The sequence below is a fragment of the Gopherus evgoodei genome, chromosome 8 (assembly GCF_007399415.2).
Source record: "Gopherus evgoodei ecotype Sinaloan lineage chromosome 8, rGopEvg1_v1.p, whole genome shotgun sequence".
Classification (NCBI taxonomy): Eukaryota; Metazoa; Chordata; order Testudines; family Testudinidae; genus Gopherus; species Gopherus evgoodei.
In genome coordinates, this window is record NC_044329.1 from 38,012,057 (window position 1) to 38,082,953 (window position 70,897).

At 47.8% G+C, this 70,897-nt stretch overlaps 2 protein-coding genes across 3 annotated transcripts; one reads left to right on the plus strand and one right to left on the minus strand.

The window, feature by feature from the left end:
* Positions 1-3,779: 3,779 nt before the first annotated feature.
* Positions 3,780-15,259, minus strand: LOC115656336 (histidine--tRNA ligase, cytoplasmic-like). Of its 2 annotated transcripts, none has more exons than XM_030572907.1 (13): positions 14,865-15,259; positions 13,607-13,696; positions 12,514-12,633; positions 12,033-12,128; positions 10,877-11,002; positions 9,410-9,517; positions 9,059-9,157; positions 8,301-8,394; positions 7,780-7,907; positions 7,455-7,697; positions 6,407-6,523; positions 5,608-5,754; positions 3,780-4,846 (listed from the first exon to the last, which is right to left on the minus strand). In XM_030572907.1, the coding sequence occupies exons 1-13, from the start codon at positions 14,973-14,975 to the stop codon at positions 4,790-4,792; spliced, it is 1,536 nt and encodes a 511-aa protein (XP_030428767.1). In that variant the 5' UTR covers positions 14,976-15,259; the 3' UTR covers positions 3,780-4,789. The 2 variants fall into 2 exon arrangements, with proteins under 2 accessions (XP_030428767.1, XP_030428765.1); XM_030572905.1 differs by having other exon boundaries at positions 7,780-7,910; positions 14,865-15,258.
* Positions 15,260-15,397: 138 nt separating this feature from the next.
* On the plus strand, positions 15,398-44,728 carry ZMAT2 (zinc finger matrin-type 2). The gene is made up of 6 exons (XM_030572910.1): positions 15,398-15,681; positions 30,919-31,012; positions 31,759-31,882; positions 33,052-33,125; positions 41,776-41,921; positions 43,649-44,728. The coding sequence occupies exons 1-6, from the start codon at positions 15,664-15,666 to the stop codon at positions 43,790-43,792; spliced, it is 600 nt and encodes a 199-aa protein (XP_030428770.1). The 5' UTR covers positions 15,398-15,663; the 3' UTR covers positions 43,793-44,728.
* Positions 44,729-70,897: the final 26,169 nt, after the last annotated feature.

The window sequence follows — 70,897 nt, forward strand, 5'->3', positions numbered from 1 at the left end:
GGTCTGGGCCAAAGAGGCAGGAGGAGATTTCGTCTCCAGCCCGTCCCCTCGACCTGTTCAGTTTGTACAGCACCTAGCACAGCTGGGTGGGACAGTAAAACAAGCAACAGTGAAAGATGTCTCTGAAGAGCAGAGTGTTTGCTGTTGAGTGTGCAAGTGAATCTGGGTGAATTGCTACCTGCCTGAAGGTAGGATCCCATCTCACCATAAGTCAAGGGAGTGAGTTTGGAATTTCCTGCTAGTAAGGGGAGCCCCCACCACACAAGTAGGAAAAGGACCCTGATTGGAGTCATTGCCCTTGCCTTGTTGCCCAGAGAACACATCCCATCCATGAAACCATGTTGCTTTATTGCCTCTTGCAGTTCCCATAGGGGCAATAGTTACCACAAACTTCACAGGACGTCTTTACAGATGGGAATGGGCCTACAGTAGAGAAACCAGGACTTAATTTGTGCCAGGTCTGAACCCCAGCACCTCTAAATTTGGGAGTTCAGAGCCCTAGCACCTCTGGGCTTGCTGCATCAATTATGAATGTAAAACAATTGTTTGAACCCTGGCATCTCTTTCATTACAAATTAAGCACAGAGGGAAACCATTACATTTTAGTAAATTCCTATTTCTTTCTTGTGAGCCCTGCAGAGCCGGCTGGAGCCTCTTTAGGTTTTGTGCATTGTCAACTATACTGTTAATTAAGTTCTAGGTAAAAAAACAAACATACACCACCACATTTTGCTCATTGACATCTATGCAATCCCACTGAAGACAACAAGGCTCCTGGGGTATCCAGGAAGGCAAGATTTGGCCCTGCCACCTTTTAGTTATGATGCATGGGTTCCAAAGGATACAACTGGCTTACAGAGTTATTGGTGCTGGTAGCTTATTTTTAAGGCTACAATTTAGTTGCAGAAGTCACAGAATCCGTGACTTCCAGTGACCTCTGTGACTTCAGTCTCTGGAGATCTGGAGCTGCAGGGCCCTCCTCTGCAAGCATGGGCAGGGAGCTGCAGGGTCCCACCGTTGCCTCTGGCAGACCCCGAAGCTCCAAACCGCTGCGGGGGGCAGGGTACCCTGTAGCTGCTGCAGGCAGTGGGGAACCCCTGAGCCCTGGCCACAGTGGGCATCAGGGGACCTCCAGCTGCCAGTGGTGGTGGAGGAACCCCCGAGATTTTGGCTGCCTCGAGCAGTGGGGAGCCCTGCAGCTCCTGGCTATGGCAGGAGAAAGCCACTGCTCCCAGCCACTGTGGGAGGCCAGGTCACCTCGCAGCTCCTGGCCGGCAGGGGCAGTCGAAGGTGGCAGGGGTAGCCCACAGCCCCCAGCTGCTGCTGGTGGCTCCTAGCCCCTGTATGCTCCACTTCAGGCAGTGTGGGGATCTGTGGAACCGCATTTTGTCAGGTATATTTTCAGTAAAAGTCAGTGACAGGTCACTGCTTCCTGTGAATTTTTCTTTTTTGCCCATGACCTGTCTGTGACTTTTACTAAAAATATCCATGACAAAATCTTAGCCTTACTTATTTGTAAGTGGAGCAAGTTTATCTAAGTACTTATATGTGTCCTTTGCCCCTCTCTCTCCCTGTTACTGTAGTATCAGCGTCCATAGGAAACCTACTATGGTATTTTTACACTTTGCTTTCAGAGTAGAAATGTGCTTTAAACTTAGGTTTTATATAACTTTTCTACATAAAAGCTAAAAATTAACACACAACTAAGCAGCTAACGTTAGTCATGGATTAGGAAAGCCTTGTCTGTCTTTATTATTTGGTTTTCTTTACTTGATTAGAAAAGCCCATTGCCTTCTTTTTCTGATAATATTTTTGCCATTTTCTGTCAGAAAACCTCTCATTTAATGAATTTCAGTGGAGCAGAGAGGTATTTTCTTATTCCACCCCTCCCCTAGTTGTCTCTAGTTATGGGTTTTGGATGTTGCCCCCATGACCATTTTAGACATTACATATGTAGGAGACATATTTGTGTGTATAACTTTGAAACTTTGGTGCTGAGAGCCTGGCTGCTTGGAGCTGGACTCTCACTCTGTGCAGAGCTGACCACCTCGGTTTTCAGCATTGGGTAGCCAGGCATTCCACGCTGCCCCCTGATTTAAGGACACACACCACTAGCAGAAGGAGGGTAGTGGGGACATGAAAAACTGCAGTAATTACTGTGGTGGCTGTAAGTCGACCTAACATTGGCCAATTTAATTGTGTAGTGTAGACAGGGCCTTTATTTTGGTTGATTCCCCTCCCCACCTCCAATGCGGTTACCAGGCCTTGCTCTCACAGGTCAAAACACTGAGCAGAATGCAAGGACAGGACAACACCCCTGGAGACTGCTGTGTGTGGGGAAAACTAGACCTCTCAGGGTCCTTATCACAAAGATGGTTAGACAAAAGGTATGAAATGGGTGTGTAGACTTTTGTTGCTTTAATCCTTTTCACTGAATGCTTTGTTCACATGGGTAAATAATACTTTTGGCTTTAAGAAGGCTGTTTTGGGTCACTGAATGAGCTCCTGGTTGTAAGCTCTCAGCAGGAAGAACTGCAGGTATCCAAACCCAGTTGGACATGCAGTGTAAGAACTGCTAGTGCCCCTGACCCAGTTTGAGACTGAGAGAGTCACATGATTCCACCTTAAGAGATGCAGGCACAAACCCTGAGATTTGAGAAGGGGTGTCCTCAGAGATCAGAGGCAGGACAGAGCCTCAGGGAGCCCTGAGCCATAACAGGCCTTGTCTACAGAATAACTTTTTGTTTCTATGATTTAGAGATGTGAAATTTTACACAGTTATACCAGTATAAAACTGACCTGGGCACTTTTATCTCAGTAGAGTGCCCTTATATCTCTTAGGAAGGGTTTTAAGATAAAGTCACTCTTATAGTGGAATAATAATGTCCACAAGAGGTGGGCAAAATGGAAATGATACTTGTATAGCTGCTAAGACTTTCCTAGGTAGACAAGCCCCTCAGGGAGAAAGTGCTAAATAGGCTTTTCTCTCCTCCACAAGTGCTTGGAGACCTCTGACTGCTAGAAGATGGGACTGGATGATGGGATGGCTCACTGAAAAAAAAATTGTCCTGTTCTCCTCACTCCCTCGGAAGCATCTGGCACCAGCCACTGTCACAGGATGGGACAGTGGGCTAGACAGACCACTGGTCTGACCCTGTAGGGAGATTCTTAGGTAAGGGCTGTAAAAACACCAGAACTTGGAACAGCCCATCATTCCAATGACTGCTGTGCTCTACTGCTCACTGTTTCCAGGGGTGAAAGTAACTTAAAGGACTTACTGGAACACCAGAGGCCTGAGCGGGTGCATGGCCTCAACCGGAAGAGGCGTGGCCTTTCAAGATTGAAAGGCCCTGGGGCTCCAACCCTTTAAATCACCCTAGAGCTACCAGCTGCAGAGGCAGCTGGGAGCCCCAGGCCCTTTAAATCACTGCGGGAGCCTGGCTGCCAGAGCTCTGGCAGCGCTTTAAAGGGCCTGTAGCTCCCCCCAGCAGCCAGAGCTCCAGGCCCTTTAAATCACTGCCATGGAAGCTGGTCCAGTCTGGCCTGCCGCACTGGCTCTTGCCGGTATGCTGTACCAGCTTACTTTCACCTCTGACTGTTTCACACATTTGAAAATAGTCTTGGCTTTCAAAAAAAGCTATTCTGCTCTAGCAAGCTGGGGAAGCTACCCTTTATAAGCAACAAAAAGAAAATCCCAGTTGGGAACTCACCAAAGTAGCTATAACTCAGGTGTAGCACATTGCTGACTTCAGCTAGACCTGTAAACAGCCATCAAAACATCCTCAGCAACCCACAGTATTTTATTTACATCACTTATCCACGTTTGCATGGAAACCAAAGTCTCAGCTCATCCACAGCCTCATTCACTTTAGACAGTACCACTGGAGAAGAGACTAGATCACTAAAATGGGGTCATTTCCTGGGAGGAGGGATGTAGCTACTGTGCAGCACTAGGCCAACGGCCCAGCTCAGACACAAAATGGGAATATCATGTCCAATCTCCCAATGACATGTAGGGATACTGAAGAGCATCCTTGAAGCATAGTTCATGTGTATCCTGGACAGTAGTGGTACTCCCATCCCGCAGAGCGGGGAAAGAGAAATTTCCTAGTTCAGCTCCATGACTGGGGATGGAGAAAGGGAGCCCCGCAGATGGTGACTGACCTTTCAGTGATTCAGAGCTGCCTTGCACAGGTGAAGGGCAGATAAGATTCTAAGGACAAGTTTCCATGGAGGTTCTGGATATGTGAGGATGCTCACAAGGCCATCCGCAGCAAGCCTTAACCTAGCAAATTGCTGAGTCAACTTGCACAGGCATCTGGGCATTGTGCAGGACCTGGCAGGTGTGAATTCCTTCAAGATAGTAAATTAACTCTGCACTAAGGCCTAGGTCATGGCAAGGGATTCTGCCTTATTGCAAATGTAGGAGCTCTGCTTTGACCAATGAGCTTGCTACCATAATACAACACATTAAAACAGACCCACTCCTGATGCTACTTAACCTGAGAGGGCTAACCGATGGTAATTTGCCCTATGCCTTTAAAACGTGTCCGCTCCCTACACACTGAGATGTTGTACCAAGTCATAAGATTGATAGGGCAAGGTTAATCTCAGTGCAGCAGGAGGTGGCCAGCCTTCAGCCCTATCAGCACTGCCCAAATCCTCATGGAATCATGGCCTGGCAGTGCCATATTACTGGCCTGGGAATGCCAGTGCACCACATGGCTAGAAACAATCAACATGGCAGGAAATAGGTCCAGTGAATCAAGCTGTTGTCCACAGAAGGGCTCTAGGACTCCAACCTTCTTCTGATTTCCTCAGCAAGCTTCTCCCTAGGGATATCGACCTGCACAACAAACAGGAAGGAACTGGTCACAGCAATAGAACTATCTCGTGGGAAGTGCCCCGAGCACCCAATGATATCAGGATGCCCTTACCCCTTGCAGCCACCCAGACCTGTCTTCTGCCATCCCTCAAACCCTCCTCTCCATGAACTCCCGCTGGAAGCACCACCCCATAAAAATGCATCCTCTGACCAGCAAGGAGACATTTGTGGAAGGACTGATGTTCCAGATCCCTGAGGGACAGGATTCGACTGCTCAGCAGAGAGCTTTAGTGATCTGTAACTCTGAGGAAGGTTCGTTGTGGACTTAGACCAGTTTGTAAAGAGGATTCAATCTGTACCAGAGCTGGGTTAACTCTAGTGATCTGCGATGCAAGCAAGAGCTCCCAAAGAGGCCCTAATAGCCAGGAAGAGTGTTGTCTAGAACCTTTCATTGGGTTTTGGAGGCAGCCTTCAGACCACCTAGCCCAGGGGTCCCCAACGCGGTGCCAGGCATCTAAATGCACCCGCATCCTGGCCGGCGGTTGAGCATCTGCCGAAATGCTGAAATTTGGTGGCATTTCAGTGGTGACACCTCTGGATGCTGCTGCTTGCCACCGACAAGCAGCGTCATCAAGAGGCGTCGCCACCAAACTGCCGCCAAAATTCAGCGGCATTTTGGCAGATGCTTGACCGCTGCTATGGTCCTTCATCTGGCGCCCGCCAGACGAAAAGGTTAGGGACCACTGCCCTAGCCCACCCCCAATATCCAAGGACATCCTCACCTCTTCCCTGCTAGCTACGACTCGTAGTTTGACGACTCCATCCTTCAGCTCCTGCTCTCCTATGATGGCTGCGAGAGGGATTCCTGTGTCTTCACAATACTGCAGCTGGTTCAGCAGCTTGGGGTTCTTCTTATACAGCATCTCTGCCTAGAAGGGGAGGCAATGTGGTTGTGTTCAAGAGCTTACACAGAATAGAAAGTGACAAACCCTACCCAGTTCAAACTCATTGCTAGGACTGGCTGGAAATTTGTCGATGGTTTTCTCATGGAGAATACAGATTAGCTAAAATCTAAACATTTTGTGGAGATGGTTTGATTTTGACTAAGCTCCAGTGGAACCAAGGCAAATTTTGAAACCCATCTGCTAGGCTGGTTTTCCTACCAGCTGGCCTGCCTTGTGGGCTACCAGTTCTTTTGCAGCTTACCTAGCAAGCTGATAGTTCCCCTTCAACCTGCTGGGTGGAATTTCATCTGGAAATGATCAAAATTGTGATTTTTTTTGGGTTCTGTTTTCAGAGGTTTTGAAATTTTGTTCCAAATTGGAAATTCCAAATGCCTCCATGAAACAGAGAAGTACCATTCTCCTCACAGCTCTAGACATTCGCACAGAGTCTCCTGGGACAGACAGTTGCAACAGGCTCAGTACCAGTAGCTGCATTTATCCGTCAGAGCCAAACAACAAAGAGTCTGGTGAGTCTGGTCTTGCTGTCCCACTTCTCCCCGAAGACTCTCTCTCTCCCCCCATCCTAAAGGCTGGCTTTGAGAAGCACAACTAGGCCAGTCCAATTGCCCAGTCTTACCTTGATCCCAGAATCCCACAGCTCAGAGATGAGTTTCAGTCTCACATCAAGGAAGTTCTTCTGGGGGGTTGCCACCAGCACCTGCGTCTCAGTCGTCCGAATCTTCTCCTTAGAAGCCTGGGAGCAGGAATAGAGTTGTGAATGAAACATATGGAAACAGCCTATTGCTCGTAAAGACACATGCTCCAAGGCACCTGACGGTTGCTCCTCACCCACTCCTTGCACATATTACTGGAGAATGCCACCATTTTCCTAACACAGGCTATACAGGGAGATTACATGAAAAACACCACAAACCCACCAAACTGTGCTCAAACAATGTAATTTTGCAAAGTCAAGTTTGTGCAACCTTAATTTATCTGCCTTGGGCACATGCATCTTGACTCTGGATTTCATTATGTACTATGTTTTCCACAGGATCCCTGCCTCATTCTGAGCATACACTAGACCTGCTCTGGAGATGAGGCAGCTGTTCAATAATTTTTTTGAGGTTCACCAGACAATGAGTTGCCTCCGTCTTATTTACCACACATCACTCCAACCCTAAACTAAATAGAGAATTACTAATTTCCTCATGGGTTTTTCCACCATCTATCATAGTAGTATGAAGCTCACAACCATTAAGTTAATTATCTTCATAACGCCCTGGGAGACAAGTATTTTACAGATGGAAAACCAAGGCATAGGGAGATTAAGGCCAAAATGAGGATGCCGATTTACAGACAGGGAAATTGACCGAAAAAGCAGCTTGGTCCAAGCTTCAGCTAAGGAATGAGAGAGCCCAGAATAGAACTCTACCTCCTACGTCCCGGCACTACTGTAGTGAAAATTCTAATTCAAGTGATAAGCCCAGGAAACCTGTAGCAGAGGAGTCAGATCTCCCGCATTTCATTCAGCCACAAGCCCATCCTTTCTTTTACTGCTACAGATCTTCCAATTTCTGCAACAAATGTGTCAGATATCCTACAGAAAGTGGCCACCTTACCTGCACCCCCTGGCTCTTTCCCACAGCCGTGGGCCATTCTCTGTACTTCTGAGTGGCACTCACCTCCACCTCCTGCTCCATGATGGAGAAGATCCGCTCGATTCCGATGCTGACTCCCACACAGGGCACCTTCCGCCCCTTGGGGTCAAACATCCCCACCAGCCCGTCATAGCGGCCGCCTCCAGCCACGCTGCCCATGTTGACTGGCTCCTCCCTGTGGGCGTTCTGAGGCTGCAGTAGGACGGCCTCGTAGATCACCCCAGTGTAATAATCCAGACCCCGCGCCAAGCTGAGGTTGAAGGAGATCTGCAGGACAGGAGGGGAATCCCATTACCAGGCACAACAAATGATCCAGTCAGGCCTGGGTCAGTATCCCTCCACCACTCACCTTATCTGCGATGCCAAACAGGGTCAGGTACTCAAACAGCAGCTTCATGTCTCCCAGCCCCTCCCGGGCCAGCTTGTTCTGGGACAACTTAGGGTCCTGGAGCAGCTGCTCAATCAGACCCAGCCCACCTGCTGAAATGAGACACACCTGAAATATAGCAGGGAGGGCGACATGATGTGGCCAAGCTCCTATGGACTCACTCCCTCCAGCCTGGGTCACATGTACCTGCTCACTCCTTCAGCCTTGTGCATCTCTACTTCCTTCCCAGGGGATACTGACCATGCATCCCACCTGGGACACCCAGGCTGCAAGTCAGTTTGGCCTGGGCAAGTCAGCTAAACATCTGGGGAACCCTGACTGACTGACTGACACACACGCTTTCCTCCTCTCCCTCTCCCCCCCATGCAGAGACCAAGGAAGTTGGAATAGCTGCTGGGAAGGTGAAGGGACCCACATGGACTCTCGACTGGCCTGGGTGAGCCTGGACAGGGAACCAAGACTCACAGCTCCACAGAACTTACCAGGCATTCGAACATATTCCCCTATGCGATCCGCAGTCTCTGGCGAGAGACCTTTCTCTCCAACCATCTCATTCTTCACATCCTCCCATGTTGCCTGGGGTGGAGGAGATGAGAACACTAATCACAGCTTCCCTGGCTGAATCTACTGCTCCTGGGAATGCAAAAATCCCTTCCCCAGCTTCCCCCTCCACACCAATGCTACCCCATGGGTTCAGAACACACCCTGAGGAAACTGCAGGAAAGGGGAGACCATTGCCTGGTGGCTAATCCAGTTAGAGATCTCCCATTTCTAACCTTCCCAGAAGAATTAACAATAGATTTCACTCTCATTTAGTGCCTTCATTCTAAACTCTCAAAGCTGTTTATTAATGAGTTAGGACCAGACCCTCAAAAGGTATTTGAGAGTTAGGGGGCTACTTATTTCACCGGAAGTTAGCAGACCTTTTGAGGATCTGAGCCCTAATCCCTCCAAACCCCTGGAGAGGCAGGAAGTCTTATCCCCATTTTACAGATGGGAAAGCACAGGCACAGAGAGTGGATGCAACTTGCCCAAGGACAGAATCCAAACTTCTTGGCACTTGGGAGAGCCATGGAGAATGTCAGCTCTGAAAGTCCTGCTTCAGGTGGGTGTTTCCATCCTACACATTTGGAGCTGGATCACAGTCCTCCCACCACAGCACACACAGCTGAGGGCTAGGGTAGTGCTAGACAGCAGTCAATGTCTGCCAGCCAAGGCTGGGAAATCTGCAGAGCAGTACCTTGTTCAGTTTGTCCACGGTAGAACAAGTGCTATGGAACAGGCTGTCTGGAATGCCACATACCGCAAACACTCCATTCAAAATGCGCCGGTCGTTGACCTGGGGGTGGGAAGCAGAGTCACTCTAAATCAGATCCCAACAGAGCCTCCCAGTAAGATTGAATCACTTCCACTTGGTTTCTATATCACTCCAGCGGTCTATGAAGCAGCTATAGTCAAAATCCCCCCATCTCTTCCTTCAGAGGCTCTCTCGTATGCAGAGCACACTAGAGTGGAGGATGGGTGGGAGGTCAGGCACATTCTTGCCTGGGCAGACTTATAACTTTATTAAACCAATGGTCTATGGTTTTACCTTAATGAGGAAGTCTCCGAGCTGCAACATGCTCAGGATCTCATGCACAATCTTCAGACATTCAGCATCAGGAATCATAGGGTCAAAGTGGCCAGCGATGTCAAAATCCTGGGGTACAGGAAGAGGCAGTGAGAATCCAGGCAGTGTAATCCAGCTGGGACACCCCAGCAGCAATCAAGGTCCCCAGACACACAGTTCCCTATGCTGCACCCCATTCCCTGTACCCCAAGGGGAGCCCAGGCTTGTTGTGAAGAGACCTGTACTCTAAGCTCTCCCAGGTAACAGAAGTCCAATTCAGCCTGTTTCATAAACAATGGCTTTCTGTAAGTTAGCAGAAGTTGGAGGCAACCAGACTAAGATAAACTGGACTGTTTTAAGTTAAACCACTGTGCTAAGGGAACTGCAAAGCTCCTGGTAAAGAGGGGGATGGGACGGGACATGTGGATTGGAAGGTGTGAGCTGCACCGTCATGGTTGCTACCCCCACCATCTCCTGGGATCCACCAGGACACGACTGGGTCTTCATAAACCTGATGCTGAGACAAGGCTTGATCAGACTGGGCCAGAGAGAGGGAACTGCTGACATCGCTGTCTCCACTCGGAATGTGAGATTTGCATTCATGCTGTCACCTCCCTCGTGTCATTTTCTTTCTTCACCTTATTTCTCTCTCCTCTCCCTTTCCTTTTTCTGTCTAAAGAGTCTGACTTAGCCTCCCAAGACAACACCATCTTTTGCAACACTGCTTTGAGCCTGTGACCAGAGAAGCAAGCTAAAAGCAATGCCTTCAACAGCCCAATGCTGGTACAAGTTTGCCAGGACTCTTGAGTGTGCTGAGTCTGATTTTCACCAGCAGTGAGGTTGCAAATGAGAATCAGCACCCAGGACAGAAGAAGCATTTTCTACCTTTGCAATTCTGGGTGTTTGTCTTCTTTTCTCTTAAAGAAACAGGAGTGGACTTCAATAACCACAGTTCCAGCCCATCTTAACTAACTTTTTCTCTTTTCCCCCAAAAGGACAGTAAGTAACATATTTCATTTCTTCTGACAGACTTTTAGTTAGGAGATTCCCCTTTTCAGATTCTACAGCTAAAGGGAATAAGGGATATTGTTAAGCCTGACTTAATACTTTGCATTTCAAATGCATTAACTGTTTTTCCTTCATTTCCTGTATTTTTAATAAAAGGTTTAAAAGACTTGTAATGGTGGTTACAATGGAAGTCACAAAACCTTGGACCACACTTAACTGTTTGATGTTATATAACAGTAAAAAGGGTTTCACTGCATTATATCTGTGAGGCACCCTTCTTGTCAGCACAATAGGCCCCAGACGCACATGGAGCCCTCTTCCTCCCTGTCCTGTTCCCCATGCTTTGTGGGGAGCCAGAACCCCAAACCCCACACAGGAAACCCTTGGCCCAGACACACAGCTCCCCGCAGCATGGAGAGCACTCAGGCTGCCGGTACTCACACACTGGTAGAACTCCCTGTAGCGGCCCCTCGTCATGGCTGGATTATCACGTCTGTAAACTTTGGCAATGTGGTAGCGCTTAATGTTGGTGATTTTGTTCATTGCCAAATAACGAGCAAAGGGCACCTGAGCACAAAGGGTTAAGGATGGAACCTAGAGGGAATCTCCTGTGGCCTGGAGAGTCCAGGGCCAGTCATTCAGCCCGATTATCACTCTACAGACAGCTGCTGGGCCAGTACAACACAACCCCACAGCAAAGCCTATGCTGAAGGTCACCTGCAAACTGTGGCCACCTGTCCTAATGGACAGTAAAATCTCAGTCCCTATGAGCACATCTTCCTAGTAATCACACCATGTTAACAGCCAGAACAAACAGCCTCATTGGTGCGTCGTTTGAACAGATGTTGCAGTCCTTTGCTGCTATGATACAAACTGGGATTACATATATAATACAGTGACAGATTAAAAGCCAGAGGTAAGGGAGCAAAGATGCTTTCAGGTGAAATTTGGACAGAGCTGCAGTCAGTAAAGCACCAGGGTCCTGGATGGATGACCCATTTGGCAAGTAACAAAAGCAGCGGCTCTTTCATTGAGAATAGGGAGATTGTGTGAAGAGTCAGAAAGAAGGCTAGCCCAGATGAGCGCAGGCAGATGGGGAAGGAGTAGAGAGAGAGAAGGTTCAATGTTCAGGGAGTACACTGGAGCAAGCCCATGGATGGTTTCTATGTACAGACCCTGAAGTAACCCGGGAGCTAGTTTTGAGGATGAGGTGATGTAGTCACCATTCTGGGTGTCTAGTCGTGAGTAGTAATTCTCCATGTGCTGGAGTTGGAAAGGCTGGGACTTGAGCTGATCCTGGAGCTGGAGCTACAGTAGTCTAGGTGGGAGGGATGGAAGTTTGGATGCAGATGAGTCGAGACAGAGGTGTCCATAGGCAATGGCATGGAGGCAGTTACAGGTAGGCTTGAAAACACTGTGGAGGAATGGGATGAATGTATACAAAGTGGAATTAGCATGCATGTTCCTCCCCAGCTAGGAGGAGATGACAGACTCTCCAGCATGTCCTCACCTCCACCCCATGCACTCTTGCCTAAGAAACACCAGCAACCCGTGGATGAAGTGGTGCTTCCCAAGGTCCGGGACTCTGGCAGGATACAGTCAGGTCGTAGCGAAGAGACAGCAACTCTCCCCCCTGGTCTTTCAGGTCATAGATGAGCTTTGAGTCCTCCCCATACTTCCCCATCAGAGTTTCCTACAGAAAAGCAAGACAACTGTCAGGCAAGAGAGGACAAGCTCCAGAAGCAGAAAGCAGGAGCAAGAAGCCCCTAGAAAGAGCAGGGAGAATCGTTGAGCCTGATTTTAGAGGTGATCAGTTGGATCTAACCCCAGTCAGATGATCTAACCCTCTCCATCTTTACCACAGAAGCTCACTTGCCACAGGAGCTATTCACAGCTGAGTTCTTAGGGCATCTGCCCTTCAGGTCACAATAAAAGCAGCTACTGCCACTTAAATTGCACCCAGTAATTGCAAGGGGCATAAAGCCACAAACCTATGGATCACATCTGACTCAGGGATCAGCGCCTCCAGCAGCAAAACTTCCCCCTCCCAGATGTCACATCGCAGCCCCTACCCTCACCTTCAGCTCAAACACAGGGGTGTCAATGACCTCAGCCCCATGGCGCTTGAAGCAGCTGATGATGGTGTTGAAGACTTTCTCCCGGATAGCTGTTTGCTTGGGGCTGTAGTCCCTGGTACCCTGAGAGCCCAAACCAAAGGGAAGTGCATGAGAAATCTTAAAAGTGAAGAATTATACCCACCACCCTGCAACAGGAAAACCAGCCAATATCTAAACTGTTCCCAGCTCCTGCGCTGCTCAAAGCTCTGAGCCCAAAAGTTTGGCGCTATAACAAGGGTCAGCTAGGCCTAGAATAATGGAAGTTGATGATTCATTGGACCTACTGCTGCTTGAAACACTAGGAAACTTTTAGTGCACAGGGTCCACATGAACAGTTAGCATGTGGCATGCTGGAGCACTGTAGACTTATGCCCCCATTTGTCATGCACTAATTCCTCATTTAGATATGCCCTTAGGCATAAGAGTCAGTTGGGAAGAGGGAACAGAATGGGAAAAGGAGAAAGAGGCTTAGGCTCAAGAGCATAGGTGCCAACTTTCCTCTGTGCTGGTGAGTGCTTGTGCCCCGCCTCTGCTCCGACTCCACCCTTTGCCCACCCCTGCCCTGCCCCCATTCCAACCCCTTCCCTGAAGTTCGTGCCCCAACTCTGTCCCCTCCCTGCCTCTATTGGACCCTTTCCACGAATACCCACCCTGGCCCCGCCTCTTCCTTGAGTGTGCTGCATTCCCCCTCCTCCCAGCACCTGCAGCGCGAATCAGCTGTTTCGCGGCGCAAGCACTGGGGGCTATGGGGGAAAAGCAGGCAAGCAGTGCGCCCAGGTGTGGAGGTGGAGGTGAGCTGAGATGGGGGGCAGGGCAGGGAGCCAATTTTTCCCCATGGGTGCTCCAGCCCCGGAGCACCCATGAAGTCAGCGCCTATGCTTGAGAGGCTGCAGCTGAGGAAAAACTGTGCACCCTACCATAAAGAGCAGGAAAAGGGCAGTTTGTTTCAGTGGTGAGAACACCTAAGCCATATGCCAGTAGAGATGGGGTGGGGTAACCAGGAGAAGAAGCAACCCATGAGAGACCCATGTGCCTGAAGGAGGTGGGAAGTTACCTTGGGGGTTTTCAGAATGAAGTTCTTTTTCCCCTCATCAGTTCCCAGCTGTGCCTTTGGCTGCTGGACCTTTACCACACCCTCTGCCACCTGGGGACAGAGAAAAGGCTTTGATAAATGGAGTAGGACACTGACCCCTGAGTGTCTGTCAGATGTCAATTCAACTGGTGGACCTACAAGGCCAGCAGAAGGTTTCCTTAGTTACTAAACAGCTCCACTATAAGGAGATGTAAGTTATCTTTGGGGTTTTGAGAATGAAGCTCTTCCCCCTTATCAGTTCCCAATCTGATTTCCTTCCCCAGACCTGAAGAAAAGCGCTCTGTAACTTGAATGCTTGTACCCTCCAACAACTGAAGTTGGTCCAATAAAAGATATTATCTCACCCACCTTGTCTCTCTAATATTCTGAAACCGACACAGCTACAACAATGCAAATAACAGCTTCACTGTAATTCAAATCCTTGCTTTTCCTTGCATTTGACATTTTAAACGTTAGCAAGACAGCCAATGAATTCTTAGCAGCCCATTAGAGTGCACAGGAATCTGGGAGCCACTCACTACAGAGTAGAAAATATAGTTAGTTGTTTTGGCTTTTCAGATAAATTAGAAGGCTCCCAAATCTGAATTATCATCACTTTCTAGCCAGCCAGAATAATCCCTGCCAGAACTAGTGGACAATCTGCAGGGAGCCTGCAACAGGTGGACTCCAAACTTTGCCCACCAGAGGGCTGCACTGACAACTTGCCTGGGATCTGCTGCCTTCATCTAACCCAGTCCTTTAGTCGAGATCAAGATAGAGCAGGTGTAGGCAATCTGAGGCACGCGAACTGATTTTCAGTGGTGCACACACTGCCTGGGTCCTGGCCACTGTTCTGTACTCAGGGCACACCCTGGTAATAACACTTAATACTCACATAACACTGAACACCTTGAAAGTCAGCTAGACACATTAATTACCTCATTAACACAAACGACACCCCGGGAGATGCGTTCGCCATCAATAAAGATGGGAACAGGAGTGATACCGAGAGAGACTAGCTACCCAGAGCCACACAGCATCAGTATCAGAACCTGGGTTAGGATCCAGGTGCCAGCCCCATGCAGCTCACTGCTTCTCTACAGCTTCGGGGGCTCTGGATGGCTTAGGCTCCGATCCCCTCCCGGGAATCAGAGCCCGTCTGAAAGCCAAAGCCTTGTCCGCTGGAAGCGGACGGTCCCTCGGGGCTGGAGAAGGGCCCGCCACCCGGAGCGGGCCTCACCTGGTTTTCGGGGTGGGCAGCAAAGGCTCGCAGGGGGCAGGACGGTGCCCGGTGCTGGGCCCAGAAGGGCACCCGGTAGGCCCCCGCAGCGAGGGGGCGCAGCCAGTTCATGGCTCAGGAGGTAGCCGGATCCCGCAAGCCGCTGTCCGAAGGCTCCCGGCTGGAACTCGCCTCGGCCTTGCGCTGGGTGCGGGGAGACCCGAGGCTACGCAGCCGGGAGCGGGGGCGAGACACGTGTGCGGGGCTGGGGTCGGGGTCGGCACCTCAGCACCCCGGCCCCAGCGAGCTCCGCAGGGCCACAAGCTGACTGGGAGCCCGCGGGGTAGGCAAGAGCAGCGCTGGGGCCAGGGACCCTTCTACACTGGCACCCTGCCTGGGGGACTCAGCCTCACTGTAGCCATAGAGTAGAGGGTGGTTAAGGATAGAAAGTTCACCTTCTCTAACCATAGAGTCTCAGGACCTATAATGCGTTTCCGCAGAACTAGAGCGTCCTGGGGCCAATCGGAAAGAGCTGTTCCGGGTCACCGGGGAAGACTATCTGAAACCATGGAGTCTCAGGAGACTTCCCAGAGAGGCACAAAAAGAAGCTCAAAAGTTACTGATACTCAACCGCAACCCTGGCCTACACAACCCTGAACATCCGCTTCCGGCCGCCACGCTCGGTCTCATCTCAGAGAACGACGTTACGCTCTAGCTACCGCGGCCGCCGCTCTATGGTACTCGGGAGGACTGGCTCACGTTACGACTCTTGCTGCCGGAGTACGGCGCTTTCTGGTTCCTTATTCACTTCACGTTCAACATGGCGTCGGGCAGCGGGGTAGGTGTTAAGAGGGGGGCGCGAGGGGAAGCCCAAGGCTGTTTCCCCTCCTCCTCTCCCAGGCCCCGAGCGCGGAGCTGTGCCCCCAGCCCGAGTAAAGACCCCCCCCCTCGGGGGGCCAGAGACGCTCGGCGGGATGCTCCCGGGTCCTGGCTCGAGGACTGGCTCTTGCTCGCTCCCCTCCCCGTGGGCTCGGGGCAGTCTGGGCTCGGGGCCGGTCACTTGAGGCAGGTTCTCACCCTCCGTGCTTCGGATCCGGGCCAGGCGCTCCCTCTGGCTCAGTCTCTTCGCTGGCTGGAGGGTTGTTCCCCTCTGCGGTCGCGCTGTGCGTTGTGTCTCCCAGCGTCCGCCGCTGGCTTATGGACAGGATTCGTATTTGGTGGGAGCCGGCTTTAGCTCTTCCCATTTCGCGGCAGGGAGGTTAGTGTGGTAGTTCTGTGCAGGGAGCCGTTGCGTTATAGTGTCTGGATTTTGATATAATTTTTCCCGATATATTAATTCAGTGGCTCTCAACCTTTCCAGACGACTGTACCCTTTTTAGGAGTCTGATTTATCTTGTGTATCCCCAAGTTTCACCTCACTTAAGTTACTTGCTTATAAAATTGTACATAAAAGTACGAAAGTGTCACAGTACACTGTTACTGAAACATAGTTGACTTTCACATTTTTACCGTATAGTTATAAAATGAATCAATTGGATTATAAATTTGTACTTACATTTCAGTGTATAGTAGATAGAGCAGAATAAACAAGCCATTGTCTGTATGAAATTTTAGTTTGTACTGAATTTGCTAGTGCTTTTTATGTAGCCTGTTGTAAAACTAGGCAAATATCTCGATGAGTTGATGGTACCCCCTGGAAGATCTCTGTGTACCACCAGGGGTATGTGTACCCTGGTTGAGAACCACTGCATTAATGAGAGTTCTGGGTTTTGATGTAGTGTCCTGATCGCTATTCATTTCATTTATTCTGGGAGAAGTTTCCTTCATTGGTTGGAGGTTAATATTGGGAGATCTGGGACTGCTGTTAATCCATTCATAAGCATATTCAGATTTAGATTTTGCTCCTTCATTGCTTTGTAGTAGGATTGTTGCTGCTTGATCTGAGATGGAGCCAAAAGTGCTATCAAGGGTGGGGTTCATCTTACTTTTGTTCTGTGACTTCTATTATGCTGTACATGTAGAATTTTGTTTGCAGGACTGTAGTTGGAAGGTTTCTGTGTAGGCTTTGTCATCACTACAGACTGTAGTCACTGTAAGGTCTCACATGTAGCCGTGCTATGCCGACAGGAGACAGCGCTTCTGACCGCTTAATTAAGCCAGCTCCCACAAATGGTGGGGGAGAGTGTCTCCTGCCAACATAGCGCTATCTACATTGGTGGTTTTTGTTGGTGAAACTTATGTCTGTCGAGTGTTTTTTCACATTCCTGACAGACAAAGGTTTTATCAAGTAAAATGCTAGTCTTAGACATAGCCTTAGGGCTTGTGCCATTATGTATACTTTTCTGGCAAAGATGGGGCACAGACTTGCTCCCTTAATCAGTAGTAGAATGGGAGGTGATTGTATCTATCTAGTGGTTTCTTTGTGACATAGTAGGTCCTGCAGAGGTTTTTCTAATTCTTTTATAACTAGTTTGAAATCCCCTCAACCACTTATGATCCAGCTTAAGTATATTTAATTTAAGATGTCTTAAAGTGCTGTTTTGTTATAAAAACTTCTTTTGCATTTTGTGACTTTTTTCCTGGAAGATCAGCAAAGAGTCCTGTGGCACCTTATAGACTAACAGATGTATTGGAGCATGAGCTTTCGTGGGTGAATACCCACTTCGTCAGGTGAATACCCACATCTAGTAGAAATTTCCAGAGGCAGGTATAAATATGCAGGCCAGAATCAGTCTGGAGATAACAAGATTAGCTGAATCAGGAAGAATGAGGCCCTGAAAGATCGTAACTCTTATTTTATCGATTTGACCTTTTATGTTAATATGTTGAGATCATAGAAGATTAAGGTTGGAAGAGACCTCAGGAGGTCATCTAGTCCAACCCCCTGCTTAAAGCAGGACTAACAACAAGTTTCTCTCTCTGACCATGGCTGTGAGTGTGCCAAATCCTAACCACTAGACTATCAGATATGTTTCTAGTAAGTGTAAATTCTTCGGCAGATGTATGTGGATGACGGCATGCTTAGATCATTCATGTGCATGAGTGTAGGTTTTATCAGTTGTTTAGTGGGAGTGTGGGTATTGAGAATTGCTGTAGCAGACACATAACAGGTTATTGTCTATGTAGAAAGTGGTAGTGCTGAGGGGGAGAGAGACAGATTTGGGGTAACTTCTTCCTGCTTGAACCTACAAAAAGATTCCTAGGAAGAATTCACCACTCTTCCCCCTCCTCTCAAAAACAAAATGAAACAAAAACCTGACCTGAGAGGAGAGAGTGTTCTCTTCTCCACTCAAAACCCTGCTCTTCTAAGCCACAAGTAGAAGGAGGTGGAGTTCCCCCACAAAAATGCACTTGGGCAAATATCTTTATTTTCCCCTGTAGAAGAGGCTTTATTTTCGCTAAACATCAGCAAAGACGCTTGGAGATTTGACTATCTTATCCCCAAGCCCAGAGATAGAGATGCATGCCCTCCTAAAACCCCTCAGTGCTGGAGAACCTTTCCCTGCAAATTCAGGGAGATCTCTTAGATTCTGAGCTACTTGAGGGGCTTTTGGGGGACATGAGTCTCTCTATCTCAGCATTTGGGGATAGGATTTCCAACTCTCATGCGTTACTGCTGTCTTCCCTTGTTCTAGCCCTGTCTTTCTGTGGCCTCTTTTTTTTCCTTTTAGTCCCTCTGTTCTCTGATCTGTGAAAAAAGTGACAGCTTCCAGACTGGCTTTTGTGTTACCGTGTATACAGTAAAGATCTTTGTTGTTCATTACCCATCTGCTAAGTGGAGAAGCCTCATTCCCCTAAACCATATTCTTCCTGGTGCCTCAAAGTGCTGCCAGTTCACTTATCCTAACACTCAGTTTAAGAGCCTGTCTACACTGGCAATTTACAGTGCTGCAACTTTCTCACTTGGGTGGGTGAAAAAACACTCCCTGAGTGCAGCAAGTTTCAGTGCTGTAAAGTGCCAGTGTAGACGGTGCACCATCCCTGGGAGCTACGCCCCTCGTGAAGGTAGGTTTTTTTGTTTGTTTGTTTTTGGTGTTCTTTTGTTTTTTTTTCTTAGCTCTGCCGTGACCACGTGAACCACATTAAAGCACTGCTGTGGCAGCGCTTCAGTATTGCCAGTGTAGACTAGGCCTAAGTTGCTGAATCCATGCTATGTGGTTGTGAGGAGGCCATTCTGACTGCATAAAAACCCATCAGGGCTTCATGTTGAAACTGAATGAAAGGAGCATTGGGGTCACATGGATAAGGTTGATGGCATTCGTTAAAACCACTTGTTAACTGGAGATCAAGACTGTTGTTTTAACAAGCAGGGGTAATGCCAAAGAGTCAGCTATTAGCACCACTGGGACTTTATATATATATTTTTTTTTTCCTGCTTCCTTGGCAAAGCTTTCTATTGCTTTGAGTCACATAGTGAAAAATGAGCAAGACAAATGGAATATTCAAGCGGCAGAATGGTCTAATAGTTAGCGCAGGAGACAGTCAGGCCCTGAATTCTGTTCCCCCTAGTTGTAGGCTGATGTGTTCATTCGTTAGAGCAGGACTAGAATCAGGACTCTTCGGTTTTGTTTTCAGCTTTGTCTCTGTCTTGCTATGCCACATTCACAGCCATTCAACTTCTCTATGTACTACAATTAACATGGGGCCTCGGGTACTTTGCAGTCCTTAGCAGATGTCATCTACAGGGGAAATATCATCTGTAATCTATAAGCAGTTGTTAATATAAAGATTTAGAGGCTTGCAGCAACCTCCATCCCCTGTTTGATCAATCTGAAAAAGTTCCTTTAGAATCACTAGGTAAGCCCTTTTTACAGATAGATCAGAAGTTGAATCTAATTCATTTCACTGTGTCTGGCCTGAGGACACTGGTAAAGTATCTTCAAAAGACTACACACCTTTTAGTATAAAAAGAGAGTGAAGCAGCAATGAAATTGCCTTCTCTTCAGGCTTCAACCAGTTTTGATTTGTGATAATACTGCTTTTATGTGGGAGAATCTGGAGTCTGGAAAATACCCCAAAACATTCTTTTGCACTTTGTGAATTTCCCTTTTTTCTTACATGTGGAGGCTAATAATAATCTTAGGTGTGACATGTTTAAAATGCTTAAGAAGCTCTGGAAATAAATGAGAAAAGTTTTCTACCTATTTCCAAGACATTTTTATTCCTATCACTGGTGGTTCATTCCATTTTAAGGATTGCCAGGAGGGGGCAATTTTGAGTTGCTATAGTTTCAGATGTTTGTTTTTATTTTTTTATTATTCATGACTAGAGTCTTCATTTGGCTAAGTAAGGGAAAAGTGTCATGTATTGAAGGTATATAGTGTTTTTTTTTTTTATTTCCCAGTTGCGAGCAGAGAAACCACTATTTACAGATATTTTTTTCTTTTTATCGATGTGAAATTAAAAGCATGCATGCAAAATAAACTTAGAGAACAATATATATTTGATCCTAATCATCTGTTGAAGTTGTGGGGGTATGTTTTTCTACAAAATGAAGTGTCTAAGCGTTTACGAACCTCTTTCTTAGTCAGTGTTCCTAACTTTATAGCCATCTGGGTGTTGGGTCTGGTAAAGAAACTCATCTTTTGGAGCAAATGGAATATATAACTGCGCACACAGAGAGTAGATACATGAGCTGGAATACTTACTGATTAGAAAATCCTATGTTGGCAAATATAATAGCCCATTAATTTTAATATGCTACTTAAAATGAAATTGTCTCACTCTTGACTATAATTCTGCTTGTTTCCCACCAAAATACAGTGAACTGTGAGTTAAGATTGCATCGCCTACCAATACAAATTGTAAAAAAAACAAGAAATAAGCATAGATGATTTTAAAACCTCATGTACACTCGGCTCATCTGTTCACCATCTCAACTTCAACTGTCTCCACTCTTACCCTGATTTGCAACTCTTCCTCTTTCCACTTTACTCCCAACCTTATTCAATAATAGGCTGGGCCATAGTGAAAGTGAGCAGAAGGAGGACAACAGAATAAAGATTATAAGAACAGCCATACAAGGTCAGACCAAAGGTCCATCAAGCTCAGTATCCTGTCCTCTGACAGTGGCCAATGGCAGATGCCCCGGAGGGAATGAACAGAACAGGTTATCATCAAGTGATCTATCTCCTGTCACCCAGGCCCAGCTTCTGGCAAAGAGAGACTAGGGACACCATTCCTGCCCATTCTGGCTAATAGCCATTGATGGACCTATCCTCCATGACTCTATCTAGCTCCCTTTTGAACCCTCTTATAGTAGTGGCAGGTTGATAGTGCGTTGTGTGAAAAAATACTTTCTTGTGTTTGTTTTAAACCTGCTACCTATTAATTTCATTTAGTGATCCCCTGTTCTTGTATTATGAGAAGGAGGAAATAACACTTCCTTATTTACTTTCTCTATACCACTCAGGATTTTATAGATCTCTATCATATCCCCATCTTAGTCGTCTCTTTTCCAAGCTGAAAAGTCCCAGTCTTGTTAATCTCTCCTCATACGGAAGTCATTCTATATTCCTAATAATTTTTGTTGCCCTTTTCTGAATCTTTTCCAGTTCCAATATATATTTTTTTAAGATGGGGCAACCACATCTCCACGCAGTATTCAAGGTGTGAGTGTACCATGAATTTATATAGAGGCAATATGATATTTTCTGTCTTCTTATCTTCCCCTCTCTTGATGATTCCCAACATTCAGTTCGCTTTTTTTGATTGCTTCTGGACTTTGAGTGGATCATTTCAGAGAACTATTCACAATGACTGCAAGATCTTTTTCTTGAGTGGTAACAGATAATTTAGTTCTCTTCATTGTGTGTATGTAGTTACATATAGTTAGGATTATGTTTTCCAGTGCGCATTACTTTGCATTTATCAACTTTAAATTTCATCTGCCATTTTGTTGTCCACTCACCCAGTTTTGTGAGATCCTTTTGTAGCTCTTCGCAGTCTACGTGGGACTTAACTATCTTGAGTAGTTTTGTATCATCTGCACATTTTGCCACCTCACTGTTTACCCCTTTTTACAGATCATTTATGAATATGTTGAATAGGACTGGGCCCAGTACAGATCCCTGGGGGATACCACTATTTACCTTTTTCCATTCTGAAAACTGACCATTTATTCCTACTCTTTGTTTCCTATCTTTTAACCAGTTACTGATCCATGAGAGAACCTTCCCTCTTATCCCATGACAGCTTATTTTGCTTAAGAGACTTTGGTGAGGGACCTTGTCAAAGGCTTCCTGAAAATCTAAATACAGTATATCCACTGAATCTCCTTTGTCTGCATTCTTGTTGACCCCCTCAAAGAATTCTAGTAGATTGGTTTTCCCTTTACAAAAACCATGTTGACTATTTCCCAACAAATAATATTTATCTGTGTGTCTGAGAATCTTTCTTTCAGTCAATTTGCCCGGCACTGAAGTGAGGCTTACTGGCCTGTAGTTGCCAGGGTCACCTCTGGAGCCCTTTTGAAAAATTGGTGTCACATTAGCTATCCTCCAGTCATTTGGTACAGAAGCTGATTTAAATGATAGATTACAGATGACGTTAGTAGTCCTGCAATTTCACTCTTTGGGTGAATACCATCAGGTCCTGGAGATTTATTACTGTTTAATTTATCAATTTGTTCCAAAACCTCCTCTAATGACACCTCAATTTGGGACAGTTCTGCAGATCTGTCACCCAAAAAGAATGGCTCAGGTTTGGGAATCTCCCTCACATCCTCAACAGTGAAGACTGATGCAAAGAATTAATTTAGTTTCTCCGCAATGGCCTTATCATCTTTGAGTGCTCCTTTAGCATCTGATCATCCAGTGGATTCACTGTTTGTTTAGTAGGCTTTCTGCTTCTGATGTATTAAAAAAAAATGTTGCTATTATTTTTGCAGTCTTTGGCTATCTGTTCTTTTTTGGTCTTTCTAATTATATTTTTACACATCATTTGCCAGAGTTTATGCTCTTTTGTATTTTTCTCATTCGGCTTTATCTTCCATTTTTTAAAGCAGGGGTGGGCAAACCTTTTGGCCTGAGGGCCACATCAGGGTTGCACAACTGTATGGAGGGCCGGGTAGGGAAGGCGGTGCCTCCCCAAACAGCCTGGCCTCCACCCCCTCCCACTTCCTGCCCCCTGACTGCCCCCCCTCAGAATCCCCAACCCATCCAACCCCCCGCTCCTTGTCCCCTGACTGCCCCCATCCAACCTCCCGTCCCCTGACTGCCCCGACCCCTATCCACACCCCCGCCCCCATACAGCCCACCAGGGACTCCCACCCCCTATCCAACCGCCATCCGCTCCTCGTCCCCTGACTGCCCTTCTGACCCCTATCCACATCCCTGCCCCCTGACAGGCCCCCGCGGGACTCCCACTTCCAACCCTCCCTGTTCCCCATCCCCTTACCGCTCCCCCAGAAGCTCTGCCCCATCCAACTGCCCCCTCCTCCCTGACTGCCTCTCAGGACCCCCCATCCCCTTACCAGCAGCAGGAGCTTGCAGCCACGACACCCGGCCAGACCCAGCTGCGCTCCCCATGCTGCCCAGCGGGAGTGGCTGGCCAGAGTGCGGCCTGCACGGCAGTGGTGGGGAAGAGGGGACAGCGGGGGAGGGGCTGGGGACTAGCCTCCCCGGCCAGGAGCTCAGGGGCTGGGCAGGATGGTCCTGCAGGCCGTAGTTTCCCCACATCTGTTTTAAGGGATGCCTCTTTGCCTCTCGCTGCTTCTTTTACTTTGTTGTTTAACCGTGGTGGCTCTTTTTTGGTTCTCTTACTATGTTTTTAAAATTGGGGTGTACATTTAAGTTGAGCCTCTATTATGGTGTGCTTAAAAAGTTTCCATGGATTTCAAGAAGGCAGACTTTAGCAAACTCAGGAAACTGGTAGGTAAGATTCCATGGGAAGCAAGTCCAAGGGGAAAAACAGTTTGAGAGAGTTGGTAGTTTTTCAGAGACAACATTAAGGGCACAAGAGAAAACTATCCCACTGCGCAGGAAAGATAGGAAGTATGGCAAGAGAGCATGCTTTCTTGACCAGGAAATCTTCAATGATCTGAAACTCAAAAAAGAGTCCTACCAAAAAAAAGGTCAAATTGCAAAGAATGAATCTAAACAAACTCCACAAACATGTGCTGTGTTCCCTGTAAGCTGTGCGGTTGGGCGGCTGCCTGAGAGAGATTCAAGTGCCATGCAGTTGATTAGCGGAGCCGTGCACATCCAGCCAGCAGTGTGTGTTTAGGTGCCCCTCCCCCCTGCGGCTTTGCAGCCACATTGCTCCTGCTGCTGCTCCCAGGACCCTTCTGCTGGCTGTGCAGAGTGGGGAAAGGAGGGTTTCTCTCAGAAACTTCCCCAGCAGCTCTCTCTCAATCTGTCTCACACATCTCCCAACTCTGTTGTTATTGTTACTTCTTGGTACTTCCTGCAATGCACATATATTCTCTGTAATTTTATTCTTTCAAAATGTGTTATTTAGTTTTTTGACTGGTCTATGCATTTCATAATTTTTATTTCTCTCTTAAATTTAATTCTTTTGAGTAGTCCTGCTGGAGTGATTATCCCTATTTGTAACTTTTAAAAAATATGTTATATCTAGGTTTTTTGTTTCTACTGGTAGCGCACATCCACACATTACCTTGGTGCACATAACAAAATTTATTCCACACGTGTGGAAAAAATTAGAGGGAACATTGATGTAGGGACAAAATTAGAAAGGCCAAGGCACAAAATGAGATTAAACTAGCTAAAGACATAAAGAGTAACAAGAAAACAGTCTGCAAATACATTAGAAGCAAGAGGAAGATCAAGGACAGGTTAGGCCTGTTACTCAGTGAGGAGGGGGGAAAGACAATAACAGAAAATGTGGAAATAGCAGAAGTGCTAAATTTTTTTTTGTTTTTTCACCAAAAAGGTTAGTCATGATTGGATGCCTAACACAGTGAATGCCAGTGAAAATGAGGTAGGATCTGAGGCCAAAATAGGGAAAGAACAAGTTAAAAATTACTTAGGTAAGTTAGATGTCTTCAAGTGGCAGGGCCTGATGAACTACATCCTAGAACAGCATTTCTCAGATGCGGCCACCAAGGGCTGTGATGGGTGGGTGGGGGGCTCCCCCTCCCTGTTGCTCCTGGATGCACTGCCTTGATGTTGGTTGCTGGCGCTACCAGCAGGGATTGGGTCCTGCCCCCTCTGCAGTCACCTGGGGCACAATGCTGAAGGACCAGGCAGCCAGTGAATTTCCCGCATTCCCAGGAGTGGTGGGGCTCAGGCTTTGGGCTTCAGCCCTGGAGTGGCCCTGGCTGCGCAATGCCGGGCTGCCGCAGGCTGTGACCACACGAGTTCGGGCTCCATCCCTGGGCCTCATCTTCCAGCTGCGAGGCTTCAGGCTGTTGCAGCAGGGTTTCAAGTTCCAGCCCCCCATTACCTCTCCCAACCCCCATCTCTCCTGGCCCCCACTGCCTCCCCAGGGCTTAATTTGTCCCCAAGCTTGCCAGGACTGAGTAAGACTGCTGTGAAAAGTGATACTTGTATGTTTGTTAATATCACTTTTCACAACAGACTTACTAGCTAGCAATAAATTTATACACATCCAAATTATTGTAATTTGTTCATATTTATTTGGTTTTCCTAAAGCTAATTAAGTATTTTATGGAAAAAGTGTGAGTGCGGCCACCAGCAAGAGTTGGTGGCCATATTCTGAGGCCACCAAAAAATTTGTCCTGAGAACTCCTGTTAGAATACTCAACGAGCTAACTGATGAGATGTCTGAACCATTAGCAGTTATCTTAAAAAAACTCATGAAAGATGGGAAAGATTCCGGAGGACTGGAAGAAGGCAAATCTTAAAAAAACGGGGAATAAAGACAACTCAGAGAATTACAGACTAGTCAGCTGAACTTTAGTACCCAGAAAGATAATGGAGCAATAATCAAACAATCCATTTGAAAACTCCTAGAATATAAGGTGATAAGTAACAATCTCAACATGGATTTGTTGAGAACAAATTGTGTCAAACCCACCTAATAGTTTTCTTTGACAGAGTAACAAGACTTGTGGATAGGAAGAAGTGGTAGATGTGGTATATCTTGACTTCAGTAAGGCTTTTGATACTGTCTCACATGACCTCATAAACAAACTAGGGATATGCAGCCTATGGAGCTATTCTAAGGTGAGTGCATAACTGATTGGAAAACCATTCCCGGAGACTAGTTGTCAGTGGTTCGCAGTCAAGCTGGAAGGACATTGTGAGTGGGGTCCCACAGGGATCAGTTCTGGGTCCAGTTCTGTTCAGTATCTTCATCAGTGATTTAGATAATGGCATAGAGAGTACACTTATAACATTTGCGAACAGTATCAAGCTGGGAGGGGTTGCAAGTGCCTTGGAAGGTAAGATTAAAATTCAAAATGATCTGGACAAACTGGAGAAATGATTTTGAAGTAAATAGGCAGCCTTGCATGGATACAAATTTATATCTGTGGAACTACAGTGATCTCCCAGATACCACAGCAGTGAAAGGAGTAAAGCACGGGCCGCTGCTCCTAGGAGCCAGCACCCGGTGTGGCAGCTCCTCCTGCGTGGCTGTATCGTCCCCCGCCCCCAGCCCTGCCCCATCCCTTCCACACAGCTGTCTGCATCTCCTGTCTGGGAACGTGCGTGCTGCTAGAACACAGGGAAGTGCGACCAGGGACAGCTGCTGATGAGCCTGGTTCCCACCCCAGTGGGTAGGGTTGGGGTTAGTACAGCTAGCTGGAGGAGCTGCCGGTGCGAGGTGCTGGCTCTTGAGAATGTTGGCCCCGTGTTCTGCTCCTTTCACCGCCATGTTTCCTGGGATAGCTCTACAGATACTGATTTATATCTGCAGGTATAAATTTGTATCCACTCAAGGCTCTATAAATAGGATGAATTTCAATAAGGACAGATGCAGAGTACTTCACTTAGGAAGGAACAATCATTTGCACATGTACAGAATGAGAAACGACTCCCTAGGAAAAGGTACTGTGGAAAGGGATCTGGGGGTTATAGTGAATCATAAGCTAAATATGAATCAACAGTGTAACACTGTTGCAAAAAAGGCAAACATTCTGGATGTATTAGTAGGAGTGTTGTAAGCAAGACATGAGAGTAATTCTTCCGCTCTACTCCCTGCAGATAAGGCCTCAGCTGGAGTATTGTGTCCAATTCTGGGCGCCACATTTCAGGAAAGATGTGGACAAACTGGAGGAAGTTCAGAGGAGAACAACAAAAATTACTAAAGATCTGGAAAACATGACCTATGAGGGAAGATTGAAAAAATTGGGTTTGTTTAGTGTGGAGAAGAGAAGACCTAGAGGGGGAGAGGGGAACATGATGACAGTTTTCAGGTACATAAAAGGTTTTTACAAGTAAGAGGGAGAAAAATTGTTCTCTTTAACTCCTGAGGATAGGGCAAGAAGCAATGGGCTTACATTGCAGCAAGGGAGCTTTATGTTGGACATTAAGAAAAATCTTGCTAGCTGTCAGAGTGGTTAAGCACAGAAATAAATTACCTAAGGAGGTTGTAGTATCTTGGAGGTTTTTAAGAGCAGGTTAGACTTAACTGTCAGGAATGGCTTAGTTATTACATAGTTCTGCCTTGAGTGCAGGGGACTGGACTGGATGACCTCAAGGTCCCTTCCAATCCTACACTTCTATGATTTTATGGTAGGAGAGGGAGAATAGCTACTTGAGATGCCTTGAATGTGGGGAAGGCACCACTCCAGTTGACTCCTGCCTTTAGTGAACCTTCTGTGGTTTGCTAGAGGAACATACCTGATCATATCAGTCTGAATGAGGCTCTTCTTTGTGTTTTAACAATTGTGGATCGGGAATAGGTGGGGGAGAGGCTCAGAGACTGGCAGAAAGGCTGAGCAGAACTGTTATATGAAAAATGATTGTGCCAATGAGGAAACTGAATTGAATCACAAGTGCATATCTTGTCACAACCTTAATTTTAACATCACCACAGGGGCCTAGATAAAATTTGCACTTCATATATGTAGAGGTTATATCCATGTGATGGATTATTTTCCATAATAAATCTTGTATCCTTGAACGTTTGACAGTGTCACTGCCCATCTCCCCTGGAACTCACTCGAGCATGCTTAGTTTTTCAGCAAAAGACATTTAAAAAAAAAAAAAAATCTGTTCCAGAAATGTTTTCTCTCTTCCTGTTCCCCTCCTCTCCCCTATTTTTCAGATGCAGGAATAGGAGAGTTGGACCTGAGACAGTTTTTCTGCAAATAAAAAAAGTAATGATTTTAAAGTCTGATATGTGACTAGGGCCCTACTAAATTCACGGTCCATTTTGGTCAATTTCATGGTCATAGGATTTAAAAAGTAGTAAATTTCATGATTTCAGCTATTTAAATCTGAAATTTCATGGTGTTGTAATTGTAGGGGTCCTGACCCAAAAAGGAGTGGTGTGTGGGCAGGGCCGGTGCAACGATATTTTGTGCCCTAGGCAAAACTTCCACCTTGTGCCCCTCCTCCCTCCCCCCGGAGCATCGCTTATTATAAACTTTCAAAAATGAATACTGCATAATGTGGCATTGTTCATTAGAATTAATACACATTGAGCTTGAAAATTTATTAAATTTCATTATTTAGTCTACATACTTGATGAAAATAAATGAATAACCTGACAGGGTGTGGGGCTGGCTGGCTTTGGGCATGTGGGTGCGGCAGGGGTTGGATGGAGACAGGGGGTGTGGGGCTAGCTGGCTTCAGGCAGGGGGGTGCAGCAGGGGCTGACTAGAGAAAAGGGAGTGCGGGGCTGGCTGGCTTTGGGCAGAGGGATGCAGCAGGGGTTGGATGGAGTTGGAGGGTGTGTGGGGTTAGCTAGCTTCAGGCAGGGGCTGGGTGGAGACAGGGGAGTGCAGGGCTGGCTGGCTTCGGGCAGGGGGGTGCGGCAGGGGTTGGCTGGAGACAGTGTGTGGGGCTGGCTGGCTTCGGGCAGGGCAGGGGATGCGGAGCTGGTTGACGATGGGGAGTGGGGTTGGCTGGAGACGGGGTGTGGGGCTGGCTTCAGGCAGGGCAGGGGGTACAGCAAGGGCTGGCTGCAGGCAGGGTGGCGGGTACCGGGGCTGTCCCTAGATATTCTGGAGCCCTACGCAGCCCCAGGGGTGGGTGTGTGGTGCCCCAGGCCTCTGGGGGGAGGAGCGGGGGTCCCCAGGCTTCTATGGAGGGGGCAGGTCTCTGGAGGGGCGGGACTGGCTTGGAGGGCAGGGGGGAACCACTCCCCAGCGGCAGAGCTGGGGACAGGTCTCTGCATTTCCCGCTGGCGAGTGCAGGCCCGGCCCTGGTGCAGAGCTCAGGGGAGGGCGGGGCTGAGCAGGGGAAGGGGCCCTGAGGAAGAGCCGGAGCAGCACGGCGGCCCCGGCAGCTGGAGGAGGAATGGCATCACTTCCCGGCCTGCTGGCCAGAGCTGATCAAAGCCGCAGCGCCCCCTCGCACAGCAGCGGGAAGAGTGTTACACATTTAGCCAGTGCCGGGTGAGCATCCCAGACATTTTGGGCAACGTTTTTTGGCGCCCTCAAATCTTGGTGCCCTATGCGGCTGCCTAGTTTGCCTAGTGGTTGCACCGACCCTGTGTGTGTGTGGGGGGGGTGTCATAGGTTATTGTAGTGGGGGTTGCAGTATTGCTACCCTTACTTCTGCGCTGCTGCTGGGGGTGGTACTGTCTTCAGAGCTGGAGAATGGGGGCTGCTGGTTGGGAGGCCATCTCTGAAGGCAGAGCTGCCGCCAGCAGCACAGAAATAAAGATGGCAAGTTATGGTATTGCCACCTTTACTTCTGCACTGCAGCCTGCAGAGCTGGGTCCTCAGTCAGCAGCTGCCACTCTCTGGCCACCTAGCTCTGAAGGCAGCAGCACAGAAGTAAAGGTGGCATGGTATGGTATTATCACCCTTACTTCTGTGCTGCTGCTGGTGGGGCGCTGCCTTCAGAGCTAGGCACCTGGCCAACAGCCACTGCTCTCTGGTTGCCCAGCTCTGAAGGCAGAACAGAAGTAAGTGTGGCAATACCATGACCCCTCTAAAATAACCTTGCGGCCCCTCTGCAGCTCCCTTTTGGGTCAAGACCCCCCAGTTTGAGAAACACTGGTCCATGATCCGTTTTTCATGGCCACGTGTTTGGTAGTGCTGTAGTGATGACCTTGCAAGGCTGGAATCAAGAGCCTTATCCCACTGGACAGGGGAGGTCCCTATTTTCCCATTGAAGCCCAACAGTAACTTCTAGTCATGGAAAGACCAGGGATACAACTTTAAATGTGAAATGTTTATGCATAGAAGATCTATTCTAGGTTATTCCTAAGAGGCCATAACTCACTAGAAATACGTGCAGTTGGTCTCCTGGTATTTCTGGTATCTGGTCTTTGCAATTGAAGGAATACAAAAATTTCAGTGCCTGATTAATTTTTTGTTAAAGTGCTTAGTTTTTCTACAACTTGTATGCTGTGTATGCCACACTTAGTTGGAATATTCTGTATAAGTCACTTTGGCTTTATTTCTTGTGAATAGGGCATCCATCTTATAATTGTGTTGATTAAACCTCTGTACCACACCATCATGTACTCTGTGTGTACAGGTATAGACGTATGTGCACACACATCTTTGTATGTATTTGTCAAGAATATCTCAGTCTTAGGTTTGTCAGCATGATCTTTTGTGGATTCAGGTTATTGACTTTGGTGAGAGAAATGTCACATTTTCTGTAGTATTGGGCTTTGTCACTTAGTGTTTATAAATACTTGTTTCCATAATTTTTAACACCCCCCCCCATTTCTCTCATAAATGGAAAATGGGGATTATTATCTCAAGAGCTCACTAAGCTTTCGTTTGTGCAGAGCCATGAAATCCTCTGCTAAAAGGTGCTGTACAACTGCAAAGCGTTATCTTCCTACACCAGCCCTCCTGCTCCTGGCTGTGTACAGAGGAGGTCATTGGAGTGCACTTTTAGTGCGCTCGCTTGTCACCATGGCCCAACAAGCCACATAATTTCAGCTTTGTCCAGGGTCAGTCTTTTCTTGCTGCTAATGGAGTTATATAGTGAAGCCTCACATTTTGTTTCCCTTGCAGACTAAAAACCTGGACTTCCGTCGGAAGTGGGATAAAGATGAATATGAGAAACTTGCAGAGAAACGGCTCACGGAAGAGAGAGAGAAGAAAGATGGTGAGTAGTGCGCTGACTCCAGGTAGACTGTCTTACAGTGATTCACCCAGCCCCTTTGAATGTGAGAGGGAAAGCAGCTGGAAGCAAATAACAGGAATTCAGGGCTAGTTTGTCTTTTGTTCCTTTTCCTTTGCTTGTCATAGACTATAATCCAGAGGGTTTTTTTTTTTGTTGTTTTAATAAAAAAGAGGCCAGGAACCTTATTCCTTCCCTGTTCTGTTCCATATAGAAGTGGAGGAATGATCAACCTCTGGAAATGGGAAGAGCTCAAAGTGTGGCCCTATTGGATGACTGAGGATTCTTTAGCAATCTTATTAATTATAAACTACCACTTACTCTACTGTTCCCTACAATGCAGGGAAGAATTACTCTTTAAAAAATGTAAGAGCAGCAAAGAATCCTGTGGCACCTTATAGACTAACAGACGTTTTGGAACATGAGCTTTCATGGGTGAATACCCACTTTGTCAGATGCATCTGACGAAGTGGGTATTCACCCACGAAAGCTCATGCTCCAAAACGTCTGTTAGTCTATAAGGTGCCACAGGATTCTTTGCTGCTCTTACAGATCCAGACTAACACGGCTACCCCTCTGATCTTTAAAAAATGGAATCCCAGCATGAACCGGATGGCCCAGTGGTTCTCAATGGCCTTCTCCACTGTGGGCAACTTGTGATCCATTGTTTTAGGTTCCCAAACCTTTCTGAAGACGCTATGTTGTGTGTTTGTTTTTGGTTCTGTTTTTAGGCAAACCAGTTCAGCCTGTCAAGAGGGAACTTCTGCGGCACCGAGACTATAAAGTGGATCTGGAATCCAAGCTGGGGAAAACCATTGTCATCACCAAAACTACCCCTCAGTCAGAGATGGGAGGGTAAAGCACCTTTATTTTTTTCCAGGCTATCATGCGTTCAGATATTAACAAAGAAAGAGTCTTGGGATAGTGTTATGTGCAACTAGGGTCATGGCAAAGCAAGGAGGCCTTATAGAGTGCCAGTTTTTGTACCTCCTCAGCAGCACAGGAGGAATACTTTTTAGTTACAGCAATTTCCACCAGCTTCTATATCATGTTAGATCTGGAAATTAACTTTCTGGAATTATGGCCAGAAGTGCAGCAGTGCAAACTTCTTCTTCCCTTACCACCCCACATCAATATTTCTCAGCCATGCTCTGGAAACCTCCTCCAGGCAATCTCTATAGCCTGGCCAGTCCTGGGCTTCTTGGCTAAGACCGGCAATAAGAAGCCAGTTACATATGAAGATGCTTTTGTGATCTAGAAATGGGGCTGAGGCCGGTTTGCGCACAGAAATCCCCAAAGGCCTCTGCTGTAGTAATGACTCTTGGTTACTATTGACAGATGTTACATTTGAGCTAGTGAAAGGCTCCTTAACCCATCCTCAGTATTCTGAGCCATCGAGTCTCTGGAACAAGGAGCTTTAAAGATGGCCCAGAATAATAATAAGCATTTCAATGGCCTGTTGTCAGAGGAGGGTAGCAAAAGGTACCAAGAGATATGGATGGATGGGAGAGAAGGGGTTTCCACTTAGAAAGGGGCTAACTGAAAGCAAAAATAAGCCATCGTAGAACTGCAAAGATGGGCCAGTTTCTCTTCCAGCTCGTCTCTAACCCCACCTCACCAAAATGTGGGGAGTAGGACCTGGGAAAAGTCACTTGAGACTTTATAGGAAGTGGGTGGTGATTCTACTAGTGCACATTGTTTCTTCGACTCTCTGTGTTGTAGATAACTTCCCTTTCGCCCTGGGAGAGGAGGTACTATCCCAGAATCAGGCTTATCAGAGTCCGGACAATGTAGTTCAATGCTCCTGTTTAATGCTGGACTCATACTTACCATATTTCTGAATGCTCAGCATACTATTTAGCATTCTAGCTTTCTTTCGGTGCAGTATTTTTGAGTCTGGGGCTGCTGTCTGGAATTGAACCAGGCCCAGGTGAATTTCTCTCTAATTGGCATGAAAGGAAAATTCTTGCAGGATGAATTTTGTCTTGTGCTTTGGAGCTGATCCCTTCTCTCTTTCTTCCCAGATATTACTGTAATGTATGTGACTGTGTGGTGAAAGACTCCATCAACTTCTTGGATCACATCAATGGCAAAAAGCGTAAGGATAAAATATTTTCTCTGTGCCCTGTTGCGTGATCACTAAAATACTGTTACAAGCCTTTCCCCTACCAAATTTACTTCCTTCTGTGTGGCCAGGTCCTGCCGTGTCAAGTGTTGGCACATATGGAAATAAATGCTTTTGATATTAGGATTTACTCAGCATTTGCTGGTGAGGGCCATGGAAATGCTGACTTATCTCCTGACAACTTCTCCATGGTGCTGGAGGTCACTGGTGTGAAATGAGCTCAGGAGAAATTGCAACAGTTAAGCCCTTCGTTGGACTGGGAGTGAGAAAAATGCTTCAGAATTTCTGTTGTCAGAGAACCCTATTGTCAGCAAGCTATGCAGTACATCAGGGAACTTTAAAAGTGGATGATAAATATCATTGGCATGTCAATGTTAGAAGGAAATCCCTAAGGAAGGAATAGGGGATAGGTCCCCTCATATCTAGATCCCTTTCTTAGAGGGAAATGGAGCATAATAAATTCCTAAGCTCTGATACCAACTATAACCCGGTCTCCCTCTGTGGCTCTGAGCAAGGTACTCAACCTCTGAGTCTGTTTCCTCATCTCTAAAACATGGCTGAAATGCACAGGGGTGTTGTGGGGATTAACTACTTTGTTTAAACAGAATTATTGATTTGCCTTGTAGATCCATACTGTGCAAGCCATGTGCTGGGCTCCTGTTGATAACAACACAACCATTCAGGAGGTGCTTGTGCCGAGGTGGGATCAAAAGGTTCCATGGCATGAAGTATAAAAAGCTATCCCTCATCCTCTGGGCCAACTGTCATTTCCTTTTTCTATTTGTGTGATCATTCCTGGAAGTAGGAACTCCTATTCTCTCAGCTTTATCTTCTGCTTAGTTTAAATTTAACATTGGCTTAGCTTTCCTATTTTATAATTAGGTAGAGCTATAGTATTGAATTTTTAAAATAAATTTGTAGTGACTGAGCAATTCTGTTTGTCTTGACTCCATTGGAATTGCAGCTGACCCAGAATGAGAGGCTGGATTCACAAAGTATGCTGCTTGCTGAGCAAAATATCTACTGTAGATCAGCCTGTAAGTGAGTAGGGCACTTAGGAGAGAAATAGTGTCCCAGCAAGTGTTCATCTTGTGAGGCTTTGTCCCCCATAAAGCATGATGGGAGTGGAGAAGGAGGTCTTCCTGATGGAGGAGGATTTGACTCCATGCCCTTGTTCTTCAAAACTAATTAATTCATCAGTGACTATGTCCTCAGGTGGGAGCCTGTGTTCTCTGCCTTTGAGGTCAGCATTGTCCAGACATTAATCAGAGGCCATCATCATCAAGGCAGGCACAGATATCATTTTATCCAAGGAAGCAGGGAACAGAGTTGGGATCCATCACTTCAGATCAGACGTGAAGAAGGAGGGCAAGACAATACCAGCAAGCTTTGATTTCTCCAGTTGTTGATATGGAAAACAAGTGGTGGAAAAGGAGATCTCAACATCCTTGTGAAAAGTGATCAGTCAAAGAGTTGTCAATTTTAATCCTCAGTCCTGAGTGTAGTAGGAAGAGAACCTGAGATATAAACCCTTGTATTAGAGGCTGGGTATGAGGCCTGAGCTAAAGTAGTGGGTAACCTTTGCTAATATAAAGCAAAGTTAGCAAAAGTCAGGCTGTGAGCAAACATCAGGCTCTGCCTGTTCGCAAGTTCACAGAATGTGGCAAGAACAGAGCTGATATTGCAGAAACATACATTCCTAAGAAGTGCTAGGCACAGAGTACTCAGGCAAACACATTCCAGAACAATGGTACCAGTATATCCCGATATTCAGGATGGTACAAAAATATTCCTCACGGATAACAGGAACACACTAACCCCTCCTGAAAGATAAGGTCAGGATGACAGTGTGATGAATAGAGATGTTTTGATCGAACCAACATGTACAAGGAGATGGGTGATAACTAGCACGACAGGGGCAATAACTAACTATGTCAGAGGGGCAGTATGGAACTTGTTTGTATCAGGGTATAAAGAGGTACCTCTGAGAGAGTGTCTTGGTCCAGCCGAGGGGTAAATGGAAAGTCCCTCCATTCGCTGAGCTGCATCTGTTGTCATGGGCATATGTGTCTTAGTATCATCGTAGAGCCTGCCAGGTGTTGTTACCATGTTTTATTGAAAATAAACCTGGCCTGGTGCTTTTGTACCTTAATGGATCTCATGGACATTGGGCGGTTCGCTTGAGGTCTGCCGTGCCAGCTGTCTGCACAGAGCTGGGGCAGCACACAGGGAGAACACGCACATGCAGCCGAACATCTAACAACACTGAGAACCCATCTGTTCTGAGGAAGTTACCAGTGGTGGTTTCATCAGTTCTTTAAGCTTTTGACAACTCATCCTTCTGTAGGGGGTGACCACTTGGATCTAGTTTTGCAGTCTACGCTAGTTAAGCCTTTACACCATCTAAAGGCAGAAATTTTAGAGGATATGGGTGAGAACCCTTACTGTTCTCAGTGGATCTCTCAGTGGAGGATCTGTTGTTCTGACTTTGCAGCTGGAATGTGGATCTGTAGCTCTTAAAGGATTAGTATAATTTGACTCTGCTGTGGAGCATAGTCACACAGAAAGATCTGATCAGTCCAAGTTAACAGAAACATACTTTGGCATTGTTTCAGGAACTGACTGTAAAAAGTGCCACTTTCACTAGTAGGTCCTTTCCCCATGTGCTGATTTTATGTCTGGTGCAATGTCGTACAAGAGTAACAAACATCGCCATTTTAGGATTCTGTGGCAGTTGGAGGCAGCCACTGTTGCATTCATCATAAATATGGTCTGTGCTGTAACTGGCTTCAACATCTTCTGAATATTCAAGGGAGAAGAGAGTTTCTGTTTCTAATTCTTGTATTTTTTTCATATCCCTGTCTGCTAGAAAGAAGGAATTGGTTAAAAACTGGAGAAGGAGAAATAAGAGGAGGAAACAGTGTAGAAAGCAGTCTTCCATCTGTGGAGTCTATGGTCCTTTCTTCTGTGTCACCACCAGAAGATTCCAAGGCCTTTCTAGAGATCATAATCTAGATGCCCAAGGCTCTGGACCTTCCCCTCTCTGTAGCCCAAAATGAAAAGTCTCAGAATTTTTTATATGTACTTGGTTGTGCAGAGAGCAGAAAGGTTGCTGACCCAATACTAAGGGTCTTTTGGATATAGCTAGAAAGTTGTGGGCTCATCTGGCCACAGTACCACCAATAAAGGAAATGAATTGGTCAAATTCAATCCTATTTGTGGAGTACTTAGATGATACAGTGGTGGGGGCCATATGAGAATGTAGATAGATCTTCAGTCTTCCTGTTCTAAAGACCCAAATATCAATTATCTGTTTTTTTTCCCTTGTGAATTTCTCATACATTTGAAAAAGAAGATAGTGGCAGTATAAGTCCCTTACGTCCCACTTTCATAGAGACCACTTTCTACCTCAGAGCTATTGTTCCTCTGTCAAGGAGCAGGTTTCATGGAATCTACAAAAGCCCCAAATAGTTTATGTCCTCATCTGTTCCCCATATAATACTTTTTGGGGATAGACCACTTCATGTTTCCTTTTCCATTTCAGTCAGATGAATGGGTGCTAGAAATGATGGGAAATGGCAGTTTTGTATTTTCGATCTCTTTTTAGGGGGTCTTTCTCACAAGAAGGTGTGGTGGGGAAAAAATTACTTCCTTTTAAAGATTGGTACTATGGAAACTGTCTGAGTTCAAAGGCAAAGGCTTCTATTCCCCGTATTACTACTTTTCTTAAGTCCTTAAAAGAAAGTGAGGGCCTTTGTCTTATCTCTGTTATAAAAAGCTAAACAAATTCATTAAGAATTAAGTCTTACATAGTTTCTCTGTCAAATATGCCTTCCATTATTTCACAGCACAGGTTTAATGTGCTCTATCTCAGATGTTTATTTTCATATTTCTATAAGAAAGACCCAGGAAACTTCCAAAGTTCCAGTTCAGCAACAAGCATTTCCAATACAAGATATTGACATTTTGCATTTTCCAAAGCCACAGGGTATTTATCTGTGGTGGCTCCTCACTTAGGCTTGAAAACATTGTCTTCTTATCTGCACTTTGCCAATTGTCTGGCTAAGCCAAAATTATCCTAAATGGCTCAAGATCTCTTGCAATCTGCCTGTTTCAGAGGCTGATCAAACACAGAGAAAGTGCTGTTGGAGTCTAGTCAAAGTCTGACTTTCACAAAGCAACTCTGAATTTCTCAAAGGGACTGGCATTGCTGCTGCCTGACACATTTGAAGAGTCAGAAACAGTGCAGCTAGTCACGGAGCAACTAGTGCACCGGCCAGATTTTACCTCATGGTGCTGAGTGTCATGGTGCCATGAATACTCTTAACTCCCCGAGCAAGATTATACATGACAACTCTCCAGAAGGGGTTACATTCTGGACACAGTCCAAACTTACACAGGTGAATGGGATTCTCTGTTTAATTAGAGGCTTGTTCAACACCCCTCTTTGACTCTGATGCTACTGTCTAGGCTTCTGCAATGTGTGGTTTCAAAGACAGTCTTTTAAGGAAAAATTGACATTATTCACCCGCTAACTTACATTCATAGAATGTGTTACCTCAGCAGATCCTCACTAACCTTACCTCCTTCTCTCTTCCTCAGAGATATTCCTTTTTAGATGTTCTAAGTCAGAGGAGCAGAGTACAGATTCTGGGTGCGATCCTTGTGTACACTTGGGTTCTGAAACCTTTTTGTTATAAATAGGCACAGGCATCCTGGATGAGTCACAGTTTGAGAATCTCTGAGTTTATGAACTACTGTGGGGTCATCATACTATTTGAGTTGTCTATGGATCTGCTTCCTTTTGGTGAATGATGTGAGTTGAAAGGAGGCAATCCCACCGTCCTAGAAAGTTTCAATTGTGCATGCATCAGCCATGAACATTTTCACCCCATCAGTTTATGACAGCAACTATATATAGCTAAAACTCTTCATTGTGTTGCATAATAACAAATCTGAGTTTTGTGATTCTTTTTCTATTGTACACAAAAGGTAAACTAATGGAATGGGATTGTAATCTGGGATAATCTTTGGACCAGTTGCCCAATTCTGGAGAGTTGAAGGGGCATGGGAGAAAATCATAGGGGACTACTGGGGGAAGAGCAAACATAGGAAATCAGAGGGAAGAGAGAAGGTTGGAAGTTTGAGTATGAAAAAATGAAGAGAATGCAAAAAATTTTTCAAAATAAACCTATTGAGGTGAGAAACAAGAAAAATCAAAGAAAAATGGGATTTTTAAAGGAGTGTTGAGAGTAAACCACTGTCATTTGCTGAAATGTGTTTAAAAGTGGCTCTGTTAGGAGGACAGGCCTATATGTGACACACATTGGGGGTCAGGTGGTGAGAGATGGATCCATATTTCAGTAGAATTTGGAAGTAGAAATCCTGGAACACATTTATTTCCTCACTGCATGATCCTCACATATTATTAACCTCTATCCTTTTTTCAGGGCTGGTGCAAGGATGTTTCGTGCCCTAGGCAGAACTTCCACCCTGCGCCCTGCCCCAACCCTGCGGCCCCCCCCCCCCCCCCGCGGCAGCTCCTCCCTGAGGCACCCCTCCTGCGGCAGCTCTGCACCCTCCACCCTGAGACACCCCCCCCAACCCCAGCTCACCCCTGCTCCGCCTCCACCCCGAGCACACCATCGCTGCTTCACTTCTCCTGCCTCCCAGGCTTGCGGCGCCAATCAGCTTAGGCGCCGCAAGCCTGGGAGGCGGGATAAGTGAAGCAGCCACAGCGTGCTCGGGGAGGAGGTGGGGCATGGGTGAGCTGGGGCTGGGCGTTCCCCTGCATGCCGTCCCCCCCCCACTTGCTGCAGGCAGCCCTCACTGCGCTCTCCTGCCCCAGCTCCCTCTGCCTAAATGCTGTCGGCGACCGGGGCAGCCGAAGATCTGGTCGCTGCCGAAGAAAATGCCGTTCCCCCAAGTCCTAGCGCCCTAGGCGACCACCTAGGTTACCTAAATGGTTGCACCAGCCTTGTCCTTTTTGTAAGATCCTGGGAGAGTTACTGGTTGGGAAGGGAGGTTGTGCACAAGGGGATCTCTCTTATATAAAGTCATTCACAGAATGAAGTTTGATCTAGTCCATAAAGCTGGATGCAAAGTGAAACTGCCTAGTATGTCTGGACCACTCTGAAGCTGTTTTCAGACTCTTGTGCCTGAGCTTTGTACTGCTTCTTAACTGCTGCTGGCATTGGTGGTTCCAAAGCAATCTGCTGCCCCAAGGCATGTCCCAGACAGGTGGCACACTATCTGGCAGTGTGGTGTCAGGAAGCCAAGAATGCATGGTAAATTGGCCAGGCAAAAGTGCTTTGGAATCACTGCCATGTGGAAACTTGTTTATAATCAACTGCACTTGTTATAGAGAGCTTTGAATCTTCCCTCTTCACTCTCTGTGAATTAGTTATTTATAATTATTTGTCTTGGTGTTTCACTGGAGGATGGGCAGTGCTATAATCTTGCTGCCTGCATTTTACCAATGACTAGAAATTCCCTGCTTAACACTGAGCGTCTAGAAAATGACACTGATTTTTTTTTTTTTTTTTTGGTCCTGAAGAGGTCTGCTGCCTGGCAGAACTTACTTCTGATAAGTAATCTCTCCCACATCAGCACTCTGCATCTTCTCCAGTCACTTACACCTTCTGTGGACAGGACAGAGTTGGATTTCCATTCAGAACTTCTGACACTTCAAAATATTTGGGATGGGGTAGGGGCTACCATCGTGGAATCTTTAAAGGAACAAGTCAACTTGTCAGACTTGTGTGTAAATATTTTGTTTACTATTATTATGAGCAGGGCCAGCTCTAGCCATTTCGCCGCCCCAAGCATGGCGGCACGCCGCGGGGGGCGCTCTGCCGCTCGCCGGTCCCGCGGCTCTGGTGGACCTCCTGCAGGTGTCCCTGCGGAGGGTCCACCGGTCCTGCGATTCCGGTGGACCTCCCGCAGGTGTCCCTGCGGAGGGTCCACCGGTCCTGCAACTCCGGTGGACCTCCCGCAGGTGTCCCGCGGCTCCGGTGGAGCATCCGCAGGCGCCTGCGGGAGGTCCACCGGAGCTTCCTGCCGCCCTCCTGGCAACCGGCAGAGCGCCCCCCGCGGCATGCCGCCCCAAGCACGTGGTTGGCGCGCTGGGGCCTGGAGCCAGCCCTGATTATGAGTACTGCCTAAGATTATTTTAACTGAAAAATGAGATATGCCTTTCTCTCCCAACTCCCCTTTTTTGTTTACATGTGAAACTGCTTCTTTACCAAGTGCTGTCAAGAGCACAGTGTCACTTGTTTAGTCATGTGGTTTCCAGTTTCATTCATAGATTCCAAGGCTGGAAGGGACCATTGTGATCATCATGTCTGATCACTTGTATAACACAGGCCAGAGAACTTCCCCAAAATAATTTCTAGAGCAGAGTTACATGTAGCTGTCTTAAAATGCATATTGTTTGCTTGTGCCCAGTTTACCGAGCAATCGGGATTGCTCTGAGTCAGTAACTTGTCCTTTTTATTTATTTACTACTCCCCCCGTTAAATAGTTTAGCTTTTCTCCTCATAGACTTATAGACTTTAAGGTCAGAAGGGACCGTTATGATAATCTAGTCTGACCTCCTGCACAATGCAGGCCACAGAATCTCACCCATCCAGTTTTTGTGTCATCTGCAAATTTTATCAATTATGGTGTTGTTTTCTTCCTGTTTGTGTGGGTCTTTCACACAGACATGGAAGAGAGAAACAATAAAGAATAGATGCAGGTGATTATAAATCCACACACAGTGGTTTGGGGGCTCAGGAGCAGGTGTGGATCTTAAATCTACATTTTAATTTTGACTAGGTTTTAGATCAGTGGTCCCCAAACTGTTGAGTGTGCCCATTGTAGAGGGATGTGGAGAAACGTTAGGGGTGTGTGGTGGAACCTGGGTCAGCCCCCCTGGGTTCAGAGAGGAAGTGCCACAAAGCCCCACTCCCAGCTGAGGTCCAGGTGCAGCACCAGCCCTGTTCCTGACTGCAGCCCCTGGGCCTGGCTCCCGAATGTGGCTCCAGGTAGGGAGGGGGCAGGACTTGGACCAAAAAAATGTGGGAAACCACTGTTTGTGGAAATATCCCTTTAAAACCCATCACCTGTCAGACACTGCAAACTGCACAGAATATGGAAACAAGGGACTAAGATGGAGCCCGGAGCTCTAATTTGCTGTCTGGTAGCACAGAGTTCTACCAGCAAATCACGGGTGGGGCATTTTTCCCTAATTGACTTTTCAGAGGTTGCACTTGTGAAGCATTGGCAGTGAACGCATTGTGAGCTGGATTTACTGTTGCCCTGTTAGTGCGAAGTGGGTATAAAGTGCCATTAATCAGAATGGCAGCATTTTACATCTGCTTTATACTTGAGTAAATGACTACACAAAGTACAGGGCAACACTGAATTGGGCTCTATGGTGGCACTGGAAGTGGGTTGGGGAACATTGGTGCAAGGGGATGTATGGGGTGGAATAGGAATTGGAGGAGGTTACAGTGACACTGAGTGTTGAGACTTCTAATTTTGGGTACTGGAATAGGCTGTCTGCAGATGTTTAATGAGCACTGAAGTAGAAGTAACATGGCTGCTCTCTAATAGCCCTGTCCATTCCTGTCCCCTCCAGATCAGAGGAATCTGGGCATGTCCATGAGGGTGGAGCGCTCCACACTAGATCAAGTGAAGAAACGCTTTGAAGTGAACAAGAAGAAAATGGAGGAGAAACAGAAGGATTATGACTTTGAGGAGAGGATGAAGGAGCTCAGAGAGGAGGTGAGGCAATGGCAGTATTGCAACAATTCATTTATTGAAGGAAGCCACCATGTGTCTAACTATCAAACAAAAATGTGCAAAGAATGTTTGCAGCAAGTGCTCTCAGTACACGAGGATCTCTGCTGGGTTAAAAGAAGGTATTCTCTGTTCCCCTTCCCGCCCCCCCGGCCCCAGTCCTTTCTCTGAATTGTCAGAGCAGTTGTTTTCAGACAAATCTCTAATCTTCATGTTCTCAGGAATAGTGACACTGATCAGAATATGTAACAATCAGTGTATCAACTCCCATAACCTGAATGTGATCTCAGGGCTCAGAAAGTGGTAATTAAAGCTGACTTTTCATATATTCCTTGTAGCGCTGCCATGTTTCTGGTTGCTGAGGTAGAAGAGGAACTTCTCCTATGTTGTTTACTGCATCTGTGCCACTCCCATGGATGCCAGAACTTTAGGAAGCTTGATATGTGCACACAGGAACTCTGTTAAAATCAAATGCCCCATGTCACTTCCCTCCCTTTTGAACATGTTTTTTAAAAGGCAAAAGCAAAGCCCTGTAATGAAGATTTGTCTCCAATTTCATTTCAAAATAACCAGGAAAACTCTTCTGGGCGTTGAAAAGCATCTTGTACATGCCTGAGCAATCTTAATAATTTTATTTCCTGTGAATGGTCATTACAGAATAAATGCTCCTGGTACATAAGGCTCCCCTGCCACCTTGGTTTCCAGATTCTCTGAGCTTTATTCTACAGCATGGGTTATCCACAGGGCCACCAATGTAATCCTAAAACACGTCCTCCAACTTGGTTGGGACAAAGCTGGTCAACTGCAGGATTTGTTGCTGATGAACCCAAGGAATTTTTATTAATCTATTTAGGGAAATACAAATGCAGAGACATATTAGGGGTGCAGGAAACTCCTTGGGATGAAAGACTGATGGAAATCTACATGTTCTAAAAAAAATAAACGGTAGTATGTGACACCAATAAGCTGCTAATTGTGGCTGTCAGACTAAATCCCCTGCGTTGGAGTTACAAAGTGATAGATGTTCAGGTGGTGATGGAAACCTTGAGCTCCAGCACCAACAGGAACTGCTGCTGAGTTCAGAGCTGAAGTCACACTTCTGTATACCCCCAGCAGAAGTCTGGCGCCGTTCCAGGGCCTGTGATTTTCATAGAATGAAACATTCTGATTAGAGCAATGAAAACTCTTTGAAGCCAACCTCTCCCCGCCCCCGCCCCTAGGCCACTTAGTACTCAGCTTATGTTCTACTGAGCAGCTGTCACTCTGCAGCACCAGAAGCCATCAGACAGTGACATTGTCCGTAGCTGTCATTCGGCACCACAGTTGTTGGAACAGGGCATCAGTACAACATAAATGTCTCCTGTTTTAAAAACCACTCTCCTTTTGCCTTGTTGAATTTCTGATTAAATCTTTGGCATTTGTTTAACAGGGGAAGCTGAGAATCACACAACACTATTGCAGTATAATCCTCTTAGGTGCAATTTACTTGTTAGGGTCACTGGACCATGGCCTTTCCCTGTGGGAAGCCACTCTGCTCCAAGTCCACCATTTTCCTTCCATCCATTGTCTGTTCTTCAGACAGAAAAGAATCCTGTCTCCCTACGTTGGTGATAGAAATTAGGCTAACTGATAAGTGTCCAGACCTTCTATCTTAAAGGGTTTGCAGTAAAAGAAAGCTAGACTCACACTGCATTTCTTTCCTTGTACTGCAGGAGGAAAAGGCCAAAGCCTATAAGAAGGAAAAACAGAGAGAGAAGAAGAGGAGGGCAGAGGAAGACTTGACATTTGAAGAGGATGATGAAATGGCAGCCGTGATGGGTTTCTCTGGCTTTGGCTCTACCAAGAAGACTCACTGATCAGCTCTGGACTTTTCCCTTTCTTGATAAAGATTGTTTATACCCCCAGGACTCTAGAAAACTCTTTGAAGACTTGACAGAGAATTTGTATGTAATTCTCCCACTAGAGGTTGGCTGGAGGTGTTGGGAAGCAATTCCACGCTCAACCTGTGCTGCAGAACAAGCTTTGTCCCCAGTCATTAGTGCCCTACTGCCTGCAGAGATACCATAACCTTAGCCTTGTTGGCAAACCTCCAAATTCCAAATAAAGAGACCTTTCAATTAGCCTCTTCTCCACAAACTCCCCCTGTCCCATCCTGCAGTAAATTCTGTGGAGTTCTCATGGTTTCTGTCTTTGATTCTCTTCATTTTTTGTGAGGAGTCTGCAAGCTGAATGTTTCTTCTGGAAACCCCGTTGGCGTTTAGCCACCTCATCCTTTGTACTAGTCCTGGCTGCTTGTCACTCAGTGTTCTGTGGCCTTGTGTGTGTGCGGGGAAACATTTCTGTTGGGTACCTTTTAGTGTTAAACTAATAACATTCTGTATAGATGGTATGGTTCAGGAATTGCTTGTCCAGCTGAGAAATGGGTATACTTGTTTGTTTGCTTAAAATACAGAGAATTCTTTACATTTTTTTAGATGTGTAACTAAAGGAATTACACTATAATGAGTGTTAAATATGGATGGTATAGGTTGAATTTTTATTTCTTTTGCTGAGAAGAGCTTGATGCTTTTTGGACACTGCGTTTGCTGAAACTTCTTTTTGTATTTTATCTGCAATGGACTCTATTTTATTTTCACTGTTTTTCCTTGTGTTCAGTGGTGTAATCACAATTTCTTTAGCGTAGGTAAGAAATACCTTTCTGGGATTTACCTAGGATGGAGCTAAAGGGAAAACAGCAGAGAAATATGTGGAATTTGCCTAAAATAAATAAATTTTTTTTTTGTTGGAAGCTATCAGATTGTTTTGTAGGGAATCTTGTTTTGTTTTTTTAAGTGAGGACCTGAGAACAGAACAGGTAATGGCTTTCGAAGTGTGTGTTTGGTGTGTGGGTTTTCTCTTGTGTGTGAGGGTGGGGAGGGGGGGGAAACAGATTGTTGGGTAGGAAATCCCAGACCGGAGTTTCTTGCCTCAGCTATAATAAATGGACTCTAATATGTAATGGCCATTGTAGTATGTCCCTAAATATTTCTTATCTTATTTGGGGCTTTTTATTTCTCATCTTGCATCTGGTTGGGGACCTGCTTTCTGAGCCACTTCAGATCTCCTATTTCCCAAAGCCTTTTCATTGCTCCTTTTCTTTACTTCAATCCAACCCTCTGTGACTCATCTGCTTTTTCCACTTAGGAGGATTTACATCTCATGTCGCTGATTTTCATAGTGCCATCCTTTTTATATTGATGGGATCATTGTTCTTGCTGCTCTCTGTACCTTTGTGAAATCTCAGACTCAAGGAAGGGCTGCAGTGTATTTAGCCTTCTCTTTCTAATACACACAGAATAAATCCTGTAATGCTTTTCTGCTGTTTTTAATTCCTTAATTTTAGACTGCTGACAGCTTCATTGCCTCGGATATTTCCACTTCAATTCAGATTATAATCCCCATTGAAGATGCTATTGAAATGATATACAGCCAGTAGCATTGCCAGCTGAGATACAACTGTCCTTGGTGATTTGACCCTTGAAACTCAAAAATCCTTTTACTGTGGCTCAGGAATGTCCTCAGTGCACAGAGTGGAAAAATGAATTTCATTCCAGCCATGTACCTGTCCCTGTTCAAACCAAAGCACAAAACTACATTTAAATGACTGGGAGAAAGGAAGCTTGTGATTGCACCCTCAGTGCCTGTTGGGTGGGAGAGAAGGGATTATGCGGCCATGTAGCTGTTTCATGCACATTAAAAGTTTAGGATGTTTTAGATGAGATTTTTACACCAGACATTTTACCCTGGGTAATGGCTTTCCAGCCAGCTACAGCCCTTCAATCTTTTGCTCAGACACATTTGCAAACTGCTCATGACTGCAGACTGAACTAATTAAGTTTGGTTTGTGCTGATGAAAAGCAGCATGGTCCAGTGGACCATGGATAGAAGTTGGCACCAGGGCAGATCTCCTGTGTCCCTAGTACTGGCTCTGTTCTTGATTTGCTGCATAACCTTGAGAAAAGTAACTTCACAGGTAGGCGCCTCCATTTCCCTTTATGTAAAATGAGCACATGCTGCTATGGGGATTGACTAATTAATGTCTGCATAGTGATTATGTTGTAGATTCCCTGCCCCCAAGACACACAGCCCTCGCTCATTGGAGCAGGCAAAGAGCGTGGCATCATCTCTGAAGGAATAGTTGGCAGTGCAATGGGGCAGGGTTGTGGCCATGCTCCGGTTAGTCCAATTAAAGACATTACATCACCCAGCTTGTGTCTCAGGTTAGCACAAGACAACTGAAGTCTAGGTGAGTTCTTGACTCAGTTTGGTAGCACTTGTAGATGTGGCCTGTAAAGGGTTATCAGATTAGGGATGTTACTTTAGTAGACAGTGGGAGAGCTGACCCCCAGTGTCAATGAACCTGGTATCTTTGGGTGTGTGCATCCTACTTCAGTAGCAGGGATGGATACAGCTGTCTCCCAGCTGCCCTGGAGAAGGGGGAAATCCCTTGGCAAAACAGTTTGGGGAGGGGTGGAGCTGTTTTCCATTTGCATGATTTCTTCCCCCTTCTGCATTAAAAGCCTTTTACCTAAACCTAAGCCTGAGGCTATCTCCCTCTGCTGGGCCTAAGCTTCCACCTACACATGCCAGTATCTCTGCCTGCTTCCTCAGTCCCAGCGCTGGGGCTATGCTGAGGGGGAGGGCTCTTTGTCTTGGTTACTTGCTGGGAGCAGTGGAGTGTGGAGTGTGCAGTGGCAGAGATACAGGCTCGTGCTGGATTCCCAGCAGCAGGAGCTGCCTCCAGCCAAGGATGAAAAGCCAGTTTCATGGGAGGAAATAATATTTAGCAAAAAAAAAAGGGATAATAATCCCCTGCACTGAGGATTAACCTCTGCTCTCCTGTGTGCCTGGCATTGAGCATTAACCCTTCATTTCCCTCCCTCCAATCCCCCTGCACTGAGCATTAACCCTCTGCTCCTCTCTCCACCCCCACTCTGAGGAGTATTAAACCCTGCCCCTGTTGGGGTGATACTCCCATGAGGGTGGGGGGGAGTACGACATGGCCTTCCTAGGAGGTAGGAAATACAGTCTCGAGAGTTTAGATCTAGCACAGGACTGAACGTGCTCCATAGCCATGCACAATGCCTGCTCACCTCTTGCAATGCTGGGGGTGATGGCTGCTCCTCACTCTTCCCCAAGCCTTTATGCCACATTAACTACCCCCCAAGGAAGCTGGGAAAGTATGGAGCTGGAAGTGGGGAGGCCCCCTGCCATCACTGGCCGCCCTACTCCCAGGGCTTAGTGTGCCTTTCAATGGAACTCTCACCAGCTTAGACTTGGACATGGGGGTGGGGGCAAGGTTCACAGCCCCATCTCCTGCCCTCTCTGCTGCGCTGCACCCCACCCCACCCCACCCCATATTTGCATGCATTTTTCCTTGGTGCTTCTCTTCACCAGCTCCTATAGCTTCCCCAGGCACCTCTTGCTTCCTGGCTGACTCTAACCAGCCATTACTTCATAAATGCTCTGGCTGAGCAAACTCTGCTGGGATTTCAAGTCCTGTGGGCGCTGCCCTGACTTTCACCTCCCAGGAGACCATTGGGAGCCCTGAGTCAGAGTAGCTGCCTCAGAGGAGCCAGTCAGGGCCGGGGATTGACCCTGGGAGCATGAGGAAGGGTGGAATTTGCACCTGTAAAGTAACATTGTAGCTGGGTTGGTCCCAAGATATTAGAGAGACAAGGGGGGTGGGTGAGCCAGACCTGAAGAGCTCTGCATAAGCTTGAAAGCTTGTCTCACCAACAGAAGTTGGGCCAGTAAAGGATATTCCCTCACACAGCTTGTCTCAGCTCTATAGTAAAATACACAATAGGTGCAGCTGCAGCCCTGGCTAAAACAGAACTGCACTGAAGGGAGGGGTACTGTGTTAGGCAGGGGCAATGACCAATTACCCCCTTTTCAAATACCCCCTCAATCTATTGTGATTTGTGCCAGCCCCAGTCCTGTAGCCCTTGCTCAGGCAGAGCTACCACTAACTTTGCCGGCGAAAGAACTCAGGGCTTCAGAATGTGGCTAGCTGTGGGGGATTCTCTTACTGTTTAATGCAATGAAATATTTATTAATATTGGAAGAGCGCATAGGCTTTTATGCCAGCCTATGAAAAAACTCAGCTTTCACTCTCTCTCTAGTTCATCTAAGCCATCTATCCCAGCACTTATTCTGGCCTCATAACCATGATAGCTGAGTGCCTTACAGAATTACATAGATCTGCCCTGTGGTCTTATCACTGCTGATGCTCTCCACACAGTTCTCCCCACGAGAGGGCAGAGTGGATATCATTATTAATATTGTTGCTGTGAGAAAGCTCAGGCCACGAGAAGCCCTACGAAACACTTGCCAAGAGTGAGACAGCTGCTCACTGCTGCACTGGCTGCTTATGACACTGATCAAAACAGCCCTGCTCTTACCTTGTGATTCCACATCTGTTTGTTGTAACCACCTTGTGTGTCTAATGTTCTAGGCAGATTGTTATCTCTTTGGGGCAGGGACTTTCTTTGTGTTATATGTGTGTACAGCACCTAGTGCATGTAGAGCCCTGATTAGGCCCGTGGGTGCTACTGCGATACAAATAATAATCATAATTCATGTGTTTTGCCCTGCAGGAGGTGAGAGTTGTGATCATTGTGACTTCCTGGGCAAGGGAATTCCATAAGCTGGAACCATGGCCCAGCTTTGCAAAGGTATTTAGGTGCCACGGGGGTTCTAGCCCATTGGGATCCTAAGCAGGAATATTATTGGTTTCCTCTACACAAACTAAAAAAGAGTATAGGGGGCCCTCTTGAGCTGCTCAGGGCCCTAAACAATTACTTAGTCTGCTTATACCTAGTGCTGGCTTGGTTAGGTGCCTAGTTCCCATGGGAGTTAGGTGCCTAAATCCCTTTGTGGATCTGGGCCTGTGTTACTCGATGACTCCTAACCTCTCTTGCCTTTGATCAAAGTCACCAAAAATGCTTTCTTTGTGTTATATGTGTGTACAGCACCTAGTGCATATAGGGCCCTGATTAGACCAAAACCCCACTGCCCTTGAGCCTGCAGAATACCCAGGCAAATACACCTCAAGCTTTACGTGGCAATTTTGGTATTAAAAAACAAGATTTTAGTATTTCACACCTGTTTAACACCTACTGACTCAATGTTTAACTACTTGGCACTAGCTACATTCCTTCCCATTAGAACATATGCTAATCCTGTCCCAATTAAGCAACAGCTATTCACTATCAGCTGAATCGCTTTCATGGGAGACATCCTGATAAAACAGCCATCCTGATTTACTTTGTCCCACTAATGTCACTAAGGCCTTGGCTACACTGGCGCTTTACAGCGCTGTAACTTTCTCGCTCAGCACTTTGGAGTTTTGAGTGTAGCCAAGCCCATAGAGAGTCTACCTGCCATATTAAAGCACTTTGGAAGTTATATATATTTAGCAATATGGAATTGCAGCACATCTGGGGGTGGGGGATGGAAAGGGTAGCAGATAACTATCTGGTAAGACACTGCGCAGCAGTAGGGCAGGGACCAATGGGTAGCTTCTTATGTTTACTAAATACATAATAGACTCTTTAATGTCTACATACAGCACACAAGGGGTATGTCTCTACTCCAGGGCTCAGACTCAGGCTTGAGCCCAACTTCCCCTTTTGTCTACACACAATTCTATCTGACTTGAGTCTAGCCCCCTTGAGCCAGCAGGAATGGAGCGTTTGAGCCTAGGGCCTGCAGGGACTCAGGTCCACAGACAATTGTTTTGAAGTGTGAACACAGCTTGAACCTGGGCATCCCCAGACTTGGGTTGTGAGAGTCCACTAAAGCTATACCACAATTCCATGGGACAGTGTCTTTAGTTCTTTCTAATCCAAGACTGGCCAATTGACTCTCATGAAATGGAAGCCACACCCCTGGTTCACAAAGTGCTGCTCAGTGTTTAATCCTTCCATTTTATCTGGCTGCTGAGATGCAAGAAGAGTGAACCTTAGCTATGTCACTGACACTGAGAAGTCTTTTGCCAAGTATGCTGCTAGCTAGTCAAAGAAGCTGTGACGTTATCTGATTAAAATAGGACTATGTAGATCATTGTTGCTACCACTGTTATATAATTGCAGCAAATGTTGTACAAAGATTATCAAGTAAGATGTCTCTGGAAAGGGTATGACTTGTTGAATATGATTATGCTATTTGTATGCATGTATCATTTTTGTATTTGAAGTTATACTGTTGGCTCTATACCTAGAACATAAGAACATAGAACATAAGAATGGCCGTACCAGGTCAGACCAAAGGTCCATCTAGCCCAGTATCTGTCTACCAACAGTGGCCAATGCCAGGAGCCCCAGAGGGAGTGAACCTAACAGGCAATGATCAAGTGATTTCTCTCCTGCCATCCATCTCTATCCTCTGACGAACAGAGGCTAGGGACACCATTCTTTACCTATCCTGGCTAATAGCCATTTATGGACTTAACCACCATGAATTTATCCAGTTCTCTATTAAACGCTGTTATAGTCCTAGCCTTCACAACCTCCTCAGGTAAGGAGTTCCACAACTTGACTGTGCGCTGCGTGAAGAAGAACTTCCTTTTATTTGTTTTAAACCTGCTGTCTATTAATTTCATTTGGTGACCCCTAGTTCTTGTATTATGGGAATAAGCAAATAGCTTTTCCTTATCCACTTTCTCAGCATCACTCATGATTTTATATACCTCTATCATATCCCCCCTTTGTCTCCTCTTTTCCAAGCTGAAGAGTCCTAGCCTCTTTAATCTTTCCTCATATGGGACCCTCTCCAAACCCCTAATCATTTTAGTTGCCCTTTTCTGAACCTTTTCTAGTGCTAGAATATCTTTTTTGAGGTGAGGAGGTCACATCTGTACACAGTATTCAAGATGTGGGTGTACCATGGATTTATATAAGGGCAATAATATATTCTAAGTCTTATTATCTATCCCCTTTTTAATGATTCCTAACATCCTGTTTGCTTTTTTGACCGCCTCTACACACTGCATGGACATCTTCAGAGAACTATCCACGATGACTCCAAGATCTTTTTCAAAATGTTTGCTCCTGGGTAGCACCCACAAGGTAGTTAGCCAGCAAATTTTGGAGGGACTATTCAAATTGAATGGCCCATCAAAAGGACATTTAACTCACGGTGGAAGACTCCCATCTACCCCGAATGGACTTTCTGGTGAATGTGCTTTTTGAGATATAGGTGATGACTTCTACTATGAGTAAGTGTAATCATGCATGGACACGTTACTTGTCCATGTGACTCCAAACACCATCTTGTCACCTGTGATTTTCCACTAGCTGTGCTGAGGGCTTTGTTTGAAACAATGGGTTTCCCTCCACATGGCAAAAGCTATAAAACTTGGAAACCCCTAGATTTTGCCTCTTTCCTGCCCAAACCTCTTTCCAGCTCAAACCTCTGGACTATGGACTTATACTAATGGGAGCATTTCTAACCATTGGACTGAGGACCTTCCAATGATTTGGAAGAAACCAGAGACTTGACTTAAGCCTGCAGTTTATTCTATTGCTGCTACAAACCTATGACTGTGAACTCAATCCTTGAGGGGGCTACTTAGGGAGCTGGGGCAAAAATCTGCCTAGGGGGTCCCTTCCAACCCTATGATTCTATGATCTCATGGGCGAATAACCACCAGTTTTGGGGTATATCTGCCCTATTTCTCAGCAGTTTGTCCTGAATTTGGTATTCTCAGTTGTGACCCACTGAGGCACAGTTACAGGAGCACAGACAGATTTTGGTTAATCTCCAGTGTGAGGCAAGCAAACAGTTCAATTTTAGCCTGGACAGCAGGTAATGGAGGCTGGGAGTGGCTAAGCTTCCCCAGACCTCAGCTAATACTTCCCGCAGCAGCCTGGGCTCAGGGCTCATCCCTGGATGGAGCTTGTGGTTCCTTCAAACTGCTCTGGGTGCTGGCAGGCTGGCCTGGGCCTTGGGGCTGCTCTGGGCACTGGTGCAGGGAAGCTCCAGGTGCCAACCAGGATTATGGCCTGCACCAGTGGGCCAGCCAGCAAGATCAGGGAGGAGGACACTTTGAGTAGAAGAGGCAGGGCAGGGGGGCTAGCCTGCCTGAATGGGAGTGCACACGCTGCCCATAAATTTTAGTGAGAGTTCCAGGAATGAAATAGCGAAGAAGCTGGCAGCATTGGGGACTCATTGGAGCAGTGACCAGTGTGGGGAGCAGTTTAAGCAGCTCAGGAATGACTACTGGAAAGCCAGGCACGAGAACCACACCTCTGGGAAGTTGACATCATCCTGCCCCCTTTATGAGGTGTTTGACCAGGCGCTGGATACTGCACTGAGCAGTGAGCCACTAGCAGTTCTCAACAGCCTGGTCAGCCAGGATGGGAACCTTCTGTCATGGAGTGTGGGGGAGTCCGGCCCTGCACCCCTCTTCCTGGGACCCACAGTGACTCTTAGCCAGCCAGTAAAACAGAAGGTTTATTGGACAACAGGAACACCGGTTACAGCAGGGCTTGCAGGCACAGTCAGGACCCCTCCCTCGAGTCCTTCTGGGCTTTCAGGGTGCTTGGATCCTAGCTAGGATACCCTGAATTCCGCCCATCCAGCCCCAAGCCCAAACTCAAACTGCTTCCCTCCTGCCACTCCCTTCCTTTGTTCCCCTTCCCGGGCAAAGGTGTTGACCTTTCCCCTCCCTTACCTAGCTCAGGTTACAGGCCCTGGCATCGTCCATCCCCTAAAGTCCTCCCCTGCTCTCCCACTCCCCACACAGACAGTCCCTACTGCATCACATCTCTCCCCCCTTCGAGACTGAACTGAGCGGGGTCACTCTGCCCAGTGACCTGGGGAAGTTCAGGGCCCCCTCTCCGGGACAACGCATCCGCTGTCAGGTTGGCACTTCCCTTCACATGGACCACGTCCATGTCATAGTCCTGCAGGAGCAGGCTCCACCTCAGGAGCTTGGCGTTGGCTCCTTTCATCTGGTGCAGCCAGGTCAGGGGAGAGTGGTCGGTGTACACGGTGAAGTGTCGCCCAAAGAGATATGGCTCTAGTTTCTTAAGGGCCCACACCATGGCCAGGCATTCCTTCTCGAAGGCCGCGTAGCTTTGTTCCCGGGGTAGCAGCTTCTTACTCAGGTACACGATGGGGTGTCTTTCCCCCTTTTCATCCTCCTGCATTAACACTGCCCCCAGTCCCGTGTCTGAGGCATCAGTGAACACCATAAAGGGTTTGTCAAAATCTGGGTTTGCCAGAACTGGGCCACTAACCAGAGCCTCCTTCAGGGCCCGGAGAGCCTCCTGGCACTGCTCAGTCCAGATCACCTTGTCTGGCTTCCCCTTTTTGCACAGTTCAGTGATGGGGCCGGCTATGGCACTAAAGTGGGGCACGAACCTTCGATAGTACCCCGCCATCCCAATAAAGGCCTGGACCTGCTTTTTGGTTTGGGGAGCAGGCCAGTCTCTGATCACCTCCACCTTGGCTGGTTCCAGCTTCAGGCAGCCGCTCCCCACCCGATGGCCCAGGTAAGATACTTCAGCCATCCCCACCTTGCACTTCTCAGCCTTTACTGTTAACCCAGCCTTTCGGAGTCGGTCTAGGACTTGTTTAACCTGGGACATGTGGTCCTCCCAGGTCTGGCTGAAGATGCAGATGTCGTCAATATACGCCACAGCAAAACTCTCCATCCCCCTCAGTAGCTGATCCACCAGGCGCTGGAAGGTGGCCGGCGCTCCCTTGAGGCCGAAGGGCAGGGTCAGAAACTCATAGAGCCCCAGAGGGGTGATAAAGGCCGATTTCAGCCTGGCATCTGCGTCCAGCGGCACTTGCCAGTAGCCTTTGGTAAGATCCATAGTGGTGAGGTACCGAGCACCTCCCAGCTTGTCTAGGAGCTCGTCAGGCCTGGGCATAGGGTAGGCATCAGATACGGTGATGGCATTGAGCTTTCGATAGTCCACACAGAACCGGATTGACCCATCCTTCTTGGGGACTAGCACCACTGGCGAGGCCCAAGGGCTGGAAGACGGCTGGATCACCCCTAAAGCCAGCATGTCCCTGACCTCTCTTTCAAGATCCTGGGCAGTTTTACCAGTGACCCGAAAAGGGGAGCATCTTATAGGGGCATGTGACCCGGTCTCCACCCGGTGGACAGTCAAATTAGTGCATCCAGGCTGGTTGGAAAACAGCTGTCGGTACAGATGCAGCACCCCTCTGATCTCAGCATGCTGGCCCGGGGTCAGTTGCTCAGAGAGGGGAATCGCCTCCAGGGGGGAACCAGCTTTTGTCCCAGGGAATAGATCCACTAAGGGGTCATCTCCCTGCCCCTCCCAATGTCCACACACGGCCAACACCACATTCCCCCTGTCATAGTATGGTTTCATCATGTTCACATGGTACACCCGACGGTGATGTGCCCGGTTTGACAGCTCCACCACATAGTTTACCTCATTCAGTTGCTTGATAACCTTGAAGGGCCCTTCCCAGGCGGCCTGGAGTTTGTTTCTCCTCACAGGGATAAGAACCATCACCTGATCCCCGGTGGTGAAGGCACGGGCTCGTGCTGTGCGGTCATACCAGACCTTCTGCCTCCTCTGGGCTCGGGCCAGATTCTCCCTGGCCAGGCTCATGAGCTTGGCCAGTCTTTCCCGGAAGGTCAGGACATACTCCACCACTGACTCTCCCTCGGGAGCGGCCTTCCCCTCCCATTCGTCCCTCATCAGGTCTAGGGGCCCCCTCACCCGCCTTCCATACAACAGTTCGAAAGGTGAAAACCCGGTAGATTCCTGGGGTACCTCCCTGTACGCAAACAGCAGATGAGGTAAGTACTTGTCCCAATCTTGCAGATGCTGGTTCATAAATGTTTTTAGCATCATCTTCAGCGTCCCGTTGAACCTTTCTACCAGCCCGTTGGACTGGGGGTGATACGCTGAGGCCCAGTTGTGCTGGACCCCACATTTCTGCCATAAGGACCGGAGCAGGGCCGACATGAAGTTGGACCCCTGGTCCGTTAAGACCTCCTTGGGGAACCCCACCCGGCTGAAAATTGTCAGCAGCGCATCTGCCACTGTGTCTGCTTCGATAGAGGACAAGGCCACCGCCTCGGGGTAGCGAGTGGCAAAATCCACCACCACCAGGATGTATTTCTTCCCTGACCGGGTTGTCTTGCTGAGGGGTCCCACTATGTCCATGGCCACCTTCTGGAAAGGTTCTTCTATGATGGGTAAAGGCCTCAAAGCCGCTTTCCCCTTGTCCCGGGCCTTCCCCACCCTCTGGCAGGGGTCACAGGATTGGCAGTACTGTCGGACATGGGTAAAGACCCCAGGCCAGTAAAAGTTCTGTAGCAGCCTCTGCCTGGTGCGCCGGATTCCCTGGTGCCCTGCGAGAGGGATGTCATGGGCCAGGTACAACAGCTTGTGACGGAACTTCTGGGGAACCACCAGCTGCCTCCTGATCCCCCATGACTCTACTTCCCCTGGGGGAGCCCATTCTCGGTACAGGAAACCTTTCTCCCACAGGAACCTCTCCTTGCAACCTCTCCTCATGGTCTGTACCGCACTAAGGTCAGCCAGGTCCCTGTGCTTCCGCAAGGAGGGATCTTTCTGCAACTCGGCCTGGAACTCAGCAGCTGGGACAGGGATGGGGACCGGCTCTCTCTTGCTGGCTGGGTCTGAGGCCGCAGCCTCTCTGCACCGTGCCCCTGGGCGTTCCCCGCTCCCTGGGTTAGGGTCCTGCACCTCGGGTCGAGTACCTTCCCCGTTGTCGGGTAGCAGTGCCATTTGCCGACTCTGACTACGAGTCACGACCAGGGCACTCTGGGTGTTACTAGGCCAGTCCTCAAGGTCCCCTCCCATTAACACGTCAGTGGGCAAATATTGGTGTACCCCCACATCCTTGGGGCCCTCCTTGGCCCCCCATTTCAGGTGTACCCTTGCCACGGGTACCTTGAATGGGGTCCCGCCCACGCCCATCAGGGTCAGGTAGGTGTCGGGCACCATCCGATCTGAGGCCACCACCTCGGGCCGGGCCAGCGTCACCTCTGCGCCCGTGTCCCAGTACCCAGTGACCTTCCTCCCATCCACTTCCAGGGAAACAATGCACTCTTTCCGGAGGGGCAGCCCCGCGCCCACCTGGTAAACCAAAAACCCGGAACCTGGAGCATCCACAGGTGGTATGTTGCCAACCCCCCTTTCCTGGGAATGTAACCCCTCCTCCGATTGGGTTTTTACCCAGTCCACCCTCTGCGGGTTGGGTCTGCTTGGTCTGTCCCTGAGCTTGGGGCACTGGGCCCGTATGTGACCTCGTTGGCCACAGCGATAGCAGCCCATATCTCGTGGGTCCCCTTGAGTGGGTCGGAGGGACCTGCCGCTGGATGTTCCCCTTTTGGGGGGGTTCTCCATAGGCCCCCTTTGGGAGGTCCCATGATGACTCTCTCTCTGCGTTGAGGCAGGCCTGCTCCTTCGAGACTCCTCCCTGCCATCCCCTGCCCGACTGTCCACAAATTGGTCGGCCAGCTGGCCTGCATGCTGCGGGTTCTCCGGCTTCTGGTCCATCAACCACAGCCTCAGGTCGGACGGGCACTGCTCGTACAGGTGCTCCAGTATGAATAGGTCAAGCAGGTCCTCTTTAGTTTGGGCCCCAGCTGTCCACTTGCGGGCATACCCCTGCGCCCGGTTGACCAGTTGTAGGTATGTGACCTCACGGGTTTTACGCTGGCTCCGGAACTTTTTCCGGTACATCTCAGGAGTCAGCCCAAACTCGCAGAGCAGGGCCTGTTTGAACAGTTCGTAGTCCCCTGCCTCCGCCCCTTTCAGTCGGCTGTACACCTCCACGGCTGTGGAGTCCAGTAAGGGGGTGAGAACTGCGATCCTGTCTGCAGGGTCAACCCTGTGCAGCTCGCAGGCATTCTCAAAGGCCGTCAGGAAGGTATCTATGTCCTCCCCCTCCTTACGCTGGGGCAGCAAGTGCTTATCAAAGCTCTTTGTAGGCTTGGGTCCCCCCTCACTCACCGCAGCCGGAGCCTCACTGCTCCTCAGCCGGGCCAGGTCCAGCTCATGTTTACGCTGTTTCTCCTTCTCCTCCCACTCACGCTGGCGCTGGTTCTCCTCATGTTTACGCTGGTTCTCCTCATGTTCACGCTGTTTCACCTTCTCCTCCAGCTCTCGCCTCTTTAACTCGAGCTCTTCCCGTCTCAGCTCCCTTTCATATTCCAGCCGCATCCGCTCCACGGATGCCGAGCGTTGCCGGGAGGATCCCCTGCTGGCCGGGGGTGTCACGGTGCCCTCGGTATACACTGGGCTCCTCCCCGCCCTTCCCCTACGCCTAGGAAGGGGGGGTCTCGGGAAGCCCTCATCCGCCGGCTGACCACTCCCAGCGGGGACAGACACTGGTGCCTGCGCTGCATCTGCTCGGCTGCTTCCCTCAGAGACAGGGCTCCGTTCATTCATGCGGTCTCCCTGCTCCAGCTGGGCAATCAGCTGGTCCTTGGTGCGTCTCCCTGGGCGCAACCCCCTCTGCTTGCACAGCTCCAGCAGGTCGCACTTGCGCCGCTTGGCATACATCTTCCTGCTGGCCACTCACAGGCCGGGGTGCTCGCCGCTCCCCACAGTCTCCAGGGGGACCCCTAGTGCACCAGCCCTTCATGAGGTCACCACCTCTCTGCCAGGGTCGAGCTGCCGACTCCTTCGCCCCTGGGACCGCTCGCTGCAATCCCCCTGGGGACCCTGTTACTGCCAAGTCCTTCTCACTGGGCACACACTCCCAGGGGTTAACCACCCCTTCGTTTTACTGCTCCCCAGTCACTTCCTGCAGGAAGCGCCATCCACGGGGTGCAGTATCTCCCGCCGCTGCCACCAGTTGTCACGGAGTGTGGGGGAGTCCGGCCCTGCACCCCTCTTCTTGGGACCCACAGTGACTCTTAGCCAGCCAGTAAAACAGAAGGTTTATTGGACAACAGGAACACTGGTTACAGCAGGGCTTGCAGGCACAGTCAGGACCCCTCCCTCGAGTCCTTCTGGGCTTTCAGGGTGCTTGGATCCTAGCTAGGATACCCTGAATTCCGCCCATCCAGCCCCAAGCCCAAACTCAAACTGCTTCCCTCCTGCCACTCCCTTCCTTTGTTCCCCTTCCCGGGCAAAGGTGTTGACCTTTTCTCTCCCTTACCTAGCTCAGGTTACAGGCCCTGGCATCGTCCATCCCCTAAAGTCCTCCCCTGCTCTCCCACTCCCCACACAGACAGTCCCTACTGCATCACACCTTCACAGCCCTGAATCCAGTATAGAAGTGGAGGGAAGTCAGCAAATGCCACATGAGGCTGCCAAAGTGATTCTTGTGCTCAAACCCATCCCCAAGGACAGAGGCACTGATTTTCCACTTTCCCCAGGGGTGCTCGACCCCTGCTGCTCCCCAGACCCTGCCCCTATTCCACCCCTTCCCCCAAGGCCCCACCCTGCCTTTTCCTGCCCTTGCTCTGCCCTGCCTCTCCCCGCTCCTCCTCCTCCAGCTAGCACACCTCACCCTCGCTCCCTCTACCCCCTCTACCCCCAGTGCCTCCTGCATGCCGCTGAACAGCTGATCATGGTGGATGGGAGGCGCTGGGAGGGAGGGGGAGGAGCTGATTGGCAGGGCCTGCCAGCAGGCAGGAAGAACTCATGGGAGAGGGAGGAGCTGATCAGTGGGGCTGACAGTGGGTGCTGAGCACCCACTATTTTTGCCTTATGGGTGCACCAGCCCCAGAGCACTCGTGGAGTTGGCGCCTGCGCCCAAGGAGTCTTTGCCGCTGGAGCACATTCTAGGGCCCTACTCAGAGGAGCTTTTTGAAGCCCCCCCAGAGTAACAGCCTACCACAGAACTGGCAGCAGAAACCCAAAATGCAGAAGTAGCCCTTCAGCCTGGTAAGTTTCTGGCTCCATGTTTGTTGTTACTGATGTAGGGATGAGAGGCTTTTCAGTTTATAACCCAATGCAAAATGTATAACAAGCTGTGGGCAGCAACATGTCTCTGCTAATGGCAGATCGCACATCAGTGCTTTGGTGTCACTCCCCTCCCCCTACATGAAGTGCATCTTTGAGAAGATCTGGGCCCCCCTGGAGCACGAGCTTAACAAGGAAACCCAGCAAAGTTGACTATGCCTGTAAAGGTGAATGGAATAGAAGTGCTGGGGCTTATGGACTCAGGGTATGCCCAGATCCTCGAGTGGAGCTCTGTGATTCTCAACTGGGGGCAGCATCTTGTTACAGCATGTGTATGGGGACATGAAGTTGTATCCCTGCATTTAAGTGATTTTAATAGTGGTGAAGCATACAAAACCCCTGATGGTTGGCCTAGCCCCACCACTCGCCTATGACATTATTATTAACCTAGACTAGAACTATTTTGGGGAGTTGTTTAACCCTCTCCAGAGATCAGGCCTTCTTGCCTCCACCCACAGACCTGTCTGAGCCAGTGAACCTTGCAGGGTTGAGGGAGACTGCTGATCCTGGACAGCCAGCTAATTAAAGCTGACCCAGCAAGACAAGGGCCAACCCATCCTGATGGGAAGAGCACTCCCATACTTGAGTCCGAGATTCTGACCCAGTTGTCCAACTTCGTAGAAGAACAACAGGCAGACAACATGCTGAGCCAAGCATACATCCATGTGGCAATAGTAAATGGGGAAACCGTCAAACTCCATCAAGAGGCACTGTCCCCACACTTAGAAATTCAGGATGACTGCCTATATCACATTGAGAAGGACCAGCAAACCGAAGAAGTTCGGAGTCAGATTCTGGTGCCCTGCCCTGTCAGAGGGAGGTAATGTGGCTGGCCCATGCCATACCCTTCTTGGGACACCTCAGGAGGGAGAAGATGTTAGTCCATATTCTAACTTAGTTTTTTTGCCCTGGACTTTACAAAGATGTTCCGTATTTTTGTGCCTCATGCCCAGAGTGTCAGCTCACAGCCCCTTAGCCAACAGAGAAAGCTCCCTTGATTTCCCCTTCTGCGAGTAGGCACATGCTTTGATCAGATTGGAATGGACATAGCTGGCCCACTGGAGAAAAGCACCATAGGCTACATAGGTTCTTTTTAGTTATAGTGGAGTATAAAACCAGGTACTCTGAAGATGAACCATTACACTCTATGAACGCCAAAGCGGTTGCTGCTGAACTTAAAAAATCTTCACTGGGGTTGGGATGCTGTGGGAAATCTGAATGGATCAGGGAATAAACTTCATGTCTGAGATGATACAGCAACTGTGCTGATTATTGAAAACCAAGGTCCTCAGAATGTCTGTCCACCATCCCCAAATAGACAACCTGGTGGAATAGTTCAACAGACAAAAGGGTATTGGCAGATCCCGCTCACACCAGAATCCTAGGGAAAAAACAGCTTTTTCTACCCCCTTCAGGCTCTTCTAGTTCTGAACAATGCCCTTTAGACTATATGGGGCACCAGCCATGTTCCAACAACTAATGGACTGAGTCCTCCAACCGCATAGCCATTATGCCACCACATACCTAGATGATGTTCTAATCTATAGTTGAAACTGGCAAGACCACCTAGAACATGTTACATGTTATTACAATCCCTCAAGGAAGCCAGCCTGACAGCAAATCCTACTAAATTTCACCTCGGCAAAGATGAGACCACGTATCTCAGGTACACTTTGGGAAAAGGCACAGTGTGACCCTTGATCAATAAGGTCCAGGCCCTCCAGACATGCCCCACACCTTCCTCAAATAAACAAGTACATCATTTTTTAGGACTGGCTGGGTACTGACATCGATTTATTCTGGGGTTCTCAACCATTGCAGCCCCTCTTACCAATCTTCTCAAAAATGTACCAGAGGATCCAGTGGACCAAGGCTTGTTCCCTAGGGAGAGAACCCACTCTGTGATTGAGAGAGAGGTGTTGGCAGTGCAAGGGGCTATGGACTCACTCTGCTACTACCTTCTAGTCATAGTCCATGCACTGCCATAGGATGGCTATGTGCCATGAAGGACACTAATCCCCTCACTCCAGCCCTTCTCTTTCTGCATCCAACACCAGGCTGGAAGAGCCCACATGAACGCTGACTTCCTTTCACGAGATGGAGGAGAGCAGATGGGGGGGCAAGGGGTCAAACTCCAAATGGGGTCATAAAAGCGGGGATTTGTAATGAAGCAGAGAAACTGCCCACAAGCATGGCAAGGGTAAGGAGAGCGTTTGGGCCCAGCTAACCCCACCCTGTTATGCCTGCTTTCAATGGCAGGTCTTGAGAGGGGAGAAAAGGAGACAGTCTGGCTCAGTTCGGGACTGACTGGCAAAGAGGCAGGAGCTAGCTGCCTCCCTGCCTGAGGGGAAGGGTCACTAGCATGCCAGCTGAGGCAGCCACCAGGCAGTAAGTACCATCTCCTCACCCAAGGGACACTGCTGAGGAGATCTAGAGCCTCCGGCAACTGAGGTAACTGGGCGACTGAAGCATAGAGACATTGTGGGGTTCGGCCTCACCAAACATACACCTGCTCCCACCCATAAGAGCCTGGGGCTGGGGCAGGGCGCCGCCCAAGAGCCACAAGGGGAGGCAAGCCATCCTAGCAAATTGGACTATAGGGGCTGTGCCCTGAACTGAAGGGACAGTGGTAGGAAGTAGCCTAGGCCAGTAGATTTAGACTCCTTGCTGGGAGTGCCCCCTGTTCAGTGGTTGAATCACACAGGGCCCTGGGCTGGGATCCAGTAGAGAGGGAGGGTCCAGATCACCCTACCTGATTGTTAATGCTTCTCTCCTATCTGCTGATTTACAGTTGCATAGAAAACACTTAAATATCACCTTGTAAGAGAGCATACAGATGGTATAAGTGAGATTAATGCATGCAGCAACTCACAAGTGTTCCATAAAGTCTAAACACAGTTTTATAACTCTAATACCTGTTTTAACAATACTAACATGCAGGTGAGGCTGACTGGTTCCAGCTATGTATGTCAGTATTCAGTTAGGACCTAGGGGCCTTGGCATGAGCTGGCACCTGGTCTGCCAGCATCACAGAAGCATTGCTAAAATAATACACTGTTTGATGTCTACTTTTAGGCCCTTCAACCTCTGCTGATCCTTCCACCTCGGCAACATAAGCCCACTCCAGCAGGTCCCTGCAATGCAGAACTGTCACAGACCAGTCCAAGAGGAAGCATTTCTGTCTTGAAGTTATGGTGAACATTCTGGCAAGGGCCACTCAGCAGGTGTAGTTCCAGAGGGAGAAGGATTCACAGCTAGAGGAAAGGCACAGCCAGGCTGCAGAGTGAAAGGAGAGAATTTCAGTGTGCAAAGAGAGGTTTCCAGCTCAGTTTCTGGAGCAGGAACGTCAGCTGAGGGAGTAATATAGACCCCAGCAGAGACCTGTTTGAGAGCTGCTTATGCTTATGGTTGCCAGAGTACAGACTCCTGCTGTACCTGTGTCACATCATAGAATCATAGAATCTCAGATTTGGAAGGGACCTCAGGAGGTCATCTAGTCCAACCCCCTGCTCAAAGCAGGACCAATCCCCAACTAGATCATCCCAGCCAGGGCTTTGTCAAGCCTGATCTTAAAAACCTCTAAGGAAGGAGATTCCACCACCTCCCTAGGTAACTCATTCCAGTGTTTCACCATCCTCCTACCTAAATCTCCCTCACTGCAACTTGAGACCATTATTCCTTGTTCTGTCATCTGCCACCACTGAGAACAGTCTAGATCCATCCTCTTTGGAACCCCCTTTCAGATAGTTGAAAGCAGCTATCAAATCCTCCCTCATTTGTCTCTTCTGCAGACTGAACAATCCCAGTTCCCTCAGCCTCTTCTCATAAGTCATGTGCTCCAGCCCCCTAATCATTTTTGTTGCCCTCCGCTGGACTCTTTCCAATTTTTCCACATCCTTCTTGTAGTGTGGGGCCTCAAACTGGATACAGTACTCCAGATGAGGCCTCACCAATGCCAAATAGAGGGGAATGATCACATCCCTTGATCTGTTGGCAATGCTCCTACTTATACAGCCCAAAATGCCGTTAGCCTTCTTGGCAACAAGGGCACATTGTTGACTCATATCCAGCTCCTCATCCACTGTAACCCCTAGGTCCTTTTCTGCAGAACTTCTGCCTAGCCACTCGATCCCTAATCTGTAGCAGTGCATGGGATTCTTTCGTCCTAAGTGCAGGACTCTGCACTTGTCCTTGGTGAACCACATCAGATTTCTTTTGGCCCAATTTTCTAATTTGTCTTGGTCCCCCTGTATCCTATCCCTACTCTCCAGCATATCTACCACTTCTCCCAGTTTAGTGTCATCTGCAAACTTGCTGAGGGTGCAATCCACGCCATCCTCCAGATCATTAATGAATATATTGAACAAAACCAGCCCCAGGACCGACCCTTGGGGCACTCTGCTTGATATCGGCTGCCAACTAGACATGGAACCATTGATCACTGCCTCTTGAGCCTGATGATCTAGCCAGGTTTCTATCCACCTTATAATCCATTCATCCAGCCCATACTTCTTTAACTTGCTGACAAGAATACTGTGGGAGACCATACCAAAACCTTTGCTAAAGTCAAGGAATAACACGTCCACTGCTTGCCCCTTATCCACAGAGGCAGTTATTTCATCATAGAAGGCAATTAGGTTAGTCAGGCATGACTTGCCCTTGGTGAATCCATGCTGACTGTTCCTGATCACTTTCCTCTCTTCTAAGTGCTTCAGAATTGATTCCTTGATGACCTGTTCCATGATTTTTCCATGGACTGAGGTGAGGCTGACTGGCCTGTAGTTCCACGGATCCTCCTCCTTCTTTTTAAAGATGGATGCTACATTAGCCTTTTTCCAGTCATCTGGAACCTCCTCCAATCACCATGAGTTTTCAAAAATAATGGTCAATGGCTCTGCAATCACATCCGCTAACTCCTTTAGCACCTGGCCCCATGGACTTGTGCTCATCCAGCTTTTCTAAATATTCCTGAACCACAGAGGGCTGGTTACCTCCTCCCCATATTGTGCTGCCCAGTGCAGTAGTCTGGGAGCTGATCTTGTTCATGAAGACAGAGGCAAAAAAAGCACTGAGTACATTAGCTTTTTCCGTATCCTCTGTCACTAGGTTGCCTCCTTCATTCAGTAACAGGACCACACTTTCCTTGATCTTCTTCTTGTTGCTAACATACCTGAAGAAACCTTTCTTGTTACTCTTAACATCCCTTGCTAGCTGCAACTCCAAGTGTGATTGGCCTCCTGATTTCACTCCTGCATGCCTGAGCAATATTTTTATACTCCTCCCTGCTAATTTGTCCAATCTTCCACTTCTTGTAAGCGTCTTTTTTGGGTTTAACATCAGCAAAGATTTCATTGTTAAGCCAAGTTGGTCACCTGCCATATTTACTATTCTTTCGACACATTGGGATGGTTTGTTCCTGCAACCTCAATAAGGATTCTTTAAAATACAGCCAGGTCTCCTGGACTCTTTTCCCCTTCATGTTATTCTCCCAGGGGATCCTGCCCTGAGGGAGTCAAAGTTTGCTTTTCTGAAGTCCAGGGTCCATATTCTGCTGCTCTTCTTTCTTCCTTGTATCAGGATTCTGAGCCCAACCATCTCATGGTCACTGCCTTCCAGGTTCCCATCCACTTTTGCTTCCCCTACTAATTTTCCCTGTTTGTGAGCAGCATGTCAAGAAGAGCTCTGCCCCTAGTTGGTTCCTCCAGCACTTACACCAGGAAATTGTCCCCTACACTTTCCAAAAACTTCCTGGATTGTCTGTGCACTGCTGTATTGCTCTCCCATCAGATACTGGAGTGATTGAAGTCCCCCATGAGAACCAGGGCCTGTGATCTAGTAACTTCTGCTAGTTGCCAGAAGAAAGCCTCGTCTGTCTCATGGTCTGGTGGTCTATAGCAGACTCCCACCACAACATCCTGAGTCCACTCCATGGTACCATGTGCTGTGGACCAGAAACACTTGGGACAATCCCATGGTTGGGTGGCCCATGCAACTGGGATTTAATAACAGCAGGAGAGGGCAAATCTACCCCACGCAGTGCTCCCCTCATGCAGGCCCCTTCCTCCTCACATTTGTCCTCCCCCATGCTGACACCCTTTCCCCTGCAGTTTTCCACTCCCATGCAAACGCTCATCTCTGTGAATGCCTCCACCCAATTGCGGAGGTGCCAAGTGAGTGCTTAATGTAGAAGGAAGGGAAAGGAGAATGGGGTGCCAGAGGACATACAGCAGTAGGGGGTTTAGTTGTTGGCACTGGTTTCACTGCTCATTGCTTGGTTTATGCACCTGGTTTTATTCCTGGATTGCTGTTGGTTTATTACTGGTGGTTTAGTTTGCTAATGGCAGCTGGCCTGCCTGGCAATGGTTTAATTTTTTCCTAATTCATGTTAAAAAATAAAGGTAATAAAATTTCTTAATAAAATAAAAGCCATCCATGCCTCACATCATACAATGTATATTGCAAATAGTAAAGGTAAACATAATGGAAACCAGTAAATGGTATCCAAACTCTATTTCTCACTACATTTATCTGCATCAAGCCTTACTGTAGATCTACAGTTCTTGCCACATGCCTCCCTCCCCATTGCATAAGCAGTCATATAATTCACAAGCACTATGCATGTGTGATGTTATCTGATAAAATATGATCATGTAGATCATTATTATTAGATCACTGTTATATAATTGCAATAAATCTTGTATAAATTATGTCAAGTAAGGTGTCTATGGAAAGGTTACGATTTGCTGAATATGATTATGCTATTTGTATGCATGTATCATTTTTGTATTTGAAGTTATGAGTATTGGCTCTATACCTGTATTTCAAATATATTTGCTCCTGTGGTAATGTCCATGAGGTATTTAGCCTGCACATCTTGAAAGGAATATTCAACTTGAATGGCCCATTAAAGAACACTTAACTCACAGTGGAAGCTGCCAATCTACACTTAATGGACTTTCCTGCTATGACTGAGCAAAATCTTGCATGGACTTGTGCCTTGCCCCTGTGACTCCAAACACCATTTTGTTATTGTAATTTTCCAAGTGAGAACAATGGGTTTCTCTTCACTTGAGAGAAACTATAAAAGGCCCTGGAAACATCTGCATTTTGCCTCTTTCCTGCTCAAACCTCTGGACTATGAACTTATTCCAGGGGTGGGCAAACTTTTTGGCCCGAGGGCCACATCTGAGAATAGAAATTGTATGGTGGGCCATGAATGCTCACAAAATTGGGATTGGAGCCAGAAATAAGGTGTTCAGGGTGCAGGGGGGGCTCTGGGCAGGGCTGGGGGACTGGGGTGCGGGGACAGGGTGCGGGCTCCGGAGTGGGGCTAGAAATGAGTGGTTTGGGGGGTAGGAGGGTGCTCTGGGCTGGGACCGAGGGGCTTGGAGGGCAGGAGTGGGATCAGGGCTGGGGCAGGAGGTTGGGGCATGGGGAGAGGCTCACGGATGCAGGCTCCGGATGGTGCTTACCTCAAGCAGCTCCCGGAAGCAGTGGCATGTCCCTCCTCCGGCTCCTACGCAGAGGCACGGCCAGGCAACTTTGTATGCTGCCCCATCCATAGGCACCACCCGTGCAGGTCCCATTGGCTGTGGTTCCCAGCCAATGGGAGCTGTGGGGGTGGCGCTTGGGGCAGTGGCAGCGTGCAGAACAGAGCCCCCTGGCTGCCCCTATGCATAGGAGCTGGAGCGGGGTCATGTTGCTGCTTCTGGGAGCCATGTGGACCAGCCCCTGACCCTGCTCCCCACCGGGAGCTTGAGGGTCAGATTAAAATGGTTAGCAGGCTGAATCCAGCCCATTGGCTGTAGTTTGCCCACCCCTGACTTATACTAATGGGAGCATTCTAACCAAATGACTGAGGACCTTCCAATGATTCGGAAGCAACCAGAGATTTAACAGGCCAGCACTTTATTCCATCGCTGCTACAAGCCTGAGCCAATAACTTTGCAATTGTTGTATGTATTTGATTCCTTTAACCAATTTTAAGTCTCACCTTTCTTTCTTTCTTTTTATAAATAATCCTTTAGATTTTAGATACTAAAGTATTGGCAACAGTATGATCATAGGATAAGGTCTGAGTTGTATATTGACCTGGGTGTGTGACTGGTCCTTTGGGATCAAAAGAACCTTTTATTTGATGAAATTGGTTTTAATAACCACTCATCTTTAAGTCTAGTGTCTGGGTGTTAAATCCAGGACTGGAGTACCTGAAGAAACTGCTTTTCTGACTTCTTGTTAGCCAGTGTGGTGAGACAGAAGTTTAATTTTGTTGCTGGTTTGGTATATCTTATGGAAGAATAACCACTGGTTTGGGGGTGTTTTACCTATTTCTCAGCAGTTTGTCCTGAATTTGATCTTCTCAGTTGTAACCCACCAAGGCACAGTTACAGCATGGCAATCCATTCCCCCATCCCCACAGTACTTCATTTACTGTAAACGTCATATAATCATATTGATAAATGCACTAGACTCACTTCCATTGGGCCATGCAAGCCCGTAATGTGGTGTCATGGAGTCCCCGGGCGATGCTCTGGAACTGCTCCCCACAAAGCCAGTCAGGACTTTGGGGAGCCTCCTCTCCCTTGGAGCATACTATCTTTAGGGCAGGAAGCTCACACGTAGCATTCAGCATGTGCCCCTCCGTGTGCTTCCCACAGCAAGTCCACGCAGTCAGGGTCCTGGGGAAGCCAGAGGGTCCTGCACCCACACCTTGCTGTCAGACATGACTCTCAGCCAGCCAGTAAAACAGAGGTTTATTTAGACGACAGGAACACAGTCCAAAACAGGTCTTGCCAGTACAGACAACAAGACCCCCCTTAGTTAGGTCCATCTGGGGCCCCAGGGAGGCCACAGCACCACTGGGAGGCCCAAGCCTCCTCGGGGCTCCCCTCCATTTCCAAACCAGCTTCCAAAAACTCCCAACCCCCCTCCAGCCACTCCTCTCTGGGCTTTGTCTCTTTCCCGGGCCAGGAGGTCACCTGATCTTTCTGTCTCCAACACCTTTAGCATCCCCTTGCAGGGGGGAAGGGCCTGGCCATTAGTTGCTAGGCAATAGAGGGTCAGCCAGAGCTGAGGCCCCCACACAGTATTCAGAGGGAACATTAAAACCAGTCCCACTTCATCACATATGGGAGCACAACAGGGCATCCTGGATTTGTTTTGCCTGGGCCCATCTTGCCCCAGTTGTGACAGATGCACTTTCTGGTTGCATGTACTGGTCCAGCAATCCCTTACTGTCATAGCTCCATTTAAGGGGCAGAGGGCTTACCTTTGGCTTTGCAAAGAGTCACAATAATGTGGATAGCACTGATGACACAGGAATCCATAAACATCTGTGGACCATGCCAGTGGGATTTCAATCTGTCAAATACACATTCAGCCACCATTCTGCACCTGATGAGAGTGTAATTCAACCTTCTTCCTCCAGGCCTTCTGAGATTAGGATATGGTTTCATAAGCCAAAGCAAAAGGGAGAATATGGAGTCCCTCAGGATAACACTGGAGACAGTAACTCCTTTTATTCCAATGTAATTTGTTGGAATTTATTGCCATTCTGTCCATAAATGCGACTTCAGATCACCAGAAAACTCTGGCATTGTGAACTTTTCCAGTGCAGCCTATGTTGGTGTCCATAAATTGGACTCTGTGGGCCACAAGAGCTTGCATAAAATGGAGTAGTACCCTTTCGGTTTATGTATTCGTGTGCAGCTTAGGAAGGCAGACTATGGGCATATGAGTCCTATCAATGGCCCCATTCTCTTAAAGCCAGATATTACTTCAAGGATATTGTTTATGCCCACCACCTTTGGGTAAATCACACACCTGATTCCCTCTGAAACCTCTGTGACCACCAGGGCCGGCTCCAGGCATCAGCATTCCAAGCTGGTGCTTGGGGCGGCAATCTTTAAGGGACGGCAGGCTCTGTTGTTTTGCCCCCAGTAGCGCGCCGAATTGCCGCCATGGAGAGCGGGGGTAGTCCGTGTGCCCTTAGGGCGGCACGTGCGTTTCCGCAGTGGCGGCAATTCAGCAGCAGCTTCTATATTTAGATGTCCACTAAATATAGGGTGAACAGTTAAGTTTTTCCACACTACACCATGAACCAGGGTCTAGAGTGGCCACAGCCGAAGAGTGGGGGTGCATGCTAGGAAGCCTGGGATATCATGATTTCACTCTGATCTGCATGCTCTGGGTGTAGATGCTGGACCCCTGGATTTGGTGTCCAGGTCCAGAAATTGGTCACCAATGTGTATGGATGCTTTAGCACTGGGCTTGCAAACCCAGGATCCATGGACCCTCCAACCCTGGCCTTCCATTGCAGTGTAGACATAACCAGAGTTTCAGTCTGTAAAGTCTTGTCTGAAAAATCCACCCACCACAATGTTCAGTACTCAGTACTCAGTGGATCTGCCTTGAGGATGAAGATGTGAGCGAATCCTGCCTAGATTTGAACGTGTGGCTTCATAGAAATGGGGTAATTATTAACATCAAAATTGAACGATGTGTTTGTTATTTGCATTACCAGAGCACCTAGGAGCCCTTGCTGGTGCTGCTCTCTCTACCTTCTTTTCTTTTTTCAAAATTAGCTTTTCCCTTTGCAGAAAATGCTTCAAGCATTTCTCTCCCCTCAGCCACTGCTATTTACATACAATACTTGCATACCGTGAGACCTTAGCTGCAGAGAAATGAAGGGATTTTGTTCTCCTCATGTGGTGCTGCTCTCTGCTGTTCCTAGCTGCAGGGGGGCTCTAATCACCATAGTTATACAATGCTCTGTGCTAGAATGCTGTACAAATATTAACTAATTAATCCTCACAGTCTCCCTGTGTGGTTGGTAAATCAGCTTTGCAGACATTGTAATTGCTGCCTACTCCTCTAGGCTAGGTAGCCTCCTGGGCTGAGTACTTCAGCTCTGTAAGCCTGATTCACCAGTGTACCACTAGCTTAACATCAGTTATTCCATTGATTTCAGTGCAGCTATGCCAGTGTGCAGTTGGAGTAACACCCTGGTGAATTAGACCCTGACTCCATAAAGGCTGACTATAGTGGGAGACGCTGGTTGCACATATGTAGTGTGTTGTCACCTCGCACTGTCCAAGTGCCTTATGAAGCTGGGTAAGCATTAGTCAAATTTTACAGCTAGGGAAATGAAGGCTCATTGATTTAACAATGTATTTGGAGCTTATCACAAGCAGCTAAGATGTGTGTCTAGCTGAAAGGAGACCTGGATTCTAAGACCAGCCCTGCTTCTCTCTGTGTTACCTTGATCTTTATGACTCCGTAACCCCAGCCCAGTTCTGCAAAGACACTTAGGTGTTGCAATGCCTAACTTCTAGGTGCCTAGTCACCAAGTAGAAGTACATCAGGTGAAGAGCTACCTAAACTAGCCAATAGCAGATGCTGATGAGAGGAGTGTCCCCTAAATCTCGTTCCTCTCAGGGAGTTAGGCGCCTAAGGGAGGTATTTATATCTGCTTGGTATTGACAGCCAGGAGGAACCCTCTCCGGGAGTCAAGTGCTGAAGTTTTTTGATAAGAATAGCAGTGGTACATGCCCAGCTCCTTACAAAATGACATGGGGGGAAGAGTTCTAATTTCCTTATGGTTATGGAACTTATCCAGGATGTGGGAGACACCAGCTCAATTCCCCGCCTTGTCTGATGAGAAGAAGGGAGTTGGACATGAGTATCCCCATTCTCAAGTGAGGGCCCTAACCTCTGGGCCATGGAGTCACTCTCAACTCTTTCTGGCCCTGTGCATATTTAATTATTTATACAAAGTGGAATGGCTTCAAGAGGAGAGATTGAGAGAGCCCCATGTCAGAATATTCCATAGTCCTGTGGTTAGAGCACTCCACTGAGAGGTGGGAAACTCTTGTCCTCATCAGGCAGAGGGGGAAAATTGAACCAGGGCCTGCCACATCCTGCATGAGTTCCTTAAGCACTCAGCTAAATGGAGGGTCTCCTTTGCTTGCCCTCCCTGGC

Coding starts and splice junctions, on each gene's coding strand:
- LOC115656336 (XM_030572905.1), bottom strand. CDS start 14,975: ATGAACTGGCTGCGCCCCCTCGCTGCGGGGGCCTACCGGGTGCCCTTC. Junction 8,395..9,058: donor CCGTGGACAAACTGAACAAG/GTACTGCTCTGC, acceptor CCTCCACCCCAG/GCAACATGGGAGGATGTGAA. Junction 7,911..8,300: donor GGAATATGTTCGAATGCCTG/GTAAGTTCTGTG, acceptor GTCTCATTTCAG/CAGGTGGGCTGGGTCTGATT.
- ZMAT2 (XM_030572910.1), top strand. Junction 33,126..41,775: donor TCACATCAATGGCAAAAAGC/GTAAGGATAAAA, acceptor TGTCCCCTCCAG/ATCAGAGGAATCTGGGCATG. Junction 41,922..43,648: donor TGAAGGAGCTCAGAGAGGAG/GTGAGGCAATGG, acceptor CTTGTACTGCAG/GAGGAAAAGGCCAAAGCCTA.